At 38.2% G+C, this 72,089-nt stretch overlaps 2 protein-coding genes across 6 annotated transcripts in view; both read left to right on the top strand.

Annotated features, from left to right (window-relative positions):
* Window positions 1-27,759: 27,759 nt before the first annotated feature.
* On the top strand, window positions 27,760-54,541 carry jcada (junctional cadherin 5 associated a). Its single transcript, XM_079801381.1, has 4 exons — window positions 27,760-27,945; window positions 42,458-42,939; window positions 45,978-49,999; window positions 52,591-54,541. The coding sequence occupies exons 2-4, from the start codon at window positions 42,587-42,589 to the stop codon at window positions 52,623-52,625; spliced, it is 4,410 nt and encodes a 1,469-aa protein (XP_079657507.1). The 5' UTR covers window positions 27,760-27,945; window positions 42,458-42,586; the 3' UTR covers window positions 52,626-54,541.
* Window positions 54,542-67,432: 12,891 nt separating this feature from the next.
* The window catches only part of svila (supervillin a), a 95,404-nt gene continuing 90,747 nt past the window's right edge, over window positions 67,433-72,089 (top strand). For all 5 annotated transcript variants that reach the window (XM_079845829.1, XM_079845828.1, XM_079845827.1 and 2 more), the window contains exon 1: window positions 67,433-67,636. The gene's annotated coding sequence lies outside the window, so the exon portion shown is untranslated. The remainder of the gene's footprint in view (window positions 67,637-72,089) is intronic.

The following is a 72,089-nucleotide window of genomic DNA, read 5'->3' as shown; positions in this document are numbered from 1 at the left end:
TCCTCAACCCCATTGAAATGCAGCAAAAAAACATAAAAAAATTCTCGTTTGTAATGACTACTGCGTCTTTGGAAAAAGGCTTTTATGTTGAAAGAACCCGAGTGAGACTGAGGGACTGAGAGTGCGCTTTCATTTTACTTTTGCATCTTTTTGCTTACTTAGGTCATTGTATTTAATCATTACTCGCAAAATACGTAATTAGTTTATTAATACAGAAAGTAATTAATATCAGCTGCTAATATGCAGACAAGTGGTCTTGTTCATAACAACAGCGGCTTCATCATATTAGTGCAAATATAAAATCCTGTGTTTTGTCGCTTAATTACTAGATCATTGAGTAATGAATTATCAATAGAATATTATCAGATGAGTTACAGAAGAATGAGTAATCTATGTTTAAATCATAACAATGAGAGATTCTATTCCAATGTCTTCTAGAAATCTTTGAAATAAGCATGCATCATTAAATAAAGAATCTCAAAAATGTCCTATCATTCCATTGTGAGTCTGTTTTTAAGACTGCTCACTCTCACCAGTGGTAAAAAGGAATCAAAACATAGGCGTGTGCTGTGGAAATAATGTATTATGAAAGAGATTTTTTCTCGTTTGGCTGGTGAGGATGTCCAGAGCAGCCAGAACCTCATAGCTCTGATTAATCTCAGGTCCAGTAAAGTGAACAGCTCTCTGGAGCTCTTAATGACCTCAGGTCCGGTACGGAAAGCATTTGTTCATATAACTGGCAATTGTATTGTTTTTCCAGAGTTATTCTCAGTTTTAGCTGCATCAGTGCGGTCTGTGTATGAAATCTACTGGGTCCGCTGGCCAATCAGAGCACAACTCAACCGGTTATTACTCAACCGGTTAGAAGTTTCTTTTCAATGAAATTATAATTAGTTCTAAATTCATTTATTAAACTGATAATGAATTTAAAGGGATAGATCACACAAAAATGAAACTTCTGTTATACTCACCCTCATGTTGTTCCAAAATTACTTTCTTCTGCCGAACAAAAACGATGATATTGTGAAGAATGTTGGGAACCAAACAGCATTTTGGAGCTTATTGACTTCCATTGTATGGATGAAAAAAACACTTGATACATTTCTCAAAATATCCACAGAAGAAAGTGAGTCATGCAGGTTTAGAACAACACGAGGGTGAGTAAATTATGACAGAATTTACATTTTTGGTGAATTATCCCAGATTAAGATTAAGGTTTGAAATAGAACGTCCAATATTCAATTCAGCGATGATTCATTGCAATATCTGCATACTGAATTACAATTAGTCTTTTAGTTTTTTTTTTGTGCATATATCTGCATACTGAATCATTACTTTCCTAAATTTCCTAAACTTTACACTGCCCTTCATTGTAAGCTGGTGCTATTTCATCAAGAGGATGTTCTATGTCATACCATTTTCCATGCAAATCATGCTCTTTCTTTCTCGTACACCCAAAGCCTTGATATTTTCTGTTTCTGGTTTCCGGAATGGAAATTTGCAGCTGCAGACCACATTGATGGACTACATTTAGAGCATCTGTAAGAACCCTGTGATGCATGTGAACATTATCATTCAAAAGTTTAGGGTCAGTAATTTTTTTAAATTTTTTAATTCTTTGAAAGAAATTAATACTTTTGTTTGCAATGATACATTAAATTGATCAAAGGGGCTTTAAAGACATGTATAATGTTACAATAGATTTCTATTTCAAAAATATAGTTTTTTCATTATTTCTTGTCAAAGAATCCTGAATGTATCTTAAAGGGCTCATATCATTATTATTTTGTATATTGTAATAGAATAGAATATGTTACCGTGCTTTAAAGGTTCAGTGTGTAGTTATGCGGATCTATTGACAGAAATGCAATATAATATACATAACTATGTTTTCAGTGGAGTATAAAAACCTTACATAATGTACCGTTATGTTTTTATTACCTTAGAATGAGCCATTTCTATCTCCATACACCGTCGGTCCCCTTACAGTGAAATCGCTATTTTGCGCTGTCATGTTTCTACAGTAGCCCTAAATGGACAGACTTCTCTACAGAGCGCTAGTCACTCTCTGCTCTCTCTGACGACGACATTTTGTCGGCCCCCATAGCTTCTCTATGTGCTCAGAAAGGGGGGGGGGGGTACAATTCATCCTGCTGAAAATCACACACTGCATCTTTAATGTTAAAAAAATACATAATTTTTCACATACTGTAAATTATTGTAGCTCCTCTATGCCCTGTCTTTCTAAAACGAGTCGATTTCTTCTGAAAGTGTGCTCTAATTGGCCAGCTGACCCAGTATGTTGTGATTGGCCGAACACCTCAACAGGTGTCGGAAATGTAACGCCCCTTACCATATTCGCGAGCTTTAGCTTCCAAAGCAATTACAAAGACAGTTAATAATGTCAGCAGTTTTTTAGTTTGAGTCTGAGTCGAGTTGGATTCTGAAAATGCAGATGACAAAGCCGATTGATCGGAACCTGATGCTGGTATATATTTGCAGTACACATAGCCTTTTTTCACAGCCGGCCTTGTGCTCTCCCAGGAAACTGTCCTCCATAAAATGCGCAGCACACACACAAACATTTGGGTTGTACTGTTCTGGAACATGGTAAATAAATCTTAACCACTGATTCCTAATTGCATCCACTTTTGGAAGGCCAAATAAAGTTACACAAGCATAGAAACACATAGCGTCTCCACAAAATGGCAGCTACAATAGTACAATAACTGAAGCCACGCCTTATTTCTTTGCGTATGCATTTTGGCGGCATTACGCAAATATTTCCACCTAGTGACATTAGAATTCGATCGAGGCGTTTTAGGCGTGGATTTGCCTTGTCTTTTAGATAGAATAAATCTTTTTGTGGGAGACTTTGAGCTCTGCAACTTTGCAGATCTTATACATGCACAAACAGCTATATAAGAAAAAGGAAAATATGAACCTTTAAACACCAAACCAGCATATTAGAATGATTTCCGAATGATCATGTGACACTGAAGACTGGAGTAATGGTGCTGAAAAATTCAGGAATAAATTAAATCTTAAAATATATTAAAATAGAAAACCGCTATATATTACTGTTTTACTGTAGTTTTGATCAAATGCAGCCTTGATCAAATGCATGGGAAACTTCTTTCAAAAACATTCAAAACTCTTACAGACCCCAAACTTTTGCACTGCGGTATGCGTTGTTTTTCTCACTCCAGTACAAGCACACTCATCCTTGTATGTTAAGGTGCTGTGTATTTTACCTCTCTTTCATAAGTAATCCTAATGCCTGGCCACCACCGCACAGGCCTGACCCAAGCAGAGAGGTTAGAGATGAAGGCTAGAAAAGTTCAGAGGTTAATGCGGAGATCACAGGGTCATATGCTCTTGTCTGGTCGGGCTTGTGTGGAGAGTCCTGGCTGATTGTTGCATGCTTCAGCAATCACATGCATTTTGAACTGATCTACAACTTTTTTAGTTTTTTTCCCAGGTCTGGTCTGAGAGATGAAAGAGACATTATCTATGAAAAAGGACATGATGTTTAGTAATGGAGATAGGGGGGCGAGCAATACATCTGCAATGTTTATCTTGGCTTTGATTGCTCCAAGAAATAGTTTTTACGACCAGACCTACTAATAAAGCCTAATTACATCCAAATAACAGTTTGAAATTATCTACAATCAAGTTTAAATTTGTTGTTGTTCGATAATTGTTGATAAAAGAATCACTGCGGGTTAATGGGTGGCCCTCAAAGACTGCAGCTTTACCAGATCTCTGAATCTAGGGAGTCCTTGATGGAATAAAGCAAAGCTGATTTTACTCAAAATGAAACAAACCAATGCGCTCACACATCATACATCTGGCATCGTACTTTATCATTATGTGCTGAATGTCAGGTATTAAAAGGAATGCTTGTTTCATGTACAGTGTTGAGAAGTTATTCTACTGTTCTATGATTGGCTCTATTTATAGTGTTGTGTTTTCTTGGTTGGTATCTGTGTTGATGATAAGGATGCAGATATCTCATGTCTCTTGCTCATTATCTGTTGGAATGCAAACATGCTATCAAACGCAGCAACATTTAGACACAACGGGTTGGAGGCGAACTGTGAATTCTGTGGTCATAGGAAGTTTTTTTGGGGAGGGGATGAGATCGTTAGCTCAGAGTTATGTAAAAGTCACACTTTGTCAGAGAGGAATTCCCAGACTCGGGGCAATCACTGACTGTTATTCCCACAGTGAGTATGTTGGAATGGGAGGGGAGTGTTACTCTGAGGTCATTTCAAGAAGTGGAACGATGGACTGGACTGAGAATAGATGCACAAACAAGTGAATACTGTAGATAATGGACAACTTGTGTAAGCGTTAATATAGAGAACCCCGCCTTAAACTTTATATATTTTTTATATTTTGATAAGTGGTTCCCTATACTAATAGTATTTCTTTTTTTCTCTGTTTCCTTCTCTCTCTCACGTACACTCAAGCACACCGTGTCTGCAAATTGTTTAAACTAAAGATTCATTGTACCCTGTTCCCATGGCCATTCTAGGACAATAAATGCAGTATTTCTACTCATACACAGGAATTTTAGATGCAGATGGTTGGCACACAGTCACTGATGCATATTGTGCACAAAAATGGTAATCATTGGTCTTATTGTATTTTAATGAAACTTTCAATACACAGTTTTTTGTCACTCTGCTTAAACTTTACATTTTATGTCTGTAAAATGATCAATACTTAGCACTTTGGATGGATTAAAATTCCCCATAACATTTAATTTGTGTGTCTATCTACCTGTCAACCTACCTACCTATTTATTTAATGTTTTGTTGTTTCACAACCATTCATGAATATGTTTTCATGTAATTGTTAAATATAAATAATGTCATAAAATGAATCATGTTTTCTTTTACATTACGTGGATGGCCGAGTGCGTGTGTGTCGCATACCTGGGGAACCCATGGCACCAGGATACACTATGGGAAGAAGGCAAGCATGCCTGCCATCCATGTTGATGTTACTCTGATACCTACCTACCAAGCATTGTTGCAGACCATGTACACCCTTTCATGGTATTCCCTGGTAGCTGTGGCTTCTTTCAGCTGAATAATCTGCCCTGCCACAAAGCAAAAATGGTTTAGGAATGTTTTGAGGAACACAACAAGTTTGAGGTGTTGACTTGGCCTCCAAATTCCCCAGATCTCAATCCAATTGAGTATCTTGTGGGATTTGCTGAACAAACAAGTCCGGTCCATGGAGGCCCCTCTTCGCAACTTCCAGGACTTAAAGGATCTACTGCTAACTTCTTGGTGCCAGATACCACAGCACACCTTCAGGGGTCTAGTGTCCTCAACGGGTCAGGGCTGTTTTGGCAGCAAAAATTAGGATAATGTTATGCCTGATCAGTGTATATATACACAATTGTTTTACATATTTTTTCATATAATGAATTAATTATAGAATTTGTGTTATACAACCCCAAATCAGAAAAAGTTGGGACAGTATGGAAAACGCAAAAAAACATTTCATGTTTTGTCTGGTCAACTTCATGTCATTTGTCAATATGCATCCTTTCCTGATATTCAGACCTGCAACACATTTCAAAAAAAGTTGGGACAGGAGCAATTTAGGGCTAGTAATGAGGTAAAATGGTTAAATAATGATGTGATTTGAAACAGGTGATGTCAACAGGTGATTGTAATTATGATTTGGTACAAAAGCAGCATCCAAGAAAGGTCTAATCCTTTAGGAGCAAAGATGGGCCGAGGATCGCCAGTTTGCCAACAAATACGTGAGAAAATTATTGAAATGTTTAAAAACAATGTTCCTCAAAGAAAGATAGGAAGAGATTTGGATATTTCACATTCAACAGTGCATAACATAATTAAAAGATTCAAGGAATCTGGAGGAATTTCAGTGCGTAAAGGACAAGGGCGCAAGCCTAAGCTGAACAAACGTGATCTCCGATCCCTCAGGCGGCACTGCATCAAGAATCATCATTCATCTATAAGCGATATCTCTACATGGGCTCAGGACTACTTTGGCAAACCTTTGTCAAGTACCACAATACGTAGTTACATCCACAAATGCCAGTTAAAACTGTACTGTGCCAAAAGGAAGCCCTATGTTAACAGTGTCCAGAAGCGCCGTCGACTTCTCTGGGCTCGGAGGCATCTGGGATGGACCATCACACAGTGGAAACGTGTACTGTGGTCAGATGAATCAGTATTTGAGGTATTTTTTTGGGAGGAATGGACGCCGTGTGCTCCGGACCAAAGAAGAAAAGGATCATCCAGACTGTTACCAGCAACAAGTCCAAAAGCCAGGGTCTGTCATGGTATGGGGTTGTGTCAGTGCCCTTGGCAAAGGTAACTTGCACTTCTGTGAAGGCACCATTAATGCTGAAAAGTACATAGAGATTTTGGAGCATAATATGCTGCCTTCAAGAAGACATCTTTTCCAGGGACGTCCATGCATATTTCAACAAGACAATGCAAAACCACATTCTGCACACATTACAAAGTCCTGGCTGCGGAGGAAGAGGGTACGGGTACTTGACTGGCCTGCCTGCAGTCCCGACCTGTCTCCAATAGAGAATGTGTGGCACATTTTGAAGTGAAAACTGACCCTGTACTGTTGCCCACCTTAAGACTTGTTTGCAGGAAGAATGGGACAAAATTACACCTGAAACACTTCATCACTTGGTGTCTTCAGTCCCTAAACGTCTTTTAAGTGTTGTGAAAAGGAATGGCAACATTACAAAGTGGTAAATGCTTTACTGTCCCAACTTTTTTTTAAATGTGTTGCAGGTCTGAATGACAGGAAAGGAGGCATATTTACAAATGACATGAAGTTGACCAGACAAAACATGAAATATTTTGTGTTCATATTGTCTGCAATGAAATACAAGTCAAAGTAAATTTAGAAATCACTTCTTTTTTATTTTTTTGCGTTTTCCATACAGTCCCAACTTTTTCTGATTTGGGGTTGTAGAATTAAGTATTGTCATATAGCCTATTTCATATATACTTGTCCACTAAACAGCACATACGAGCAGATGTTATGTCTTCTTGTCTAAGTGGACGGTGCTGCAATGTGGACCAGACTTTAGTTTGATTATTCGAGACCGGCACTCTAAATAGCCGACTTGCTATGAGAGGAAGAAAAAAAGAGAATGGGAAAATCCATCTAAGAGCAGTGATGCTAGGCTGTGTGTTGGTGGTCTGGCTTCAGTTTGGCATGCAGGAGCTCATTGTGGTGTAGTCTGGGCGACCCAGCAGGTGGGTCTGAAGGAGTATAAACTCATAAGCTATAATATAAGCTTGGCATCAGAGCTATGTGCACTTCTGGGACTTAAACCTCCTAATATAGAAATGAAATAACGTATAAAAACCTTACTTTGCAGATTTCAGTTTCTCTACCAATGTGTGGTTTTGATCATCGACAAGACCCTTCTGAGTAATACCCAATTAGATGTTTGATATGGTTCGGCATACGGTAGTAAACCACAGAACAGTGCTAACCTCCTCTTAGCTGGAACCAGAGCTTTGATGCTTGTATGAGTCCATGCAGGCTTAGATAGCGTGCCTGTGCCATGTGAAAGCCGTATTAAGAAGGTTTAAACTGCAAGAGATAGCACCGCTTACCGTTATCTGTGTGTGAGAGATCAGGTTTTACAAGGACTTCCCAAATCCTACCGGTTTTAAGAGGTGCATTCCCACAGCTCAACCTGCCCATCTGTGTGCGATTACCACACAGCGCTGTTTATTCGGTTTGGAGTGTGAAGGTTGTTCTTGATCTACCTGTGTGTATGTTTAAAGGTGGGAGTTCTAGCGAGTTTTATGACCTGCAGGAGCAGCAGAGAGAGAAAACTCTTCCTCTGAACCAGACAATGCCCTGAAAGCCCATAAACTCATACCACGCTAAATGAGCTTTTAAATGCGCACCAAATATAAAATTCCATAAAACGTTTTTTTTCTCCCTTTCTTTTTTAGGACAAAAATGGCCCTTTTTATAACTTTGCCAAAGGGGTAAAATGTCAGGATGGAGTCTTTGTCTTTTTTTCCCTGTCTCTCCGTCTTTCTTCATTGTTTACACGGTCTTGCTTAGCTGGAGGAGGTTTCAGACCGCAGACCAGCGTGTTGCACTTGGACTAAAGTGGAGCAGCAACATATTCTCCCTTTCAGTCACATTCAAAACAATCCAGCAATCACTCCTTTTGTGCTGATTACATTGGCAAGCCTTATAGCTCAGATCCACTATCCTTATTGGGGCAAAGCGTGTTATTTAAAAAAAAAAATATTATAATGCAATGATTTTAAAACGATGATTTATAACAATGATATTATTTTAGATTAGGATCACACTAAGGAGGTAGAATTACTCTGATCTCTATCTCTCCATCTCGCTCACACACCCTTTTCTAACTTCTCCCAGCTGTTCTTTACTCTGCAGTTGAGAAATGAATGTCTGACATGGTCTTCTGAGAATGACTATGAGTTATGACAGTCCTTGAGCAGGCGAATGTGCTGTCTTTAGTTTTTGCTCTCCCCCCACACACTGTCTATCTCATCATATTTCAGTCAACCGCACGTCCCCACACAAAGACTCTCTCTGGATTGAGTGCCGTGGGGGGGCTCACTGTTTACCATAAGGCCTATTTTTGTTCTATTATGAACGACTGTGTGTGATGCATACCAATGCTAATATCTACTATATGAATGAAATATCTTTTCTAATGAAGCAAGCTATTTTTGTTGGTTTGTTTTGAAATGGACCTGCGGATATATATTAGGGTCCAAAAGTCACTAAGAATTAGTTTGTATTTTAATGCATTTTATATATATTAAATAGTTTTCTGAATAACATTTGTATTATTATTATTATTATTATTATTATTATTATTTTGCTTTAATGATAGTAGTACTCAATGATGAACTCCAAAGTTTTCAGTTGTTCAGTGTTATAAATGTCCATTTTTGATTAGTGATTTAGTCCTATTTAAAAGAACCAAACTCGGATTATTTTAAGCGGACCAAAATATCTTCCGTTTTTTGTGTCACCAAAATATTTATTCATATTATATAATATTAGTTAATATATTCAAGTTAAGATCTTATTATAAAGTGTTATATGCATGAAATATATAGAGTATATACATATATATTTTTATACACACACATAAACAAACAAACAAATAGTGATGTCAAATTGATTAATCGCGATTAATTTATATATATATATATATATATATATATACACACTCACCACTCATTAGGAACACCATACTAATACTGTGTTTGACCCCCTTTCGCCTTCAGAACTGCCTTAATTCTACGTGACATTGATTCAACAAGGTGCTGAAAGCATTCTTTAGAAATGTTGGCCCATATTGATAGGATAGCATCTTGCAGTTGATGGAGATTTGTGGGATGCACATCCAGGGCACGAAGCTCCCGTTCCACCACATCCCAAAGATGCTCTATTGGGTTGAGATCTGGTGACTGTGGGGGCCATTTTAGTACAGTGAACTCATTGTCATGTTCAAGAAACCAATTTGAAATGATTCGAGCTTTGTGACATGGTGCATTATCCTGCTGGAAGTAGCCATCAGAGGATGGGTACATGGTGGTCATAAAGGGATGAACATGGTCAGAAACAATGCTCAGGTAGGCCCTGGTTTTTTTTAACGATGCCCAATTGGCACTAAGGGGCCTAAAGTGTGCCAAGAAAACATCCCCCACACCATTACACCACCACCACCACCAGCCTGCACAGTGGTAACAAGGCATGATGGATCCATGTTCTCATTCTGTTTTCGCCAAATTCTGACTCTACCATCTGAATGTCTCAACAGAAATCGAGACTCATCAGACCAGGCTACATTTTTCCAGTCTTCAACTGTCCAATTTTGTGATCTTGTGCAAATTGTAGCCTCTTTTTCCTATTTGTAGTGGAGATGAGTGGTACCCGGTGGAGTCTTCTGCTGTTGTAGCCCATCCGCCTCAAGGTTGTGCGTGTTGTGGCTTCAAAAATGCTTTGCTGCATACCTCGGTTGTAACGAGTGGTTATTTCAGTCAAAGTTGCTCTTCTATCAGCTTGAATCAGTCGGCCCATTCTCCTCTGACCTCTAGCATCAACAAGGCATTTTCGCCCACAGGACTGCCGCATACTGGATGTTTTTCCCTTTTCACACCATTCTTTGTAAACCCTAGAAATGGTTGTGCGTGAAAATCCCAGTAACTGAGCAGATTGTGAAATACTCAGACCGGCCCGTCTGGCACCAACAACCATGCCACGCTCAAAATTGCTTAAATCACCTTTCTTTCCCATTCTGACATTCCGTTTGGAGTTCAGGAGATTGTCTTGACCAGGACCACACCCCATAATGCATTGAAGCAACTCCCATGTGATTGGTTGATTAGATAATTGCATTAATAAGAAATTGAACAGGTGTTCCTAATAATCCTTTAGGTGAGTGTATATTAGGGTCCAAAAGTCACTAAGAATTAGTTTGTATTTTAATGCATTTTATATATAATAAATAGTTTTCTGCATAACATTTTTATTATTATTATTTTGCTTTAATGACAGTAGCACTCAATTATGAACTCCAAAGTTTTCAGATGTTCAGTGTCATAAATGTCCATTTTTGATTAGTGATTTAGTCCTATTTAAAAGAACCAAACTTAGATTTTTTTAAGCGGACCAAAATATCTTCAGTTTTTTGTGTCACTAAATATTTATGCATATTATATAATATTAGTTAATATATTAAAGTTAAGTTCTTATTATAAAGTGTTATATATGCATGAAATATATAGTATATATATATATTTTTATACACACACATAAGCAAAAAAACAAATAGTGATGTCAAATTGATTAATCGTGATTAATACATATATATATATATATATATATATATATATATATATATATATATATATATATATATATATATACACACTCATTCATATATATATTTTAGAAATATTTGCATGTATATACTGTATATATATAATTTAAATTATATCCAAATATAAATATTTTATATATAAATATAAAAAACTAATTCTTAAAAATATTTTTAAAAAATCTTTAAAATATACATGCATGTGTGTGTATTAGTACATAAAAATAATAATAATAAAGTAGTATACATCTGGAACAGAAGACTTGGGGGATAGCGTGGGGGGTGGGGTGTTTTTATGCATTGATGTTCCAGTGAACAGGGATCTGTAACGTCTGCCTGAGGGGCGAAGTCCTAACAGGTTGTGGCCGGTTTGAGGGGGTTCTGTGATGGTGTTACCTGCCCGTTTCTTCACTCTGGAGTCCTGAAGCTTGGGCAGTTGCACAAAAATTATCCTTTCAGCTGTCCTAACAGTCCGTTGCAGTCGTCTTATGTCTGTTTTGCCTGCTGACCTAAACCAGACAGTTATAGAAGTGCACAGAACTGACTCAATAAGAGCTGAGTAAAGCTGTGTCATCTGCGCCTGTGGCAGGTTGTACTTTTTCAGTTGACGAAGAAAGTACAATGTCTGTTGGGCCTTTTTCACATAGTAGTCAATGTGATTGTCCCACTTCAGGTCCTGAGAGATGGTGTTGCCCAGGAACCTGAATGACCTTCTTTGCCTCCACGTCATGCATTAAAATAGTTTAATGCATGAATTGTTCAAAGCACATCTAGCCATGGATTATCCTTCACAAATTAAATTAAAATAAATTAAATTAAACTAAATTAATCACATGATGATTATAAACACATTTTGGCTTACATAAAAAAAAAATGAAACATTCATTTATCTTTGTTTTAGTTTTTCAAAATCCTGAAACTTTAGGTTTGGGGGGGGTCTTGTATATGGTCTCAGACCTTCGGACCACACTGTAAAGCACATACACTTACACTACAGATGCTTCCCATGTGTTGAGTGTGATGCAGGGAGTGTTTGGGTGTGGATTTGGAGAATTACAGTCAAGTTGTTTGGTAAGAGCACTTCCAGGAAAAGAAAACAGTGGCTGCAGAAAGACCAATTCCTGAAAATTAAGCACATGGTCAAATGAACCCTCGCTCAAAAACGTCTGATGTGCGCACATGTATCATGCATCTTTAAACTTTCAGATCTCTGATGTCTGAATGTTTGATGTTCACTCAGGATATCTGCTTTTTCTGTACTTCTTTTAACACGGTTTCTCTGAAAGTGAAGGCAGACTTCATGCTCTTACTTTCTCTCTTCATTCATTTAATGATGACAGAAGGAATGATGGTGATGTCTTGAGGTTCAAGGTTCAGTCCACCAGAGGAAAACCCATTTGTCACGGGTAAAATACGGTTCAGTGCGAGAAAGCCACGGGGTTATTAGCGAGTCATGCTAGCATGTGTCATCTACCCTCTTGACGGTCTGGAATTTTATCTCCCGTTCTAAACACACAGCTGTGCTAAAGTCCTTCAATGTTTTTTTTTTTTACTTTTAAACGTAACATTCTTGATTTTTCACCGACATGGAATGCAATGTTTTTGTGTGCCTGTTTTGTTTAAATGAACATTGTTAGGCTCCAGATGGCGGTTATCTTAATGTCTTTTGGCTTTCAAGTTCTTCACAATACACTCCCTTATTCACCCTGTGCTCACTATCTATTTCTCCCCTTTTCCTTCTACCCTCCCTTTTTCTTTTTTTCTATCCTTCTTTCCTATAACCTGTACTTAGGGAGTGAACTGTGAGACATCACTCGCATTCAGCCTTGGCCACTTTGACTGTACAGTAAACATTTACACCATTACTTTTACAGTATGTTCTTAACAGATCCTGTTGAGTCATCAATATATATGAAAGACAAAGCAGTATACTTATAATAGTTTGTAGATGGCATTATTATTCTTTGTATACAGCAGTCAAGCACAGAAAGACAGATAAAAGCTTAATGTTTGTATTTCACAGTCTGCTAAAAAAAAAAAGTGGGAGTCTTTGTGGATGTGTGTATGTTACTGTTAATAAGCTTTTGAGTTGAAATGAGGTGGTGTGTGTGTGTGTGTGTGTGTGTGTGTGTGTGTGTGTGTGTGTGTGTGTGTGTGTGTGTGTGTGTGTGTGTGTGTGTGTGTGTGTGTGTGTGTGTGTGTGTGTGTGTGTGTGTGTGTGTGTGTGTGTGTGTGTGTGTGTGTGTGTGTGTGTGTGTGTGTGTGTGTGTGTGTGTGTGTGTGTGTGTGTGTGTGTGTGTGTGTGTGTGTGTGTGTGTGTGTGTGTGTGTGTGTTTTAACAGTGCAGTGGTATTGGGGATCTAGACTGCCTTGTAAACATGATGGTGTTCCGCACCCATACGCCAGAGCACACAAACAAAGGGCATGAACCAGATACAAGCACACACACTGCAAAGTCTTGTTAAAATCTCATAAAATGGATGTGGCTTGAATGCAAAATGAAATTAAGCTATGAAACATGGCTGTTTTTCCATGACAATATGTTTAGGGCACGTTCTGAGTAATAACAAGCTCAACTGAGCCATAACAACATGACACTAACATTAACTATATATATATGCGAGACAACTGGGTCAGAGCTTCTCCAAAACTGCAGTGGTCAGCATCTATCAAAAGTGGCCCAAGTAAGGAACAGGGGTGAACCGGCGACAGGGTCATGGGTGGCCAAGGCTCATTGACACACATGGGGAGCGAAGGCTGGCCCGTGTGGTCCAATCTAACAGACGAGCTACTCTAGCTCAAATTGCTTAAGAAGTTAATGCTGGTTCTGATAGAAACTGGTGAAAATACACAGTGCATCGCAGTTTGTTGTTTATGGGGCTGCATAGCTGTAGACAGTCAAGGTGCCCATGCTGACACCTGTCCACTGGCGAAAGCACCAATAGTGGGCATATGAGCTTCAGAATTGGACCACATAGCAATGGAAGAAGGTGGCCTGGTTATGGCACCAGGATGCAATATGGAGAAAGCATAGGTGTAATTTACGGGTGGGACATGTCCCCACCACTTTTTGCCAGGGTCACTGTTGTCTCTACTTGTCGAAACATCTCGTGGCACGGATGAACCTACCCAATACATACAAAATCTCTCCAGTTAACTAGCAGAGCATAGTTTGATTTGTTTATTAAATAAGAGGCAATCTGGCGCTTGTTGCCGCTGTTATAAGTGGCGCAGATTTCTTTTGTGGCTCGTGCACTGAGCACACTGTGTGCAGTCTTCACATGGACGAGCGCTTTAATCTATTGTTTGACGCCGTTGAAGAGACTTTATATTTGTTCCGCTGAAATCACAAAACAAAATGCTTGATATACAATCGCTGTTGATATTCGGTTTTGATGAGAAAAAAAACTATACAAGGGCAGATTAGAACCCAGAACCTCTGACACGCTCAACAAAAAATTGACCATTAGACAATACAAACAAATTTCCAGAATCTTTGCATTTATTCACGTGAAAAATCTCGGCAATAACTATATATAGATGTGCATATAGACGAGCATCTGTGGGATGTGCTGAACAAACAAGTCCAATCCATGGAGGCCCCACCTCGCAATTTACAGGACTTAAAGGATCTGCTGCTAACATCTTGGTGCCAGATACCACAGCCACAGCACACCTTCAGGGCTCTAGTGGAGTCCATGCCTCGACAGGTCAGGGCTGTTTTGGCAGCAAAAGAAGGACCGACACAATATTAGGAAGGTTGTCATAATGTTATGTCTGATGTGTGTGTGTGTGTGTGTGTGTGTGTGTGTGTGTGTGTGTGTGTGTGTGTGTGTGTGTGTGTGTGTGTGTGTGTGTGTGTGTGTGTGTGTGTGTGTGTGTGTGTGTGTGTGTGTGTGTGTGTGTGTGTGTGTGTGTGTGTGTGTGTGTGTGTGTGTGTGTGTGTGTGTGTGTGTGTGTGTGTGTGTGTGTGTGTGTGTGTGTGTGTGTGTGTGTGTGTGTGTGTGTGTGTGTGTGGTTGTGTGTGTGTGTGTGTGTGTGTGTGTGTCTGTAATATCATAGATTATCAGTGCTGGGTTTGCTAACAAACTCCATAAAAAAAATGACTGTAAAAATCCATTACAGAATACGAATGACATGATGAAAATTGTTAGTAGTTATCAGTACCTCATTTGTAAAAGTCGCTTTGGATAAAAGCATCAGCTAAATTAATAATTGTAACGTAATCTATTACAGTACACATTTAATGGGATAGTTCACCCAAAAATGCTAATTCTGTCATCATTTACTCACCCTTAAGTTTTTCCAAACCCGTATGAGTTTCTTTGTTCTGCTGAACACAAAAGAAGATAATTTGAAGAATGTTTGTAACAAAACAGATAGAGCAACCATTCACTACCATAGTATTTTTTCCCTACTATGGTAGTCAACGGTTGCTCTATCTGCTTGGTTACAAACATTCTTCTAAATATCTTCTTTTGTGTTCAACAGAACAAAGAAACAGATACAGGTTTGGAACAACTTGGGGGTGAGTAAATGATGACAGAATTTGCATTTCTGGGTGAACTATCCCTTTAAGGTAATATAATCTGATCACTTTTCGATTACTTTTGACTTAACTCATTTATAACAATAATTTGAAAAGAATAATCTTATAGCACATTAATATTAAAAAGGCAAATAGAAAGAAAATATATTCCACTATTTGTTATCAACAACGTTCGAGGTTTGTGTAGGAACTGCACAATATTCGTAAATTGATGAAAAGCTAATAATTAAATGAAAAGAAAAATATTTATTTAATATAAATATTTTACTTGTTTAAGTTGAGTGGCCTCTCAATTTTCCATGTAATTATGTTATATATAATTAACTAGTGACAATTCCAGTGTGTGCAATTTCACAAAACTGGAAGAATTTAAAAAATCAGAATAGATAGGAAGAATTATGAATAATTTGCTGACATTGTGAATATTAAATTATCATGTAATCAATAAAAAAGTATGTTTTGTCTGATTATGACATTTTAAAAATGTAATATAACCTAATAATGTAATTTTAGGATTCTGATTTTATCAATTACTACCCAGCACTGTATGTTCTACCAGAAAGACTCGAGAGGCCAGATGATAAAATAAGTTTATTAACAGACCAGCAAGTATTATAATTAGAGGTTCTTTGGCGTAGACCCCGTCCGTAGCTCTCGTCTCGAGGGTAATGGACTCTGCATGTCCTGCCTGAAGATGCCTGAAGGCAGGGGCGCAGCCGACCCCCTGGGAGGTATAGACGGGGACCATCCTGGTGGTGGTGGGGAGGATGGAGGTAATGTTGCCGTCAGCATCTGAGAACTCAGACGTGTCAGTACCGGTCTTTTATACTCTGAGAATTAGAACATGATTGGTTAGGTCTGGATGTAATGAGTGACGTAACATCGAATCTTCCTGGCAGAACTTACGCTAGAGCTTCATTTCATGCAAATTTTTAGTATTTTAAATTATTTTTGCCATCATTGAACAATCAATTAAAGTTAAGACTTACATAACAACACTAATAATTTAATAACACTGTTAAATCCTAAAAAGAATATAATTTTTTTTCATACTGTATAATTATTAAAATCCAGCAACAATTTAAGAAAACAATGCAAGTGTTTTAGAACAAGGAGAAATCTAGCGCACATGCACTCAACTTATTTTCACTCTAGATTTAAATTGCATTGGATTTGGGAACCTCCCTTTTTTATGGTTTCTACTGTAATATAAAATGATGGCAGGTGGACACTGTGTGGGATATATTAAATGACCTGTGCTGTCTGGTCAGCCTGATAGCCATCTATGCTTACATCAGGCCGAACTGATGTCAGATGCTCAGCATTGCTTGCCTATAAAAACAGGAAGGATTTCGCAATCAGCCACTGGCACGTGGCTGTTGGTCTCATTCCAGACTCCTTTCACCACTGGGATGATTGTGTTTACTTTTTTTCATTTCTCTAAATGAACAGGCCTTTTTATGATTTTTCCTTGACTTCCATAGTGAGAAATATATCAAAAAATATATCAAAAACAAATATATCAAAAATGCTCATCTTGACATTTGACAGGATGACGATAAGGAGATGTATTAGTTTCAGAGAGCCTGTGATTATTTTGCACATACAAATAGCACATTTTCACATGCCTTTGATGTTCAGTGCTTGTCTATCAAGGACAGCAGTTGGGTTTTCATATTCCATGGCAGAATGGCAGTTATGTAATAACGTGCACCGGCACAGAATTTCACGGTGGCAGATGACGGATCCCCGAGGACTTCGATCACTCTCTTAGCTCTCAGTTCAATGTGTCTGTGCGCTTAACAAGACATGACAAAGTGTGCTGAGGATCTAGGTCAGCTTTTTTACGTTTTCTACTATTCTTCACTCTCTGTGTGTGCATTAAACAAACAATTCCATGTTTAATCAGGTGACATTCAGCTGGAAATTCAATTGCATTTAAGATTTTATCTCGAATTCCTTGTATAAATTCAAACTAAGCCATCTCCGCACCTCCCTGATGTGTTTCATTATAGAATACTCTTGAACAGAAGTTCTCAGTATGAGATTGTGGGCTTGTGCTACATAAAAGTAGATCAGCATGAGCCCTAATATTAACAGCTGGCAGCTGTTCGTACAGGCGGTTCAGAGGTGAGTGGGTTCTACATGATCCTTATATGTTTAATGCAACCCCTCTGCCACACCAGTGGTCCATCCTACCTCATGATATCCAGATGCCACAGCTGAGGTGGAAACATAAACTAGGCCCTGCCTTTAGTCTCTGATCTGATGCCCCAATCTGCACCCGGCACCACTTTTGTGGCTGAAGCGATCCATCTTTTCAACATATACGTATTGCTCTTTGTCAGCGCAGGTGGTAGCCAGAGCTTTAGTCATTTTATAAATCTGTCATGTTTGAGGTTGAGAAAGGTCTGAGGTCTTTGCATAGGAGAAGGTCTAATTGTATAGGCTATAATGTTCGGCAAATTCAGTACTGGAGTTTACATGCAGCTCAAAATATTTTGATTATCCACTATGTGTGTTATGGAGTCTTCGGTAAATGTGATTTTTACCATTACACCCTGTTTACACTGCATTCCTTATATACTTTTTCTTTTTTAGCATTTTCTGTTTGTTTTCTCCCTTTACCCATGCATTAATAAACATTAATAAATTATTGAAGTAATAAATACTTAATAAATACTTAATTCAGGTAATATTCAATATTGAAGTAAATAAACATTTTACAAAAATATTTAATATAATACATATAATAATAATTACAATAATAATAATATAAATATATTAATATAATCAATGAAATACATCTTTAATTTAGCCACTTTTTTGAAAATGTATCTTCTTTTTTGGATAACACTTTACTGTAAGGTTTCATTGTTAACATTAGTTAATGTATTAACTAACATGAACTAACCAGCAATACATTTGTTACTGTATTTGTTAATCTTTGTTAAGTTAATAGAAAAAACAGCTGTTCATTGTTGTTCATGTTAGTTCGCATGAACTACTGTTAACAAAAAACAAATACTTTTGAAAAAAACTTTTGATTTTAATAATGTATTAGTAAATGTTGAAATTAACATTTACAAAGATTAATACATGCTGTAGACGTGTAATTCATTATTAGTTCATTTTAACTTATTAGTTCATGTTCAAGTTAACTGCTGTCCGTAACTTTTTTTGTGTTCAAATTTACAAAATTATATAATGAGAATGTAAAACCTGAATCCATTTTCCAAACCATGTTTTTGTCTTACCCTGAATCATTATGGTACACATAAGTGTTTATATTGGGACTATTTCAGACCAGTCTGGTAGGAACCGCTGCGGAGGAGCACAGTCCTTGCTTAACTCGCCATAGACATAAACAGAGAGAAGTAGCTCCGGCTACAATGTTCTTCCGCAAGACGCATGCAGTTCTGTTTATTAACCGCTAGAGCACAAAAAGTTATGGACTGCAGCTTTGACTTATGTACAGTTAACTAATGTTAACTTATGAAACTTTTTGTAAAGTGTTACTTTTTTTCTTTTTTCTTTTTGTTGGTTTATAATGGTATACAACCAGTTTATTTCAGGTTGGTTATTGTGCCATTAATCAGGGACTTATCTTATCCGACAAGGTTTTTGTTGTTGTTGTTTTTTACTTGAAGGAAAAATTTAGTACATGAGATAAAAATGAGAGCACCATAACAGATGTGGAGTGAACAATGCTTGTTCTTCAGACAGCAGCAGTATTGTGCTTTATTTAGATTTTTAGACTTTCAGAGTTTTGAAATGATGGACGACGTTCAAGTGTCATAACATAAGTTCCACTGTTGCCAAATGCCATTGAAAGTGATTATCTAGGAATTAAATAAACATATGAAAGGGGTCAAATTATGCTATTTAAAAAATGCACTATTTTGTTTATTTTGTGTAATAGAATAGGTTAGTATGCTTTAATGTAAAAAAAAAAAAAAAAAGTCACATACTGAACATTATTGCAGTACCTTTATAGGCTGTATGGAACTGGCTGATTGAGTTCCGGTTTCTACAAAGCCCCTCTATCCATAAAGCCCAGAGTGCTCTGATTGGCCAGATGACTGAATGCTGTGATTGGCCAAACACCTCAAGCATGTGTCAGAAATGCATCTCCCCTTACCATAATCGTGAGCTTCAGCTTCCAAGACTTCTAAAGCAATTGTAAACACAAACAGTTAATGTCGTCATTTTTACCGTATCAGTTCGTGTCTGAGTCAGATTTTGAATATGCAGATAATCAAGCAGAAACATCTTGTACACAAGCACGACTTGTGTATGGCCAGGGTTGTACTCTCCAAGGTTCAGAAAGCTGTCCTCTGTGAAATGTGCTGTACACTATCAAACTTTTGCTTTGGATCAGTGTTATAAATAAATCTTAAACACTGATTCCTAATTTCATCCAGTTTCGGAAAGCACCCAAAACACCCAGCGTTTCTGCGACATGGCAACACTACAGTTCACTTTAGCCTCAACTTTTTTCTTTGTGTATGCCTTTGGGGGTGGCATTATGCTAATATTTAACATTGTTATGTAGATGTTTGCGGAAGTAATATTTGGACTTTGATCTATTCTAGGTATTGTAGGCAGGTCTGGAGCAGTGTTCTCTGTTTGATAGAATAAATCCCTTTGTGGGAGACTATGAGCTTTGTAACCTTGCAGATCTTATACATGCACAAACAAATACATTACACGCTAAAGGAAAAGGAATACATTAAAAAGTATCATATGTCCCCTTTAAATTAAATTATATAATCTCCAATTCCAGTCAAATTAAAAAAAAATCTACGGAGTCAAAGGGAGTTCAACAAAAACACCAAAAAATTAAGAAAACATCTTCATCAGTTTGACAACAAATGTGCTGTAAATACTCACAATGCAACCAAAAACAGAAACGCACTGCAAAAGCACAGATCACAGCGGAAATGTTTTAAGGGGACCCCAACAGGTGACGAACCTGGTGATGAAATGCATTCTGTATTTGGTTGAGCTCTGTATTTGGTTGAGTTCTGCATTTGGTTGCGTTCTGTATTTGGTTGCATTGTGAGTATTTGCAGTGCGTTTCTGTATTTGGTTGAGATGTGAGTATTTGAAGTGCGTTTCTGTATTGGTTGGGTTGTGAGTATTTGCAGTGCGTTTCTGTATTTGGTTGAGTTGTGAGTATTTGCAGTGCGTTTCTGTATTTGGTTGAGTTGTGAGTATTTGCAGGGCTTTTCTGTATTTGGTTGAGTTGTGAGTATTTGCAGGGCTTTTCTGTATTTGGTTGAGATGTGAGTATTTGCTGGGCGTTTCTGTATTTGGTTGAGTTGTGAATATTTGCAGGGCGTTTCTGTATTTGGTTGAGTTGTGAGTATTTGCAGGGCTTTTCTGTATTTGGTTGAGATGTGAGTATTTGCTGCACGTTTCTGTATTTGGTTGAGTTGTGAATATTTGCAGGGCGTTTCTGTATTTGGTTGAGTTGTGAATATTTGCAGGGCGTTTCTGTATTTGGTTGAGATGTGAGTATTTGCAGCATGTTTCTGTTTTTGGCTGAGATGTGAGTATTTGCTGCACGTTTCTGTATTTGGTTAAGTTGTGAGTATTTGCAGCACGTTTCTGTATTTAGTTGCGTTGTGAGTATTTGCAGCATGTTTCTGTATTTGGTTGAGATGTGAGTATTTGCAGCACGTTTCTGTATTTGGTTGAGATGTGAGTATTTGCAGCATGTTTCTGTATTTGGTTGAGTTGTGAGTATTTGCAGCAGGTCTCTAAATTTGGTTGAGATGTGAGTATTTGCAGCGTGTTTCTGTATTTATTTGCGTTGAGAGTATTTGCAGCATGTTTCTGTATTTGGTTGAGATGTGAGTATTTGCAGCACGTTTCTGTATTTGGTTGAGATGTGAGTATTTGCAGCGTGTTTCTGTATTTAGTTGCGTTGAGAGTATTTGCAGCATGTTTCTGTATTTGGTTGAGATGTGAGTATTTGCAGCATGTTTCTGTATTTGGTGAGATGTGAGTATTTGCAGCATGTTTCTGTATTTGGTTGAGATGTGAGTATTTGCAGCATGTTTCTGTATTTGGTTGAGATGTGAGTATTTGCAGCATGTTTCTGTATTTGGTTGAGATGTGAGTATTTGCAGTGTGTTTCTGTATTTGGTTGAGATGTGAGTATTTGCAGCATGTTTCTGTATTTGGTTGAGATGTGAGTATTTGCAGCATGTTTTTGTATTTGGTTGAGATGTGAGTATTTGCAGCACGTTTCTGTATTTGGTTGAGATGTGAGTATTTGCAGCAGGTTTCTGTATTTGGTTGAGATGTGAGTATTTGCAGCATGTTTCTGTATTTGGTTGAGTTGTGAGTATTTGCAGCATGTTTCTGTATTTGGTTGAGATGTGAGTATTTGCAGTGTGTTTCTGTATTTAGTTGCGTTGAGAGTATTTGCAGCATGTTTCTGTATTTGGTTGAGATGTGAGTATTTGCAGCACGTTTCTGTATTTGGTTGAGATGTGAGTATTTGCAGCATGTTTCTGTATTTGGTTGAGATGTGAGTATTTGCAGAGTGTTTCTGTATTTGGTTGAGATGAGAGTACTTGCAGCGTGTTTCTGTATTTAGTTGCGTTGAGAGTATTTGCAGCATGTTTCTGTATTTGGTTGAGATGTGAGTATTTGCAGCATGTTTCTGTATTTGGTGAGATGTGAGTATTTGCAGCATGTTTCTGTATTTGGTTGAGATGTGAGTATTTGCAGCATGTTTCTGTATTTGGTTGAGATGTGAGTATTTGCAGCATGTTTCTGTATTTGGTTGAGATGTGAGTATTTGCAGTGTGTTTCTGTATTTGGTTGAGATGTGAGTATTTGCAGCATGTTTCTGTATTTGGTTGAGATGAGAGTATTTGCAGCGTGTTTCTGTATTTGGTTGAGATGTGAGTATTTGCAGCATGTTTCTGTATTTGGTTGAGTTTTGAATATTTGCAGCACGTTTCTGTATTTGGTTGAGATGTGAGTATTTGCAGTGTGTTTCTGTATTTAGTTGCGTTGAGAGTATTTGCAGCATGTTTCTGTATTTGGTTTAGTTGTGAGTATTTGCAGCACGTTTCTGTATTTGGTTGAGATGTGAGTATTTGCAGCATGTTTTTGTATTTGGTTGAGATGTGAGTATTTGCAGCACGTTTCTGTATTTGGTTGAGATGTGAATATTTGCAGCGTGTTTCTGTATTTAGTTGCGTTGTGAGTATTTGCAGTGTGTTTCTGTATTTAGTTGCGTTGAGAGTATTTGCAGCATGTTTCTGTATTTGGTTTAGTTGTGAGTATTTGCAGCACGTTTCTGTATTTGGTTGAGATGTGAGTATTTGCAGCATGTTTTTGTATTTGGTTGAGATGTGAGTATTTGCAGCACGTTTCTGTATTTGGTTGAGATGTGAGTATTTGCAGCGTGTTTCTGTATTTAGTTGCGTTGTGAGTATTTGCAGCGTGTTTCTGTATTTAGTTGCGTTGTGAGTATTTGCAGTATGTTTCTGTATTTGGTTGAGATGTGAGTATTTGCATGACGTTTCTGTATTTGGTTGCGTTGTGAGTTATTTGCAGCCTGTTTCTATATTTTTGGTTGCGTTGTATTCACAGCGCATTTCTATACTTTTGGTTGCATTGTGAGTATTTGCAGCTTGTTTTTGTATTTGGTTCCGTTTTGAGTATTTGCAGTGTGTTTCTGTATTTGTTTGCATTGTGAGTATTTGCAGCGCATTTCTGTATTTGTTTGCATTGTGAGTATTTGCAACACATCTGTTGTAAATCTGATGATGTTTTCTTAATTTTTTTTTTACATTTGTTTTCTTTCTATGTGCATGTGTTTTCTCCAGTTGCAGCCTGTTGAGCTCTCTCTGCCATATTCTTAACGGCAACTGTGTCACAATTGCAGATCTGTTAACAATAACAGCATTGCCGCCTTCAATCATTGCTCAAACTCATTTGCAAATCAACTTGGCCTAAATATCTAAAAAATATTCCCCCTGGTTTCTCAATTTCCTTTTTAACAGACTTGCGTGTCAACAGCAATCAATGTGGAGACAGTCAACCCGTTTCGGTCAAACAAGTCTGAGGAATGGATAACTCCACGACCTGGTATTTGGCTCTGAGGTGGCATGGGTCCAGTCACCACAGGCCACTCTGCAATCCCCAAAATAGTCCCTCTAAATTATAGGTTCACTTTGGACCCAAAAAGTGCAGAGCCTGATTTCAGTGGATGTTAAGAATATGTCTATGAACACTAGTGGTTATTCCAGCAGATCTGAGTTTGGAAACTTTCTTTTATGCAATTAAGGAACTAGCAAACCCCTGCAATGTTTTCCAACTCAAAACCACAAGTCTGTATTTTGGTGTTTTATTCAGTCTGGCAGAATAAGGAGATGTCTATGGGAGAGCCACAGTATTGTAAGGTATGTCAGCCTCGCAAACACCTACTTCTTTCAAATGCAAAGCTGAGATTAGCTTTTGTATTTAGTTTGTATTTAAAGTGAGTTAATTGCAGATATGATTTTTCAACACAATATATGATGGAGTCTGTGCAAGCAGTTCATATTTCATGCTTCATATTTATAAAGGCGCCCCCTTGATCTATTTGCAGATTAACTGAAAGCCAATTAAATAATCTGTCTGACAGTTTCTAGTTGACAGGCTGTAAATGCCAAGTGAACCAGATCAGAGCTGAGCAGACAGGCCAAGGTGAAGCACATTGGCCAAGAGGCACTGAAACCTTGAGTGGTAGACAATCTCTCTGTTCACCAAGCCAAGTTGTGTATGTGTATGATTGAGCTAAAGGGGATGGAGCTATGCTATCTATCACAGCTGATTGATTGTCCTCCAAAGCCCATTACCTTGAGTTCTGTTTCAGGCTGCCAAGCATCTCCCCTTTGCTCCCGTTCACACAGGCTAAGCAAAACATTTCAACACTTCATCTGATATTAATTAGTAATCACTTAGACTGAATGTCATATATAAATTAAAATAATACATATACACACATCCAGTATTTAATATAATTTATTATGCTAATAATACAATTTCATAAAGATGGTATGTCCTTTATGTTTCACAGAAGTAAAAAATGCTCTGTTTTTCAATAAGAGTCTGATTCACATTAGAAAAAAATGTAATATATGTATTAAGATACTGTTTTTATTGGATATAACAGTGATGCATCATATTGTTTTATTATAACTCCTACTATAATGGTTTCCAGGTGCACTAATATTCATTAATTGTTGTAAAGGTTTGGCCTGATTTGTTCAATCGCAATAGGTATTTAAGAATTTCCACATTTCTTTAAAGGTTTTTTTTGTACCTTTGTATTGTATGTTTTATGTTTCACAAAATGGACACCGGTAGCCCGGACACTACTTTGTTTTGTACAAGCTATGACTTTCCTTAATACTGTTTATCCAAACTTTAGTGGAAGGGAGGCAGACTTAAACAATGGCTAGATTTACAGGAAGCAGATAAGCAGCGACTAGGTAATTTAAAGGCAGTTGGAATTATCACAAACATTGAAGCGGTTGAAGGTCCATGACCTTCAGAGTTACTTCAGCAGATGTTTAAGTGTAGGGTGACCTCACAAAACAAACTAAATGATTTCACTGGAAACACGAGTAAATCACAGCTTCGATCAACTCTGGTGATTTCAATTTGAGAAGTAAAAAGTTAGCATGTATTGAAACTCCAACAATCCAATCCCATTCCAAAAGTCTTGTGTGGATTTTGTTATATGGAACATCTGTGTCAATATTATTAGATCCGTCAGCCTTTTTGTGCTTTTAAATTGCTCAAAGCGAACCACTTTCCATCTGAGAATGGTCAGCCACGAAAACACTCAGGTATGGGGGGGAGTGTGTGTGCTACTGAACTACATGAAGCGTCCAAGGAAATATTTTAGCCCACACTTTCCTGGAACTTGGACTTGAATCATTGAATCGACGGTTTGCAAACAAACAACTATAAAAGGCCTTGATTTTAAGGATTAAAGCAATACATGTACTAATAATTGACCAGGTAATTGTAATATCCATCCAATGTGTTATGAAACCACCATGAAGTATTGTTTACAGTAATGCTATTTTGTTTACTACAGTGCTGTTCATAGAAAGCTAGTATGACTTAACTAATACTGTAGTTTACCTTTTCAAATTCAGGGGTGAATTACAGTAATCTGCCAGTTTCCACGTGGTAAGATTTTTGTTTATCACATGGGACACTGTACAGCCCCTCCATCTGATACTCACATTTTTAACCTCTCTGATGGGCCTCTTATTCATATAGTCATTGATTGGTTCCTCTCGTTGTCAGTCTACTGCTATACTGTATGTTAATTCAATGCAAATGTTTACACACACTTTGTAATATATGGTAAACAATATATTGACACTACCGTAATATGAACTCACTATGTTTGGCAATAGCGTTTCAGAATTCAGACTTTTATTTTTTCAAATCTACTTTTTCATTGCTGATAGAAAGTTAATAGCTATAATAAATGATTTGTTGATGAACTATTAAGATCAGCTTAAATGCTAGTCAAATGTATTAAAATGAATAGACGCAAATTAACAATTGTATTTTTTCTTTTCATTGTAATTGTAAAATGAAACTTTTTTTAATTAATTGAAGTAAAGATGAAGCACTTTTAGTTGTATTATTATGTACAAAATCAAGTGAAAATGCATTTTTTTAGAGTGCTGTCCGTAACTTTTTTTGTGCTCAAGATTTACAAAAATTGTATAATGAGAATGTACAACATGAATCCATTTTCCAAACCGTGTTTTTGTCTTACCCTGAATCATAATGGTACACTTAATAATAAGTGTTTATATGGGGACTATTTCAGACCGGTCTGGTAGGAACCGCTGCGGAGGAGCACCGCGTGACTCGCCATAGACATAAACAGAGAGAAAAAAGTTGCAGCTTTAAAGTTGCCATGAAAAGTTGTGATTTTCTTTATTGTGATGTATATATAGTGAAATGGCTTCTCAAACGAAAAAAAATGTAGTACAGGACTTGATTTTGTCTATCAGGAATTGGTTGGATGGTTGAATGGTTGGTGGTTGTGAGTGACAGGTTGTCCTGCCCTCGTGCCAGTAAACACGTCATCAGAGAATATATATAATAATATATATATATTTACATATATAGGGCTCGACATTAAACCTGTTCACATGCTTGTCAGAAAGTAAAAAATTCACTCACTTCTCCGAGTAAAAATTTAGCTTGTCTGGGATTTGTTTTATTTTTTTGTGTTGTAAATAAAATGTATTTAAAACATTTGATTATATATATATATATATATATATATATATATATATATATATATATATATATATATATATATATATATATATATATATATATATATATATATATATATATATATATATATATATATATATATATATATATATATATATATATATATACATATATATGTGTGTGTGTGTGTGTGTGTGTGTGTGTGTGTGTGTGTGTGTGTGTGGAATCCCTTATGGGGGGGGGGGGGGGGGGCATTTTTTGGTCCCCATGAGGAAAACATCTTATAAATCAGACTAAATGATGTTTTTTGACAATGTAAAAATGCAGAATGTCTCCTGTGAGGGGTAGGTTTAGGGGCAGGGGCAGTGTAGGGGGATGGAAAATACGGTTTGTACGGTATAAAAACCATTACGCCTATGGAAAGTCCCCATAAAACATGAAAACCCAACATGTGTGTGTGTGTGTGTGTGTGTGTGTGTGTGTGTGTGTGTGTGTGTGTGTGTGTGTGTGTGTGTGTGTGTGTGTGTGTGTGTGCGCGCGCGTGCATGTGTGTGTGTGTTTGCATAAATAAATAAGCACTTCATTCCATAAAAACAAGAAATGCCCATTTGGATGTCATGGTGACTTAGAGAAGAGTAGCAAACTGAATAAAATTTGTAAAATATGATTAATTCAAAGGTTATCCCCTACTAAAAACCCTTAAAACCTTCTTAAGCAGGTCTCCGACTCCCAGGCTGGTCTGTTTACAGGTTTTATTCTGGCTGCCCAGCTGGGACAGGCTGAGAGATCACACCAGAAAAAAAACCTTAAGCTGGTTTAAGTTTTTTTTTTTTTTTTTTCTTCAGAAGGGTAAAAAATGTGATTCACAATGTTTGTTTGACAATGCATTATTCATCATTAATCAACAGTTGTAATTATCGAAGATCATACGTCTAGCACTCTAGCATGAATAAGCCTCAGTATTGGTTTGTGTAATATAGTGGAATGGGGTGGGGTATGTTACAGTCTCGTCAGTAAAAGTTTACCCACACGCTGGGAGGAACCATTCCCCTCGCCAGCCGACCCACACAAGACACATTTGAGCTCAATTCTCTCCCTCTCCTCTGCACAACCTTTCCCTCAGATATGCTCAGCACAGAGCGGATTCAACACACTACATCGGGAACTAAACGCAGTCCTCGAAAAGAGCACATCTCAGGTACGTGGACGTTCCATTTTACTGAAATATATGAACGTATTTGAAAATGGGTTTTATTGACGAGGCTTTCTTATAGACCTTGAGGAATTAAACGCAATTTCAGCTGCTGACGTTAGTAACACTGACCCGGGCCGTTCAATAAACGCATGAAGCGTCTCATAAGGGATGAACTTGTGAGATAACGGACTCATACATCTATCGTCCCGTAGGCTAATGCCCCTGCATCTATCACAGAATAAATGACCACGAATACCGCTGGAATGATATTGTGGACTGAGATGAATTGCATCGATGACTATCAGCTAATTTGTTGCTTTCCGCTGTGAAAAAAAAAAAATAGTCTAGAAGGCAGACAGCTTGCTGCTTGTCTGTAATTTGTGTGCTTAGGGGTCGGGCGCAGTGCGCAAGATGTAGCGAGGTAAAGGGTGAAGTGAGCAGATTGTGTAGTGCACACGAGGAGAAATGAGCTTCACGTAGGATGCCATTGTAACTTTGATGTCAAGTTATGTGAAGACGGGTTATCTGTATCCTATTTCAGAAGCGCTCAAATCCACAGTTTACAACAACTGTTTATTTTGTAATTTTTAAAGGGGTGGTTGATTATGATTTCACTTTTTAAACTTTAGCTAGTGTGTAATGTTGCTGTTGGAGCACAAACGATATCTGCCAAGTTACGATGCTCAAAGTTCAAAGCAAGGGAGATATTTTCTTTTAAAGAAATAGCTTTTTAAGGACTTCAACAAATGGCTGGTAGGGACTACACAAGCTTCCTCGCGGGTTAGTGACATCACTAACCCGGAAATTTACATAAACCCTGCCCCTGGGAACACACAACAAAGGGGGTGAGATTATCATGACAGAATATGCTAATATAAACAGAATAAATTCATAACTAACCACGCAGGAACATCTTGTTGCATTCTACGTTATCACTTCTTCTTGAGTCTCTCCATCATTGTCCAACTCCGGTTTGAACATAAAAGGCAGAACAGTTTCATTGCCTGTCTGCATGAGGTTATCAGAGCTGCTAACTGGAGTTCTTCATTTGCATTTAAAGGGACACACACAAAAAAAACGGCATGTTTTTGCTCACCCTCAAAAAGTGACAATTATAACATGCTATAAAAATGATCTGTGGGGTATTTTGATCTAAAGCTTCACATACACACTCTGGGGACATCATAGACTTATTTTACCAAATGGTGTCACTCGTGCGGTCCAAAATTGGGGCCTCCTAATTGCATAACAATTTACATATTTACAGGATGTGTTTTAATTGTGTGGTTAGGCCTATAAGATTACCTGGCGGTAAAAATACGCTTGCAAATCGCGTTGGTCAGGAGATAACCATAACAACAACTATCAGCACTAATGTTAGTTCACCCAAAAATGTAATTTCTGTCATTAATTACTCACCCTCATGTTGTTCCAAACCCGTGAGACCTTCGTTCATCTTCGGAACACAAATTAAAATATTTTTGATGAAATCAGAGAGCTCTCTGACCCTACATAGACTGCAACATCATTACCATTTTCAAGCCCCAGAAAGGTAGTAAAGACAATGTTAAAATAGTCCAGTGGTTCAACCTTAATGTTATGAAGTGACTGGAATACTTTTTGTGAGCAAAAAACAAAACAAAAATAACGACTTTATTCAACAATTTCTTCTCTTCCGTGTACATTTCTGGGCCTTGAAAGTGGTAATATTGCAGTCTAGTATGGGGGACAGAAAGCTCTCGGATTTCATCAAAAATATCTTAAATTTTGTTCCGAAGATGAATGAAGGTCTTACGGGTTTGGAATGACATGAGGAATAATTCATGACAGAATTTTTTGGGTGAGCTTACCCTGTAAGGCCGTTCACACCAAGAACAATAACTATATCATTCAGTTTATTTTAAGCACAAGCTGCAGTTTTTCTGTGCCGTTATCATTATAGCTGTTGCGTGGACTCTGCTATTCTTTTAAATTTAGAATGATTTTTAAAACTATATCTTTATTGTTTGCTATGATCCTTTATGAACAGCCCTTTAATCATTATGATCATTAACACAGAACATTGAAAACATATTGTCATTATTTGACACTATTACACAATGTTTTTGTTTTTTTTAAAGATGCCAAGTTTACTGGGGACAAAGAACAAAAAAGTTGACCTCTCTGAAAACGATATTAGCCTATTCACGTATTACCTATGTGAATGGAGATCAGGCAGCTTCTATTGGTTGTGTCAGCAGTTGTTGTTAAACTCTTCAGACAAACAGCCTCCTGTTGTGTTGACACCGGCCGGTTATAGTGAATAACATCAAAGGGCATATGTCTCACGTGCAGAGGAAGCGACCTGTGTCAGTTCGCGGGATGCAAACAGTGAGGTGCGAGGTCAACAACTCTGCGCCGGATGGTAACTCCACTCAACTGGGAAGCTACTGTTCAAAAGAAGGGCTGATTTTGGTGGAGCTTTTGACCTTCACTTGTGTAGATGCCAGCAGAGTAGAGGAGTCTGGTTTAGAATTAGCGCTTATCTATGTGAAGTGACTGTTTTGTGATCAGCGTGGAATTGGTACAATGTACAACAGGTCTTTTGATTGCCAAGGTCGTGTTTAGAGGCTGTTGGAAAGGACCTAATCAAGCATGTCTGTCTTCATGTGGTTAACAGTTCGTTGTTTTCAAAAGCAAGAATGTAGGCTATTTGTTGTATTAAGCTTTGCATGTTGGAAGCTGTTGGAAGAGGTGAAGAAACAAAACAAATGGTCGCTAACAATAAAATGTGAATAGGTCAAGTTAAGGCCAAAAGTATCAAATTATCAAACAAAGGGTGTAATGTAAGGGAAAGATAGCAAAATACATTGGTCTATCACTATTTTCCCCCCACATTACACCTTGGTTTGATTATTTGATCCTTTTGGCCTCTATCTATCTGTCTATCTAATCCAGGGGTTTTCAAACTTTATGATGCCAAGGACCCCCAAATATGATGAACCTTTATGAGGGACCCCTTCCTAAAATACATTTATTTTGATGCATGAAAGAAACATTTAAACTAAATAAATAGTATTTGTGACATATAACATTAAATTGGCTATACTTAATGTTGGATGTAAACCTGAAGAAGAACATTTTCAACTAAAAATGATTTGTATAAGCACCTTTCACAATAAATGTATGTAAGCAGCGTCCATCATCTATCTATCTATCTATCTATCTATCTATCTATCTATCTATCTATCTATCTATCTATCTATCTATCTATCTATCTATCTATCTATCTATCTATCTATCTATCTATCTATCTATCTATCTATCTATCTATCTATCTATCTATCTATCTATCTATCTATCTATCTATCTATCTATCTATCTATCTATCTATCTATCTATCTATCTATCTATATATATATATATATATATATATATATATATATATATATATATATATATATATATATATATATATTAGTGCTGGGGAAAAATTAATCGTGATTAATCGCATCCGAAATAAAAGTTTGTTTTTACATAATATATGCGTGTGTGTACTGTGTATAATTATTATGTATTTATAAATACACACACATGCATGTATATATTTAAGAAATATTTGCATGTATATACTTTATCTTATATATATATATATATATTTTTTTTATCTTATGTATAAATATCTTTCTATAAAAATATAACATTTTCCTTAAATATTTGACTTAAGGAACACTTAAGTAGAATACTTTGGATGTACATACTTTTAGTTCAGTGTCACATGATGAAGATAAAGTTCTGTGAAAGAAAAAAGCACATCTTGAGTTCAACCAATATGGATTTGTATGGATAACTATGCAATGTATATCCTATAGGCCTATTTTGGAGGCAGTTACCATAATTAAATTGTATTAGCCAATATAACTTGTATAGTTATCCATAAAAATCCATATTGGTTGACCTCAAGATGTGCTTTTTTCTTTCACAGAACTGTATCTTCATCATGTGACACTGAACTAAGAGTATGTACATCCAAAGTAGTCTACTTAAATATTCTTTAAGTCTAAAGGAAAGGGAGGGCAATGGAAGGACAGAAGAGGAAGAGAGCTGAATCACAGAGCATCACTTATCTAGTGGTACGTGGAGAAAAGGCTGAAGTCTGTTTCCTGGAAACGTGGAAATGTGCTGATACCACTGATGCACACATGCAGTTGGTCACATTTAAGTGGTGAGGGCTGCTCATTACTGAACAGACTGATGACATTATTCTTTCCTAATGTTAAAAACTGCTCAGCTAATCATTCAGATGTATTAGATTTCAGTGGAATTTTAAGCACTTTACAGTGGTGTGGTGTTTTGATGTTAGAGTGTGGCTTCATTTGTAAACATGCACAGAGCATACAAGTCCTCATTCATAATAGGGATTAATGAAAAGAGTTGGCTCATTCATATTCTCACAATCTCCTTTGTAGTAGCATAGGGCAAATCATTGCACAGATTCCCATAAAAGAATAGATAACATCAAAGTATTTTGTTATCGATTCTTGTCTACATTGGAAAAGAAAACAGGAGAAGATACCATAAGTTCCAAAACGCACTGCATTTGAAAATCTGTGAAAGTGATTTTTTCTTATTTTTGGATTACAGTTTTTAGATTTGTATAATATTAAAACAATATATATATATATGTGTTTTAGAAACTTCACCTCAAAAACACAAGTTTGATGTACTAATATAACGACACAAATTAATTGCAATAGTTTGAGCTCATGCATATTGATCGACATTAAGCTGCAATAATATGTAAAAGACAAGCTTTTCCCCACAAATTCCTTATATATTGCATAGTAATGAAAGCTGGTGGATCAACAATTTAACTGCTTTAAGATCAGAAGCGTTTTGGTTGTGATAAACGTTTAACAAGCAAAGTGCAACCATCTGCAGATGAAACTGTGCAATGAAATAGCCGCCTAATGTTAATTAAAAGAGATGCAGAGTAAAGGATTGGTATATAGCTCTTGCGTATGAAGTCATACATTAGAGCCCTTAAACTCATATGGAAAACAGATGGACCACTGAAATTTTCTATGCTCCTGTATGGATTCCTCTGGTCAAATACATTAGCTTGAGATGATTAAACTCAGGGGAGGAATAGAAAGCGATAAGGATCACTGGTCAGCTTTTCCCCCTCTGATTATAAGAGCAACCTTCTTCACTCTTCAAGGTTTGAAGGGTATGAGCAGAAGTATAGCACTAGTGCTGGTATTAGGTGGGCTATTCAGTTTAAAGTGGCATTACTTTGCCATTTATTTGTTAATACCTAATTGTAGACTTTTTGCTATTGCAGTTTCAGTCATCGTCTATCTATAGTCACAGCGTTTTCCCATCTGTGCTTTTTAACACAGTGGTGTTTGTTGAAACGTCTCTAAGCTTCTTCCCCTTCATTTGAGATCATATTCTTTGGCAGGATAAGAGCGTAATTAGCAGAATGCTTGTGTATGCCAGTGCTTTGATCAGAGCGTTTTTAACTGATAAACCTTGTCAGTCGTCTCTCTGTAAGTCAAGTCTCCTCGCTCCAATTATGTACAGCCATGCAAGTTAGTTCATTAGAAACCCTGTTGTGAATAAGTCAGTGTTAAGACCATGAATAAGTCGTACTCTGTTGCTTGATTGTTGCTTTTTATAAGCGTGCATTTGTAGATGTCCTTGGTCAAATCATTGAACCTGCTACAAGTCCTAACATAACAGATTTTCCCCTCTAGATTAGGTTGTTATATGTTCTGGTGGATCTCGGATCATCTTCCTCAAGGCCTTTGTGCTTCCTGTCGTAAACAAGAAGATTGGACGTACAGATCACGAATGCCTCAAATGACATTGAAAAATATCACCCATTAGTGACAGTCACAGGCATATATTTTAATAGACATATCAATTTTGATTTGTTTCATTCACATGCTGACCATTCTGTTCAGTTTAAATGGCCACATTAATAGCTCAAGGCAGAGCGGCAGTTGACCTTGAAAGTATGGTCAAGCATTGATACAAAGACCCCATTTTGAGCCAACACATTTCAGGACTGAGAGGAGAAAAACGGCACTTTATGCTTTGAAATGTTTAGATAGGTTTAAATGACGAGTAAATAAACCCAGCTTGGCTCAATAATCAAATTTCTTTTGGAACTTTTCTGATGGAACAAATGTTATAAAGATGCAGATCTAGATATTACACAGTCTATTGCAACTAAACTGTACTGGTAAATTATAAATGTAGTATTTTTCAGGGTTGTAGGAGAACATGGATAACTGAATTGTAGTGTAGGCTTGGCACTGTGGTTAGTCCCAGCTTGGAAAAGCATTACTTCCTGCTTTGATGATCCTCTGGTACTCCTGCCAATTGAATTGCCAGACTTTGAAAACATTTCTTTAGTGCCGCCAGTGACACCATACTTGTAGGCTATTGTTTGAAAAAGCCCACTTTTCAAAGAAAGCAAAATGGTCATCTCCATGACCACAGCTCAAACAAAACAAGCTGTTTAATGTTTTTTTTTTCCATGAAAGATGCAGCTTAGGTCTATTGCTAAGAGAAGAGAGGCATGAATAATTTGGTGGCAACTATGACCATCACATCCTTTCAAAATCAACCTGAAGGCATAGACATCATCGGCAAGCACTACATTAATCCATAACTTTAAATAAATCTTACTTCCCTTCCTTTATTATTCGTAGTCACACTTTTACATTAGCTTTTCCACTGCTTTGGTTCACCAAACTTTTTGAAATTTGGTGTCTGTAAGGTTTTTTTTTTATGTTTTAGAAAGAAGTCTCTTATATGCTCCTCAAGACAATAACAATAGCAGTAACAATAACTGTTTGTAATTTAATGATGTCATTTATTCCTGTGATGGCAAAGCTGAATTTTTCATTTTCATTCATTACTCCAGTCTTCAGTGTCACATACATTGTACGTTGGGTTAAACATTTAATTAAAAAATGTAACCAAACAAATGGGTTTGTCCATATTTGACCCAAATTTGGGTTGAAAGAACCCAGCATTTTTTAGAATGTATACTGATTTGGTGTTGTGTTATCAATGTTGAAAACAGTTGTGCCACCTAATATTTTTGTGGAAACTGTGATACTTTTGTTGTTCAGGACTCTTTGATGAATAGAACTTTCAAAAGAACATGATTTATTTTAAATACAATTTTTTTATAACAATATAAAAGTCTTTACTGTCACTTATCAATTTAATGCATTCTTGCTGAGAAAAAGTATATGTTACTTTTTTATATATATTCTTTTATCTTATTGACCCCAAACCTTTGAACGGTAGTTTACACTCACCTAAAGGATTATTAGGAACACCTGTTCAATTTCTCATTAATGCAATTATCTAATCAACCAATCACATGGCAGTTGCTTCAATGCATTATGGGGTGTGGTCCTGGTCAAGACAATCTCCTGAACTCCAAACTGAATGTCAGAATGGGAAAGAAAGGTGATTTAAGCAATTTTGAGCGTGGCATGGTTGTTGGTGCCAGACGGGCCGGTCTGAGTATTTCACAATCTGCTCAGTTACTGGGATTTTCACGCACAACCATTTCTAGGGTTTACAAAGAATGGTGTGAAAAGGGAAAAACATCCAGTATGCGGCAGTCCTGTGGGCGAAACCGCCTTGTTGATCCTAGAGGTCAGAGGAGAATGGGCCGACTGATTCAAGCTGATAGAAGAGCAACTTTGACTGAAATAACCACTCGTTACAACCGAGGTATGCAGCAAAGCATTTGTGAAGCCACAACACGCACAACCTTGAGGCGGATGGGCTACAACAACAGAAGACCCCACGGGTACCACTCATCTCCACTACAAATAGGAAAAAGAGGCTACAATTTGCACGAGCTCACCAAAATTGGACAGTTGAAGAATGGAAAAATGTTGCCTGGTCTGATGAATCTCGATTTCTGTTGAGACATTCATATGGTTGAGTCAGAATTTGGCGTAAACAGAATGAGAACATGGATCCATCATGCCTTGTTACCACTGTGCAGGCTGGTGGTGGTGGTGTAATGGTGTGGGGGATGTTTTCTTGGCACACTTTAGGCCCCTTAGTGCCAATTGGGCATCGTTTAAATGCCACGGCCTACCTGAGCATTGTTTCTGACCATGTCCTACTGATGGCTACTTCCAGCAGGATAATGCACCATGTCACAAAGCTTGAATCATTTCAAATTGGTTTCTTGAACATGACAATGAGCTCACTGTACTAAAATGGCCCCCACAGTCACCAGATCTCAACCCAATAGAGCATATTTGGGATGTGGTGGAGCGGGAGCTTCGTGCCCTGGATGTGCATCCCACAAATCTCCATCAACTGCAAGATGCTATCCTATCAATAAGGGCCAACATTTCTAAAGAATGCTTTCAGCACCTTGTTGAATCAATGCCACGTAGAATTAAGGCAGTTCTGAAGGCGAAAGGGGGTCAAACACAGTATTAGTATGGTGTTCCTAATAATCCTTTAGGTGAGTGTATGTCTACAAAATGTAAATGTGAAAGACCATAACATCTTCATAATGGTTGTTGACCAAAACCTAGCTCAAGTCAACTTAGACTGAAAATATATACTATAGGAAACCCACTTCAGATTTATATTTAATATCGACAAACTCTAAAGTGTCTTAGTGACCAACATGTGTCAAAATCTCATACTCATCTTATACAGTATATTGCAAAGAATGTAGATTACTGAAACATATTCCGCAGCCTACAAGAGGCCCTAAGAAGGATACATGAATGGGGTAACTTGAGATTGTGGGGGAACATATTGTGTAGATGTTTGCCTCATTATACTTGTTTAGAATTAAACAAAGTGAAGTTCTGTAAAGGGCCTATGAGTTACGAGTGGCAGAATGATCTCAAAATCCAGCCCTATGAAGCTTTTCCTTCTGTTTTGGCTCTTTCCTCTCAGTATCACTGTCTGGCTGTCATGCTTATTCAAGCCCTCCGCCCCTGTCCCTTGAAACGTGCACATATCCTCAGGAAGAAGAGGTCAACAGTGATGATGTCACAGTGTTTACGATGAAGAGCCTGTTGTGAACACGTGCCTGTTAAGGGACAGTGTAGGAGTTCCTTGTGGATGGACTGAACAATGAAGGGGTGAGGCTCTGAAAGAACTTTTTATAGGACAGGGTGGACATTGCATTGTTTGTTATAAAACATATTATTTTGGTTAACCATAGACACTCAGAATCCCTATTTACATTTGACTGAGTGAATGAGTGTCATGGCACATTGACTGCGCTCTCAGGCTTAATACTGCGTCGGCCGTTACGTGCATGTTTATGGCAGTTATTAGGCAATCTGTGTGGAGACATTAGTCTGATGAGGTCGTTCATCACGAGCTTCAATGCAGTTGTTCTGTCACTCCAGAGACTGGAAGTCAACATGAAATCAAAATTGACCTAATTTACATTTCCTGGTTTTATTGTGCAGAAGGCCGTAACCATGTCTTAGACATTGGGGGGGACAAACGTTTTGTTTATTTAAGTTTTTGCGTGGGGAGGGTCTTATTGGTGTCTATTCACACCAAGTGCAAATAGCGTGCCTTGTTGGCAAGTGCTATTCGCACTAGCTCCGCCTAACAATGCCTGGCTGTGCCAAACAACATTTATAAAACCCGCTCATGATTCAACGTCTTCAGTGGCACAATCAGTAAAGCGTATGCCTAATGAAGCAATGTTTTGTTGCGATCAACATGGGTTTGAATACGCCTTTTGCGGAGCTTGCTCTTCTCTCTTTTCTAATCACAAATCACATCGGAAAGGCATTTATTTTCAAAAAAACTTAAGATAATTTTCTAAATGTAGAAATTAAGTGCCTTACGAAATGTTTAATTATAATAAAAGCATTTATTAGGTTAGGGGTAGGTGTAGGGAGGGCTTTTATTGTCCCTTTAAGGCGGCATCAATTTAATAATTTAAATAAAAATAATAATACGCACTCTGTTATTATTGCATCCTGTTAATGTACAACAATACTGAGGTGCAAATAGTATGTATCTGTCAAAATAAAGTATAAATTGCATGTAATTACTATTTATATTGCAAATAACTGCTACTTTTATATGGTGTAAATATAATATATCACTATTTTCACTAAGTAAATAGCATCTACAGCTATTTTCACTTAGTGCCACTGCCAATTAAATTATTAAAGGATTAAAAGGGATTTGAGGAAGCAAAAGATATAAGAAATAAGAATGGTAAAAGTTCCAGTTCTATTGTATTTATAGAGTAAACAATTTACAAATAATATATATTTTTTTAAATATGCACACATTCACTCTTATTTTCGTCTGCCTAATAAAAATGCAAAACGTTTCTTGTCACCTCAAATTCAGTTATGATTTACATAAATGTCATATGTCATTCAATTCAAAATGGTAAAATTTGATAAAAAATGTGAAGTAGTTTGTGTCACTTGATATTACTGTTGGTCGCTGAATGTTTTTATTATAAAAAATATTTAGCTACTTACATCTTACAACACACTTTCACTGCTATAAAGTGTCGCATTGGAATTCGCACTAACAGTAAGCCCCGCCTTCTTTGATTTGATTGGCCATTTCACTCATTCAGTGAAAGCAGTGACGAGCGCTATTAGACTGCTGAGGCAGACCAACCTAAAAAAAATTACATTTTACTTTTGGATGACAAACAGAGCGGTGTGTAATGGAGGACAGAAGAGCAGCATCAACAATATCAAATATTGCAATTTGGCCATTTCTAATTATTCGGGGGGGACTTGTCCCCATCAATGTGTATGGTGGTTATGACCTGCACTATTCATTGATTCACGTTATTTCAAAGAATACAAAATATTGTCTTTTTTGAATCCTTCATCAAAATGTAATGACTTACTCCACCTCTGACTTTCCTTTTCGGCTGACATGCAAGTCCATCTAACTGTTTTATCTTCTCTCTCCACTTTTCACTCAATTCGCAGTTCACGGAGCTTGCTGTACATCTTAATCACACTTGTGCATAACAAGTTTAGCAAAAATTCACGTTATCCGAATCTGAGTGAAAATGTACTTTCTTTTTTGGTCTTTTTTTTTCTTTCACAAACACATACCACAAATCTGACTAAGTCTAAGAATAAAGAGTTGACACCAAACTGTCATGGCGGCAGCTCTGGGCTCTGCAGGACTGCTGGTGAGGGGGGTGTGAGGCAGGCCAGATCTAAAAATGTGTGATTCATTTATGAGGGAAGGCAGTGCTGGCTACACAGACAAACCTTGCAGTCTATAGAGGAAAAGAGTTTAGTTTCTTCTGAGGTAAGAGGCCCACAGCCTTTTATGGGTTTTATCTTTAGCATTTAGCCTCAAATATGGGATTTTACATGAAGTGGGTGACACAAAGATGTGGTCTTCAGCATTTCTTACTGGAAAAAGAAATCCAAAGTTCTCAATATCTAAGTGGAATTAAATGATTCACTGCTATTGTGACGTTTTGGCTCAGAGCAGCCTCATGACATCACTGGTCTGCCTGTGCTTTTGTTCATTTTTAGCTTGTGACATGTGTTAGCCATAAAAGCAGGTCATTAATAAAAAAAAAAAGCAAAGTAGTCAAGATCACGTATCTGCAATTTTATGAATTTACTCATGCTCTAAAAAGCAGTTTGTCATTGAGGAAACGTCTGCTGTGCCATTCAAACGTTTCTATGCCATTCAGAGTCTTCATGGACCTGGCTTGAATTGTTTCCACTTAGTCTTAGGCTTTTGAATTGTATTGTGTTGCTATGGGATGAAGACGTACATATTTTAAAATTTGACGTAAATCCGAGTGAAACAGCTTTTCGCTTTTCAAAAAAAAAAAAAAAAATGTAGGGCGTGACTTGTTTTTGTCCATCTGGAATTGATTGGATTGTTGTCGTTTGCTAATTGCTGTGGTATCATGTGAGTGACAGGTTGCAGGAGGGGAGGGATTATTGCCCACCTCTCAATCCGGTGCACACGTCATTAGAGAAGAGATGTCATCGTGGGGGAGGGAAAGTTATTGTTTTTAATTAAAGAGTACCGTGACACACTGAACGGAATGGCACATGAAATGATAATGATGTGCACGGATAAATGATTTAACAGCAGCACACCAGCTGATATGAACTACAGAAGTTTGTGTAAAACCTATGATCAACATTATTTGAGAATGACCCAAAGAGCATCTTGTGCTTCAATAACATCTGAAAGACTGTACAAAGGATTTCACATGATCAGTACCACAAATTTAATTATTTGATTAGTTAGCTGTACAGTGTGTGTGTGTGCCGGTGGACTAAATGTTTCTGAAAGACTAGTGTTAATGGATGACATTGATAAAATTCACATTAACAATAATTTTTTTCCCCTGTGGCAGTAGAGATGGAAAATCTACCTCCCCCATTTTTTTGTGCTAAATTTGTCAGTGTGAGTGTCTGCAAGAGGAGACGTAGAGGTAGAGAAAGGAATTAAGTTAGCATCGTTTTTGGTGCCTCTTTTGACCTCTGTGTGTGCTAGATGATGCTGTGAGAGGCAGTACTCTCTAAGGGCCTTTAATGGTGAATGTGGATCTGTCTGGAGTATCTGGGTTGGAAAGTGTGAAAATGTGAAAGGCATACCTCTGCTAACTGCTTCCTTCAACTTCTGACAAACATCATTTAGATCAAAACAGACATTTTCTTTAGGAAAATGTGGTATGAAACAGTAAAATCTCAATCCATGACTTCTCATTAACATGTAAAAATGTAACATGTAGACATGATTAATAATTCATAATAGCACGTTTGAGGGTGTTTTTATCCATTTTGGTGATAATTGTGCATTGACTGCATTTTATAACTAAATAATCTTGTATTTTTCCATAAAAGATTCTTTAGCTTGTTTTAGGGAGATTACAGACTGGTATTGTGGAAGTCTAAGCTACCATTTGGACTTCACCCTCAGCAGATCAATGAAATAATACTCAGGCAATTTTGTTTTCTCTTACTTTCTTGGAGCATGCGTGTGTGTGTGTGTGTGTGTGTTCAGGACAGGTTAGGTAACCTCTTTTTCCTTAGTCTTGCTCCTTTTGCTTTCTGCCTTTTCAGGTTTTGTTTTGGTTGCCTGGTGTCTAACACCAGTAGGCCTACTATTGTTTAATCTGTTGCATGTTCACATACAAATCGGATTTTATGAGATTAGGTTTCATCACAATCTGAATTACCTTCATTGTTATATAGATTTTAAATATTGTATTTTTCTGTCCCTTAAAGCCACAATATGTAATTTTTCGCAGCTAGAGGTCGCAGCTTCACGACGCCTTGATTGTGCAAAGCTTTTATTATGCCGCAGACGAGCGATTCCGCTTCTTCCGGACATGTGTATGTTGGTTAATGCAGCACTGTTTTATCATATTAGACACATTTGAGTATGTTATAAGTTATGTTATAATGCTACTCTGGGCGTTCGCTCGGCGGCTATTATGAGACACTTGTTGCACACTGCAGTAAGCTAGATCAATACTAGGCATGGTAAAACATGGTACTCGCGGTAAATCAAGAAAATGAGATTTAAACAGTAAGATTAACTGCGTTGAGCTATATAATGATTCGTTTTCTGTCTATGAATGTATTCAAACAGTGGCTCACCTGTCTAATAAAACACATAATATATTAAAGCGTCTTTGGTGTTTCCTTGATTTCTACAAAATAAAACCGGAAATTGAGGGTAACGTGGGTATGATGACATTGATGGGCGACGCACGGACACGGTCCGTGTCCTGGTTAAAATTGCTTATTTCTCTGGATTTAAACATTCTTGGAAACATTTGGGATAATTTAAGTCAACAAAATATATAACATTGTTCTAGTGGTTTTTGGATATTTTAATCCAGAAATCGTACATATTGTGCCTTTAACCCTAAACTTAATGCGCACACAAACTCTTTTTGAATTTGTATACATTCATGAAGACATTATTTAATAGTTTTATCAAACCGCTTTCCTCGTAGGGGAAGTTCTGTGCAAATTGTAACAAACTGCTTTGGAGATACTTTTAGATTTTGCTCAGGCTTTTATTTTCAATCGATGAGATTGCTAATTGTCAACTTATTAAAATTATTAATTGGCACAACTGGCCTCTTATAAAGTCTTTATAACAACTACTTGCTTGCTGAAGTCAGGATTGTGGCTTTTTTTTAAAAACAATAACATTCCACACCTAGGTAAGATAACGTTTCTGAGCATGAGGTAGTCAGTCATCTGGAGAGATTTTCCTTCTGGAAAAAGAACAGGAAAGAAGAGAAGAGGGGGCAGATGGGAGAAGAGAAGACTGGGTCAGTGGATAGACAAACTGACAGCAATACGAATCGTTTCTCTTGTGGCAAGTTAGGACCTTTTTGTTTTGGCTGTGAGCAGCAATCCTCTTATGAAAAAGACTGTGAGAGATAATCATTTTAACTTCATCTGTGTGTCTCTCTCTCTCTCTCTTTCCCTCTCCCTCCCCTCTGTCCCGTTTTCTTTCACAGCGATGGCCTCTCCTGTGCAGCTGTTCATGAGCTTGCCTCATCTGGACTAGGAGCGGAATCCATCTGACATTCGCACGGACACATACACACACAGACACACCACGAAAAGCATAAACACACCGCTTAGCCATGTACAGCGTGGAAGACCTTCTCATCTCTCATGGATACAAAGTCCCACAAAGGAACAGCAACAATGTCCCCGTCTCGCACTCGTCTTCCCCCCACCCTGCAACCTATGAGAAATGTCTGCCGTCACGAAGCGACAGCCGCTGTGAAATCGCTGAGAAGCGGAAAGGACACAGTGGCGTGAATGGCTACGAGGGGGACCATGTTTACAGCGGTGGAGGCATCAGACAAGCTCCTGCCAGGGGATTCCCCGGTGACACCGAGAACAGGGTCAGGAAGCAGAGGACACAAGACGTGGACAACGGTAACCTAGGAGATGGACGTTTGCCAGAAGACAGCCTGACCACAGACAGTGGGTAAGTTGTGCTGATGAGTTGTTTTGACCTATTTGTCTTCTGTCCTGCATTCTTGTATTGCTGCTGTCTTTCCTTCTTTTTCATTCGTCCCTTTGATCGGAGGTTTAAGCTGTCTTGCATGATGAAGAGTGTTACATAAAGGTAGGAGCTGTCAAGGACTTCCCTTTTGCACCAAGACAGATCCCAGTTTTCCCTTTTCTTTTTTTAAATCCTCCCCTGTCGCCTTTCCCTCTCCATTTCTTATTTTTTCTTTGCACTTTCTTTCATCCTTTCGTCATCCTCTTTGTACTTCCCACATTTTCATGTACTCTGTTTCCTCAGTCTCACTCATTTCCCTTCACTCTCTCCTACCTTGCTCCCCCTGTAGCCAATGAATTCATTAACTATGTTTAGTGCAGTGCGGTTTTTATTTCCTCTCATTTCACACGGGACTGTAGTGGAATAAACACCTATGTTGTCAGAAAGCCCGCAGCACCCCCTACTGAGCATGCTCAGCTCTGCAGGCAGAGCCAGCAGTAAACCACATATCCCATGGGCCCTTTGTCAGATCAATATTCCATTCCTTATAACAATCTCTTATATAACAGCATTATTAATAAAACATGATGAATATAAATGCGAATATCTGAATTCTGCCAGCCTCGTTGTCGCAGAGCAGCTTCAGAGATTACTTTTCTTAAGACAAAGATTACATGAGAATACTTAATGCTTAATATTTACATTCATCAGTAAGTTATAATTTCCTTGTGTCATAGATAGATAGATAGATAGATAGATAGATAGATAGATAGATAGATAGATAGATAGATAGATAGATAGATAGATAGATAGATAGATAGATAGATAGATAGATAGATAGATAGATAGATAGATAGATAGATAGATAGATAGATATGTCTCTTTTGACAATTATTGGCATACTATCAAGCGACAGTGCATCTTTGCACTTCTAACTAATTGCATGTCACATGGTTTGAGACTCAGCAGTTCAGGGCAGGAAGCAGCTCCACTGCTGTGACTGTTACTAAGCTAGATTATCCTTCCATGAGTGCAGGTCAGAATTGTTTAACATGCAGATCATATGCTCTCTGCTGCCAAGATATTGGATGAGAGAACAGACCTTCACTGCTGACTCAACGGTTTGCACCACCTAAGTTAATCATGTTCCTGCTTAAGATAAAATGCTAATTTATTTTGGTGTGTTTGCACCATTAAAACCTCCCAGTTTATAAGGCCCTTTGAGGTCTTCTGCTTTGTTCTTTGTCATTGTCAACATGCACCTCGTTATATTAGTTTAATGCCTGTTTTTGTTGCCTGTGTGCTGGAATAGTGGGATTTGATTTTGAACACAGATGTGTTCATTTTTGAAAATCATATTTGAAATCAACAGTCATCTGCCCCCAAAATGCACGAACATGCAGTGCAAGAGTCTCTCTATCATGGCTGAAGCAAAGCAAAATGTTTTTTTTTTGTTGAAAAATAAAGGAAAGATGATAAACAAATGACAAGGAAGAACAAAAAATATATACAGTACACAAAAGCATGCAAGTAAGAGTTTATTGTTAGTCGCCAGCAGGACACCAGCTCCAGACAAATTATGTCTCCTGTTACTATAGCTAACATTACAACAACAGCATATCTTGGTTATACAGCAAAACCAATGTTACTCATGTATGGAGCAGAAACAATGCAGCCTCTGCGTACATTTTCAGGTGTTCCTGCTTAAGCCCAAGATATAGTTAATTTTTTTCCGTCATCAGAAGAGTATGCGCATACTGTACATGCACTGCCAGATTTTTGTAACCGCAAAAGTCAAAAGAAGTATATTTTGAAAGGCTGTGCATTCGACTGTGCCCAGTTACAAAAATCCGGCGGTGTGCATACTGTACGCTGACCCTCGCATATGCGTAAAAAGTGAAGTATACTTTAGCCTTTAGGTCTCTCCAGCTCTGGAAAGCTTTTCTAATATTAACGCGGGTCCTAAAGCTCTTGCCTGATCATAACCCTTCTTTTTCCAGGGAAATTTCCCTGACCTTTTCTCTTTTTTAATGTCTCTCAGCCATCTCTCTTTCTACAGTCATTCTTCAAATCTCCCTCTTGCTCACTCTCTCTCCTCCCCATCATGTATTTACCCCCTACTGCTGGTAGGCTACATGTGTGTTGTGATGCTCAGTACGATCCACTTTCAACAGTGTTTCTCAGAAATCGCTTCCTTCACTCAAGTATAGGTCTCTGCAGGACATTAAATATAAGAGTTACCAGATCAGTGGGCGAGGCTATAAACAGAGGGGGCATTTTCGACCGTGTTACCTGATATGATTTGCCCACGTCATAGTGAGGGTAGGGTTTAGGGGTGGATTTGGATGAAGGGCATAATTTTCATTGCATGGTTTATAAACACCCACCAGTTTGAAAACACCCTCAAATTTAGAAACGCCCACTTTTGTTCCGCAGATACTCATTTAACCTTTAAGTATATAAGTACAGTATGTTATACTGTATAAATGGTTAATCCATTGTATTTGTTTGCTATACTTTACATATTCTTTATTGTATATATAATATAATATATAATTAATATTAGAATAAAGATATTATCTGCTGTTTTTCGTATGTTTGTTTGTTTTTCTATTATTACTTTGGTGGTGTAATTCTATTCTGTATTTAAATATACTTAAAATGCTTTTGTAATACTATATATCCAAATGTCATGCCAATAAAGCAACTTGAACCTGAAACCTATATAACTATGAACAATTTTTTATTTTATTAAGTTTATTATTATTCAGTTTATTATTTGTATTTATCCTTTTTGTGTCTGGACCACTGACATAAATTTGAGAACCACTGACATAATGAATCAATATGTTGTCATTAATATTTCTTAATGTAAACAAGACATTTATAGTTGTTCAAAAAGTACATTAAATCCATTCATCTAACATCCTCACGTCCTATAAATACTGCTTGTCAAAGTATGGCTTATCATATATAACAGCTGAGCTTTATTTAATTCCATCTGTGTGTTTTTAATGCAGGTTTTTTGAGACCCACAGAGGAATACATTCTCAGCCTAGATCTGAGCAGGATGTGTCCTACTGGCGGAGAAGAGGTCAGGACTTTAGTGTGCTTCTGGATTATGCTGACTTCAGGGACCCACGTGGAAGTGGAATAGGGGTTCCCAATAAACCAGAGGGCATGCAGCGGAGGCCAGAATCTGCCTTAAGCACAGAGGAACATAACCGTGAAAGACAACGACGGGCAGAGAGTGCACGTGCCAGAGAGAGAGAGATGGCCCTACACCAGTGGAGAATTGCAGCTGAAAGGAAGTACCAAAGTTTGGGGACAGAGGAGTGGCGCCCAATGACCAGCATGAGCCGTCAGCCATCTGAAAATGAGGTGGTACAGGAGCAACGTAGACCACGAACTGCTGAAGGAGCGGTGCCACCCAGAACCAAAAACAAGTCCCAGTCACTGCCCAGAATGGCTCTGCAATCTGAAAGCCACCAGTACTACAGCATACCAACTGCTGGGCAAGATTCATATGGGAGCTATAAGTTAAATGGCCACCACACACGAGACCCTCATGGACGGCATCTTAATGATAAAGAGAGCAGGCTGCGGTGGACTGACCGATCAGGTGCACAGTCTGCACCACTATCAAACCCCAGATTCAGCCGACCTCTCAGACCGCCATCTTACGAAGTGCACCAGCAGATGCGTGGGAGTGCAGAGATGCTCACAGGGGAGCTTGTTCCCCGTGCCAGAGACAGAACTCCACTGCCCTTTTCAAGGCAAGAGTACTTTGTACAAGAACTTGGCGGTTCTGGTGTAGAGCCCCCTGGTTATATCCCTCCTCCATCCTACAGGAGGCAGCCTGTAGTTAAAGGGGGTCACATAACTTATCCTATTTCAATGGCTAACCACCAGTATAGAGGTGACCCATATATGCAGGGCTCTGCCATGACAGAAGTACAGGAATGGTTTATCAGGCAGACTGGGATGGCTTGGCCAGACCATTACAGAGATGGAAGAAGAAGTATGCCCTGCAGGAGACAGGCGTATCCAGGTTACAGTGAAGAGCGGATGGGTAATGTTCAGTACATTCCCTTTGATGACCCCCGTGTCAGACACATTTCAGGAGCAGGGATAGATGGGAACTCGCTGACGGATGCAGACAAAATCAGAAACATCAGAAATGAGATTCCGGTCAACCTCATGTCTGAGAAGTCTAATGACAGTGCCTTTTCTCTCACAGACAAACCCTTTGACCGCACTGAACCAAGTAAAAGCAATATTAGCGACTCTGTTAATGAGAACAGTATGCACAAGGAAGTGTTGAAGGAGACAGAACATTCAAACACAACACCTGACCCAAACTGCAACAGGCATCCAGCTGCCTATGGCAATATAGTTGCTATTCAGATGACAACGCAACAAAACTCCAACTCAAACCAGGGTTTGATTGAGACAGTGACACAAGTAAAGAAATTTGAGGCAAAAACTGTGGCTGAGAACAAGAAAAACTCAAAGAAGAAGCTGAAAGAGACAATGTTTTGCCTGGTTTCTGTCCCTATTAGTATGCAAGCAAACAAAAGTGTCTCTGACCCAAATAACAATCAAAAAGTGACTAATTCAGTAGAAAACACAGTGGTGCAGCATGACAACCAAAAGCTTTTAGAAATATCAAGCAAAGAGACACAAATGCAGTCCAGCAGCTCCCTGTCAATTAAAAGATCCCCTTTATGGAAAGAGATTGTAGATACTAGGTCACTTGATCCAAGTCAAAACAATGAATTGTTCTATGTAGGATCCTGGCCTGGAGATCAGTACAGAAATCAGGAAACTCAGACGGGGTCTCCAGAAGTTTCCAGAAATACCCATCCTCCTGCAAATGACCATCATTCCAGTTATACAATCACTGATAATGATGATGAAACTGACTCTAGTGCCAACTACGGATATCCCATGATAGGTCAAAAGGATCTCAATCCTTCCAGCAACAGTGCATTCTCCAGAACTGGGACTGGAAGTAGTTCAAGTATAAGGAGCCCGACTCGACCCCAGTCAGCATCACTTCCATCATCTCCAGACCGTCAACCTTTGCTGAGAAAGACTAAGCAAACAGCAGATGGTCAAGAAGTTTTTGGACAGTTCTTGCTAAAGCCAGTGAACAGACGAAAATGGGATGCTATTGGGGAGCTTGAGTCTTTTAATAAAGAAATACAGGATCATACTGGGAAGTGTCCAAATGTTGACCAGAATATAGAGGAGCTGGATGAGGCATTGAACAGTATTTTGGAGCTACATGACACAAGCAGAGAGGTCAACCATACAAAACAGGAAACCGGCCCAGTTCACATGAAGAAAGAAACTGATCAGCAGTCACATATAGTGCAGGTTACAGAGACGCAACTTAAAAGCAATAACTTAAATGTAATGTCCAATTCAGGGAACAAAGGCCATCCAGAATACAAAGGAACAAAAACGTCTTTGTCTAAGTCAAAGGTGGACAGTCAGACACAAGAGATACCTGTCACCCAAACTGATAATTATGTCAACTTTGAGATTCTGCAAAGGGAGGACACAGATCCAGCGATACATCGTCAGGATATCCCAGTGCCAAAGGAGTGCTTGCTTAAGGATGTTGGTTTAACAGTATACACTGCCGTTCCAGACACTGTGACCTCTGGATCACCCACATGCCTGAGTCCTGAGTCACCTATGTTAACCAGCCCTTCAGATAACTCAGAGATGTGCGAGACCTTGCAGATTACATCATCAGACAGTAGCGGAGATCTGAGCAGGCACAGCCCTGAGTTTGCCGAAGGTACTCAAAGCTTGAACAATAATAATGCCTTCAACTCCAAAGTCCTCAAAAAGAAAGCTGGGAGAGAAAGCACAGAGGTTACTAGATCAGGGAGGTCCTCACGTATCCATGTGATCAAGAGTCTTCATTGTAGGTTCAAGGCTAATTATGAGGATGATGATGACAATTTTTATTCAGATTATATGAGCTGGAGTAATGAAAAGACCTTGGCAGATGAACATCTTGAGACTCTTTTGAGTCAAGAGAAGGCCAACATTATGCAGACCGAAGACCTTAGTAATCTGTATCAAGTCCAGTGTGCCAAAGGAATTCCTGAAAATGAATCCATTGAACAACGGGCTGCAAGGATTCTCGGCATTGATGTGCCAGTTGAAGCCTTGGTTGTTGATCAGGTTGATGACAAACCAGTAGAAAGAAATTTGATAACCACAGATGCTCTAGCTTTGGCAACACAAAGCAAAGAGATGTACTTAAATGAGGAGACACAGAATGCCAGTAGAGAGTTTGCGGAGGTGCTAGATAGGTCTATGGAAAGTCATGGAGATGTGTCAGAGGTAGGACTAGGAGAGGAATCTGGAGATTTACCTAGCGCTGAGAAGATCAGCCAGAGAGCCTCCGTGTTGGAGCTACCAGAATTTCCTCCGAGTAATTTATGCTTGTCGCTTCCACTGGCCGAGGATGAGGAGTTGACTCTTAGTGTAGGTGGGGGAAACAAGGAGACAGTTAACGCTGATATAACAGAAGCGCCACAGGACCAGTTTCAGGTAGACTGTCCATCTCCACTGTCCCCCTTATGCACAAATAATCAAGCATCCTTGGAGTACAATGTCTATGCAAAAGAAGAAAACTCTCAGTCATTAGTGAGAACTATCACCAGGATCACCTTGACCAAAGAGACAGACGTGGAAGAAGAGGGAGGAGAACTAAAAGAATCAATTAAAGTGGATGAAACACTAGTGGAAGAGAACCAATACGGTGAGAATGCAATCAGAGAAAACAAAGACATGAACAGTTATATGCAAGAAGAGGATGAGGAAAGAGTTCAGGAGGAGGTGTTAGCTGAAGAGCTGATACAAGCAAGATCAAGGCAGCAACCAAAGACTATGGCACGTCCAATCCCACAACCCCGTAGTGGCATGGTAGCAAAGAGAGAGATAACTCTGCCACAAGGATTCAGCATGGATAATACAATGTCTGCAATAGAGGATGATGACAAGCTGTTTATTTCAGGTCAGTACACTAAACTCAACATTCATAACATTTTTAATTAAATGCTATATAAAAAGTTTTATTCACAACTAATCTCAATTTCGTTAAAGAGTAGATACATCTTAAGCCTTATTCGCACGGGATTAGTATTATCTGGGGACCTCTGGTGATTTGTAATAATTGCAGAGAATGTCTGTGATCTTAATCCCGTGCGAATCGGCCATGTATGTAATATGTAAAGTAAAAATTCCCCCGCAAATTACCTACCATATTTCACCAAACACGAGGTTCTGTGATAATATTAGTCCCGTGTGAATCGGCATCTCTGTGATTTGGCCGGGATTAGGTGGATCGTATATAATTTTTGCAAGGTTTTTGTTTCCTGTGCGCATTTTTATCTTTATCTTTCACGGAGAATGGAGCTAGGCTGCATAAAATGCGCACCGTTATGAATTCCCGTACGGCCGCGCGGATTATACTTTCACTTTAGAATGAGCACCAATTTGGGAGTAAATTGCTTGAATGGTGTGTTTAATATTATTCTTAATGAAAAACACAAAAACAGAAAAGGACAATGACAAACTCGCTTAAATGGGCGCTTTTACATTTAGGTTTGAAACTGAATCTTCTGCCGTATATTGTTATTATTGCTCCGTTCAGTTTTTAACTGTAGCGTCTGTTCTCTAACTGAACTAAATAATTTTTATTACTATAAAACAATCAAAATGATATCGATACGACGGTTTATAATTTCATACAGCTATGTCTATGACGAAAAAACATTATAAGTCTTGACATCATATCCGGGAGATAAGTCAGTAAATTTGAGTAAAATCACAGGCTTGCTTATCCCGTGTGAATGCGCCACACAAAATTCAGATGTGGGGGAGTAATTCTTAAATCACACAAGGTCCCCAGATAATACTAATCCCGTGCGAATAGGTTTTTAGCTTCCTAATAGTTCCTAATAAACATATTGATAACAGTTGGCAAACAAATAGTCAGCTTACATTTACATTTACATTTATGCATTTAGCAGACGCTTTTATCCAAAGCGACTTACAACTTGGGGGTACAATAAGCGATTGGTCGTGAAGAGTCGAGTGAGCGCAACAAGTGCCTGAAATACTTGGTCCGTGTACATTTCTCAGTGTAGCACAGGCTAGAGTAGGGCAGGAAAGAGGAGGAAAAGAGGAAAGGAAAGTTTTTTTTTTTTTTTTTTTTAGGAGGTTAAGTGCTCACGGAAGAGATGAGTTTTTAGTTGACTTTTGAATGTTGTCAATGAATCCGCATTTCGGATGGCGGTGGGCAGATCATTCCACCAGCTGGGAACGTTGAATGGAAATGTTCTGGAGAGGGATTTTTTGCCTCTCTGTGATGGTACCACAAGCCTTCGCTCCTTAGCTGAACGAAGGCTTCTGGTGGGGGTGTGACGACGTAGAATCGAGTCAAAGTATGCAGGAGTTGAGTGCGTGGTGGCTCTGTAGGCAAGCGTCAGCGACTTAAACTTGATGCGAGCAGCGAGTGGTAGCCAGTGCAGAGAGATGAAGAGTGGTGTGACGTGGGTCCTTTTGGGCTCGTTGAAGACCAGACGTGCCGCTGCATTCTGGATCATTCGAAGTGTTTGGATCGCACAAGAGGGGAGTCCAGCCAGAAGCGCATTGCAGTAGTCAAGTCTAGAAATAACCAGGGCCTGGACAAGAAGCTGTGTTGCGTGTTCTGTTAGGAACGGTCTGATCTTCCTTATGTTGTAGAGCGCAAACCTGCAAGAGCGAGCTGTCTTAGCAATGTGATCTCTGAAGGACAACTGGTCATCAAATGTAACTCCAAGATTTCTGACTGATTTTGAAGGGGAGATCAGGGATGCACCTAGCTGGATGGTGAAGTCATGTTGCATAGTGGGACTGGCGGGAAAGATGAGGAACTCAGTCTTTGCCAGGTTGAGCTGTAGGTGATTTTTACTCATCCATGCAGAGATGTCAGCCAGACAGCTGGAGATTCGTGCAGCTACTCTGGGGTCGTCTGGTTGGAATGAAAGGTAGAGCTGAGTGTCATCAGCATAGCAGTGATATGAGAAGCCATGTGCCTGTATGATGGGACCTAATGAAGTAGTGTAAATGGAGAAAAGGAGAGGTCCAAGCACTGAGCTTAGCTGTTGTTTAGCTTGTAATGGTTAAACACTTCATACCAGTCTGCCTCCAATGTTACAGTTTTGCTATATATGGAGTCTAAATGAAGTCCATTACTAGGAGAGTTCACCTTCAGCAATATGTTTTAATTGGTATGGTATACAACAAAACCTGGACAGACAATCAACTTCCAGTGGAAATAATGGTTGATTTTTTCCTGGCATAGTCTGAAGCATTATGAACTGCCAAGCCACAAATAACGTCTTAATACTTGAGCAATGAGTTTTTTCACCACAAGAGGGAAGCGTGGTCTGATTTATACTCATTGCCATAGCAAATCAGGCGAGAATAGATAATGGACCAAATTATTATATTATATTATTATAAAAAAGTTTACTGATATTGCACTGCTTTTCTAGTAGACTTATTGCCATGCTATGGTTTTGAGTCAAAGTGATTAATATAATTTGTGTTTGTCTTCAGATGGATATGACCCCAGTCATGTGGAGAGAGTCTGAACTTGGACACTCAGAGCAAACCCTTTGACTTTACTGGAATACACGCTGTAAACAAACACTCATCTGAAACTGAACATGATGTATAGGCTATAGCCACTCGCTTTATTAAAAAATAGTCACAGGAGTTTATAAGCAGGCAGATGGACTTCATGCCGCCTATAAAGACTATTAATTCTGGTAACTTTTATGACCTGTTGATGGCTGGAATAGCTAAGATGTCTATCAATGAGAAATGAATGTATAATGTATATCAAGTAAAGCTCAGACATTACACAAATAGCTACTAATCAGTCTGGATAGACTTAATAATTTTCAAAAGATTTCTCTGCACCAGCAAATGCTTGAGTTTTGTTGAGCTTTTCACAGAAGTGTCATTGTGCCAACAGCAACAAGAAAGACACAAAAGCTTGCACTTCTCATTTTCTGCAGTATAACCAATGAGAGAAAGGAGAGAGGCCTTGATGTAACAAAGCAATGAACTGGTAACTGGTAGCGAGGTAGCAGCTGAATCAGTGACATTACACTGTGCTTTTAATCACAAAGAAATATTTTTGTAAGAAATGTTGAAAGAATAGTGTTAATATTTGTTTTACAGGTTGGAGAAACCATGTAAAGGTATGTCACTGTGGTAAAACTGCAAAACAAAATACATTTTGGAATAGGCTGCTTTTACCCAAAAGAGGCAGCTAAGAAGAAAGCTGAACAGAGGCAAAGATTTAAGGATATTTTGTGTAAAATCTTCCTGGTCTCCAGCTACTTTAATCTTAACTGCGGTGATTTTAGTTTCCATAGTTATTGTTTAAAATATTTACTCCCTGCACTTACGAGTTTTCATATCTCATATGCCGTTTGAGCTTTTCAGAGTAGCAATCTGACAATGTATCATCTCACCACAAAATGCAATCAAAAAAAGAAGAAAAATGTATTTATTTTTATCAAGCTATCAACAATCTGTACAGATGAAAATATATTCGAAAAAGTGTTTTTATTTTACCTTGTGAGTTTGTTTGCTTGATTACAATCATTATGGATATATCATATCTGAATGTCTATTATCCTGTATTACTCTGGCAATGAATGATTCTTTTATTGTGCCGTGTGGCGTGCTTTTTGTTGCACAAATGTCAGAAAGTGTTATATGTTTCTTTATGCACATATGAAGTATTATGCATCTTAAGTCCATCTCAATTCTGAAAGCTTACTCATGTTGTGAGTATACTTACCGGATGTAGTGCTTGTTAACTAGTTTACCCTTGTAATTGCTTGGTTACTTTCTGTTTTGACTCTGTACTTGCATAGTTGAGGTGGACAACAGTTGCCCAATGATATTTCCATCACATGTTTTATTTTTATTTTTTAAATGCAGTCCAAAGTGCACTACAATTAATTTAAGTAAAAACTCATTTGTGCATCCAAAAAATGGAAATAGTTGTCTCTGCCAAAAACAGAAAAGTAATTTCCTCTGAATATAGTTATTGTTATGGATAAAGAGTGCATCATACCATCATGTTATAGTAATATAATTATTGATATTTGCCATAAGCATAATTAATAAACCATTAATTCATGCAAATAGATGTTCTGTAGTCAGTGGATAGGGAAAAAAATAAGACATAGCATTAATCACATTTACTTTTTGTAAGTTGGCATCAAATTATTGTTGTAAGTAGTCCTTGATTGTTTATACCATTTTGTACAATTTTGTTTTTCAAAACAGATGATTATATTGTTGCATATAACGTATATGGCATTTAATATCTTTTTATATTTTCATACAGAAACTGTACATGATTATTTTGTATTGGGTTGGTATTGATTTGCCTTCTCTGCATGAGATAAGAGATGGAAACGGGGGTCAGGAAAAATGTTTTGCATACAACTGCATTTGGTACTACATTAAAAATATATTCATTATATTACATTGTGCACATTTTTATCCTGCTAAAAAGCTTTGAACAATATTTAAATTCAAAACAAGCTATTTTTTGAATATTTTACAGAAAGGGGAGTGTTTACTGTGCACCTCAGTACTTGTGTCTTTGAAGTATTGGGAGAATGAAATGTTTGAGAGGAAACTCCTTTGTACATTATAGTAGGTTGCTCATTAATAAACTCCTTGCATGGACTGTTGTTTTAATTTCATCTATTAATTTCATGTAACATGGAAAGGAGAAACAATTTGAGTTTTTTTCCCCTCTTTAACTGGTTTATAAAGAGCCATGCATGAAACAAAACACAATTCACATGTTTGGACTATAACAGCGTGCTATGATATATGATCAAATATATTATGATTCTCTTTTGCAATGCATTTAATTAATGTGTAAATAAAGTTGAAACCGTTCTGGAAACAAACATATAAACGATAATCAAACACATTTGTTGAACAAATGCCAAGTAATAAAGAGAACCCTTTTCTCATTATTCAAGAGTCCTTATTTTGAGTCATTATTTTAAACTTATTTTGTTCCTTTGTCACTCAGATGTCTGGAAGTTTTGCCATATTGTGATTAAGTTGAAATTCATGAATTTTCATGATTCTTTTTTTCTGAGTAAAATACTGTGGTTTTCACATTTTGTTCTGCAATGTAAATTACACGCACCCATATCGAAAACTTGAATTTTGAAGATTATGTTTATTTTAAAAAGTGTAGTAACTAGAACTAGATACAAATGTTTGGGTGTGTTTGCAGTTTACATTGTAGAAAAAAATGTCCAAGTTAGTTTTTTATCACAGATCTGATTTGACTCATAAATTGAAAACCCCCATTATAAAAACTGATAGGAAAATCTCAAGGGAACCACTGGCGATTTCTTCTTCCTGGTTTTAATGTCACGGCTGCAGCAATCTATTACTCACTCTTATGTTGTTCCAAAACTATCTTTCTTCTGCTGACCACAAAAGAAGGTTTTTTGAAGAATGTTCATAATGAAAATATTAGTTCCCATTGACTTCCTGTCACGCCTCCGTCTGGTTCTTCATCTCCAACCGGGTCCCATTCACCAGAATTCTAAAGACAATCACCTGTCCATCATCACCACGTTAATCATGGACCATATTTAAACTCATCCTCTATCCATTCTCAATTTCTTGTTTTGTTAGAGTATGACCCACATATTATCTTCTTCTCCTAAAAGAGTTTTGTGACTGAGAGTTGTTATTGTAGATTGTGTTGTTGTTGTTGTTGTGTTCTACTCACCTTCATTGAGACCACAAGACCACAGTAAAGGACCAAAGGAAAAGGATGCTGTTGCAGGAGATGCACCACTCTTTGTTGGCTTCTACCAACCCCACCAACGCTGTTTTTTTCCAAGGTGAGCAGTAGTCCTCCTGCTAGTTTGATTATGTCCGTTGAAATGAATCCACCCCTGTTTCCAACAGAGAAAGCCAAAAAGGGCTTCATCATCTCCCATCTTTCAGGCCATGCATTACAATGGGCTGAACCCCTATGGCAACACGATGGAGAAGTGGTTAATTCTCTTCCTCGATTCATTGCCCTTTTTAAGGAGGTGTTTTCAACAAGTGTGGGGGACTTGTCTGCAGGAGAGCAGTTACTTTGGCTTTGTCAGGGGAAAATGACTGTAGTGTATTATTCTATTGCCTTCCACACTCTGGCAGCAGCGAGCAGGTGGAATTAGGTGGCTTTACCGGCAGCTTATCACCACGGGCTGAATACTTCGCACCCAGCAAGCAGGATGTGATGAGGCCATGGGGTTGGAGAGGTACATCCAGCATTCAATTCGTGTCGCCAACCGTCTGGCAAGCTGCAGCTGGGATTCCTCTTCCGTTAGCTTTGATTCAACCCAGCATTTTTCACATTTACCTGCCTCAGAACGACAACGTCATCATCAGTCACAGCACTGCTTGTACTGTGCTTCCTCCCAGCACCAACTTGCTGAGTGTCCCGTCCGTCCGGAGTTTTGTTCATCAAACATTCACAGTGAGTTCTCCCCTGCATATGCCAGTGACTGTTACTGCTTCAAATGTATTTTATCTTGTAGACACCTTCGTTAACTTAGGGTTGGCATGCAACTTAACCTCCCAGGAGCTCAATGAAAGATTACACTTCTGACCCATCACCTTGAACACATTGTTGGCCATTCAGTCGGTTGTGGGACAGCAGAAAATGCAACACATCACCCATCAGTCACCACCATTAGAACTGCATGTGAGGCCTTGCCACAAGGAAACCATTATCTTCTAGACTCACCTAAAGGATTATTAGGAACACCATACTAATACTGTGTTTGACCCCCTTTCGCCTTCAGAACTGCCTTAATTCTACGTGGCATTGATTCAACAAGGTGCTGAAAGCATTCTTTAGAAATGTTGGCCCATATTGATAGGATAGCATCTTGCAGTTGATGGAGATTTGTGGGATGCACATCCAGGGCACGAAGCTCCCGTTCCACCACATCCCAAAGATGCTCTATTGGGTTGAGATATGGTGACTGTGGGGGCCATTTTAGTACAGTGAACTCATTGTCATGTTCAAGAAACAAATTTGAAATGATTGGAGCTTTGTGACATGGTGCAATATCCTGCTGGAAGTAGCCATCATAGGATGGGTACATGGTGGTCATAAAGGGATGGACATGGTCAGAAACAATGCTCAGGTAGGTCGTGGCATTTAAACAATGCCCAATTGGCACCAAGGGGCCTAAAGTGTGCCAAGAAAACATCCCCCACACCATTACACCACCACCACCAGCCTGCACAGTGGTAACAAGGCATGATGGATCCATGTTCTCATTCTGTTTACGCCAAATTCTGACTCTACCATCTGAATGTCTCAACAGAAATCGAGACCAATCAGACCAGGCAACATTTTTCCAGTCTTCAACTGTCCAATTTTGGTGAGCTTGTGCAAATTGTAGCCTCTTTATCCTATTTGTAGTGGAGATGAGTGGTACCCGGTGGGGTCTTCTGCTGTTGTAGCCCATCCGCCTCAAGGTTGTGCGTGTTGTAGCTTCACAAATGCTTTGCTGCATACCTCGGTTGTAACGAGTGGTTATTTCAGTCAAAGTTGCTCTTCTATCAGCTTGAATCAGTCGGCTCATTCTCCTCTGACATCTAGCATCAACAAGGCGGTTTCGCCCACAGGACTGCCGCATACTGGATGTTTTTCCCTTTTCACACCATTCTTTGTAAACCCTAGAAATGGTTGTGCATGAAAATCCCAGTAACTGAGCAGATTGTGAAATACTCAGACCGGCCCGTCTGGCACCAACAACCATGCCACGCTCAAAATTGCTTAAATCACCTTTCTTTCCCATTCTGACATTCAGTTTGGAGTTCAGGAGATTGTCTTGACCAGGACCACACCCCTAAATGCATTGAAGCAACTGCCATGTGATATGTTGATTAGAAAATTGCATTAATGAGAAATTGAACAGGTGTTCCTAATAATCCTTTAGGTGAGTGTATGTACTCCCATCCTGCTTCACCTCCCTAATCCTAGGCAGACCATGGTTAATTCAGCATTCTCCTCAACTTTCCTGGAAAACCATGGAAATTCTTCAATAGAGAATTCCAGGATTGCTATCGTAACTGTATTACATTTCCTGTCCACTAGCTTCTCCCCAGTGCACACCTTCTGTCTCCTGCTTGTGCCACCACAGATGTGAGTCCAGCCACACATTCTAACACCCACATTCCTCTGGAATATCAAGATGTTAAAATTCTCTTTTCATCTTAAGAGGCCTCTGCACTAGCACCTCACCGCCCGTGGGACTGCGCCAATGACCTCCTGCTAAGTGCGAAACTTCCTCATGGGCGTTTCTATCCCATCTCTCAGTCGGAACAGAAGGCTATATAGGAGTATATTGAGGAGGCTCTCCACCAGGGATACATTTGCCCATCTCCTCAAGTTTTTCCTTTGTGGCCAAAAAGAATGGGGATTTACGTCCATGTATTGTTTATCGAGCATTTAATGACATCAGGTAAAGTACCACTATCCCCTTGCTCTGGTTCCTGCTGCCCTAGAGATGTTGCAGGGAGCAGACTGGTTCACCAAACTCGATCTTCGTAGTGCCTACAATCTCATCCGCATCCGCATGGGTGACGAATGGAAAATGCGATTGTAACACCATCAGGGAAATACAAATATCGGGTGATCCCTTATGGCCTGTCCAACGCACCGTAGTGTTCCAAGGGTTCATGAATGAAATTTTCTATGACTATTTATCAAAATTTGTGCTAATTTATATTGATGACATTCTGATCTATTCTTATTCTTTCTCAGAGCACTGAAGGCATTTTTACCGGGTCCAGCAGCGTCTGCGTGAACACGGTTGTTCCTCAAGGCTGAAAAATGCTCCTTCCACCTTTGTTGTATTTTCTGAGTTAGATCACTGGGTGTGCAGATAGACCCGGGAAAGGTGAATTTGGTACGATCGTGGCCTCTTCCACGATACATTAAGGAGCTTCAGAGTTCCTAGGGTTTGCCAATTTTTATCTTAGATTCATTAAGAATTTCAGTTCCATTGCCAATCCTCTAACCAATCTCATCAAGAGAAAACCCAAAAGTTTTAATTGAATTTCGAGTCACTGAAGTTGGCCTACACTTCAGCCCCCATCCTTCAACATCCTGTCCCATGTCCTTACCTCCTTCAGTGTTTGTCTGTTCTATCCAATGGGCCATGGATGAAAATATTACCCAGGAAACCCTCCAGAAACCAGCCCCAGCAAGTTGTCCTCCTGGGCGAACATACCATACCATGTCTTTGTGGAAAGACCTCCTAGAATCCATTCATTCTTCACCTGGTTATTGTCACCCTGGAGCAGGGGTCTCCAAACTCTGTCCTGGAGGGCCGCTGTCCTGCAGAGTTTAGCTCCAACCCCAAATAAACACACCTGAACCAGCTAATCAGTGTCTTACAAGGCCCTAGTTAGACACCGATTAGCTGGCTCAGGTGTGTTTAATTGGGGTTGGAGCTAAACTCTGCAGGATAGCGGCCCTCCAGGACCGAGTTTGGAGACCCCTGCCCTGGAGTCTCCCAAACCCTTTTGTTTCTTCGCAATTGGTACTGGTGGCCACAAGATCACCCAGAAGTGGTTAGGTTAATCAGGTCATGTTCTGTCTGCACCATGGCCAAGAGTCCTCATCACTCACCATCCAGCAAGTTCCACACATGGGCATAAATTTCATCTAACAGTTGGGGGGACAGTAAACAAAAAATATCTCAAGAGCAATTTTTGAAGGGGACACAAATAATACAGCCAAAATTGTACTTGTAAGGATATGTGTGGCATTTTTCTGAAAAATGATCTTATGCCCGTTTTTCTTTTCTCTGTCATTTTATCTGACTAACAACACAAAGCAATAGTTGTTTAAATATGAGTTACCATAGGTTCACCACACAGTAATATAATTATTAAATGATCTTGCTTCTTCCACATAGCATTGAGCAAAACCCAACACAGCGGTAAATCTACATTAGCCTAATGTCAGTTCACACATATAGGCTTATCGCCTTGTTAGTTATAGTGGGTGACTTACAACAAGCTACCAAACAATAATCACTAAAATATTGGGGCTTATGGAAAATTTGTTGTCATTTATTAATAACTCAGCATTGTCTGTATTAAAGAGAAAAAAAATCACTTCATCCGATGTTTAAAGTGAATAAAATAGCCTTGACAGACTACTTACTGGAGTTCCAAAACTTCTGAAGAACTTTGTACTTTCCCACCGGAGTGACTGGACTTGTGTGTGTCGGTGAGGTGCGTGATGGACCAAACCACTGTGAGGCAAGAGAGGGGGGACTCAAAATGTTTCTAAACTTAAAACGCATTTTTTGCCCCTCAAACGGTTTTCTACTTGTTTTCTACTTACACAATTATTTTAAGTATATATATTTTAAGTATATATAATTATATTATTTATAACACAACGTGGTTTTAATTATATTTTTAAGTGGGGACAACCCTCAGATAGGTGGGGGTTGTATTTACTTTTTGTCCATATAACTGAAGTCAATGGAAGCAAAACTGTTACCAATATTCTTCAAAAAATCTTCTTTTGTGTTTCACAGAAGAAAGTAAATCAGGTTTGGATCGACATGAGGGTGAGTAATACATGGCGGAATTTTCATTTTTGGGTGGACCATCCCTTTAATTAATCAATATTACATTTTCCAAGATTTGACACGAATGCAAAGTAAGAAGAAAAAGTCTAACATTAAGTGCAATATACTAAAATTAGCATTTTTACTTAATTTATAGCTTCTTAGCTTTCTGGATTGGCATTGAGTGTTAATTACAAACCATAATGTGCATGCATCTCTTTGGTCTTTCTAGATACCATATTAATCTAAATACAGGTTTGGGGAGTCCTCAGGAAACAAAACTTGCAAATCAGTTCATCTGAATTATCTGAGTGTCAGGGGCCTCCTAAACCAAAGGAGGCTAAACTTGGGCCCCCTGGCCCCTCAATGCATATAGTCTGAGTATCACTATGGTACCCTGAGTGGCTCATTGTAAATCTTTCAGCTTTCTCTCTGTCAGCTTGTCTGCCTCTGTGTTATTTCAAAAGGTCAGGAACATAAATCACCAGCCATTTTCAATTACAGTCACAGGCGAAATTGTCAGTTGATGAGTATTTGTGTGTGTGTGTGTGTGTGTGTGTGTTTGTCTCAAGTTACAGAAAGAAAAGGTTAGGCTAAAGAATTACCCTTCCATGGACGGAACCAGAGCCAGTGGCCTTTTCCACAACTGACCCTTAGTTGAGCATTCAGCCGGCAGCAAACAGACATGAGCTCATTCCAATTAGTCCAACATAGAAAAAAGCCACTTATTGTCTGTCTAATGCATTTGATCTCACCACCTAACCAACCTTTCAGAGCAATCTCAGTGCACTCACTCACCATTGGCAATTGAGGAACTGCTTACTGTCAGTACTTCAATCCAGATCAAGATCATGCAACAGAATCTTTGCTATTATACCCAGCTTGTCCAGTGTGATTCAGTCAAGTTCATTGCCAAAATGCATTTTATGCTGGACTACAGTGTGGTTTCTTGTCCCAAGCTCTGGATAAGGTTTAAAGTGATTGTACTTGTGACAGTGATAGATGGCAGACACTCTAGTTGGTAGCCTTCGCAAAGTAAAAAGATCTTAAAGTGTGCTGTTGACTAACTCTTTCCATTAGAAGTATGTTTGGAATCAGGCCCGGCTCCAAAGGAGGGTTTGGCCCAACTAATTATAAGCTTGGCCAGCCCAATTCAACTAGAACCCACCACATATCACACAGAAAAAGTCCTGTGGCCTATTTCATAGTTGGAGTCTGTGTGAAATAAGAAGGGAATTAGAAAAATCATCTTTTCTAATTCTTCGTCTTTTATGCCCCTACCCCCTGCTGATTTTCCTAATTCAGCAAACACACCTCAGAAGCCATCTATCAGTACATAGATAGTCAGTTAATATAATATATATAATAAAATATAATAATAATTCCGGTTATCACATTTCTTGCAGATAGAACAGTCCAAAAGCACTAGTATTTTCTAATAGTATTCACTGTTTCTTAGCCTGACAAGCCAGACCCACATCAAGATGTTGGGTCTGGGAACTCACCATTGGCAGGGCTCAATCCGAGGGGCTGAATATACGGTTGTCTTTCAAATTCCCTCTGCACGCAATAGGATAGCACTACAACCAACCAGAGCAACGAAGAAGGTGAAGCGGAGCTAGTTGAATAAACTTTCGCCGTATCCGGTCGGCAAAACTCCGAACACATCTTCCTTTATTAAGAATGACTTCAGTGCCGTTCTTTGTTCTTTTCTCAAAGAAAAGCTTAACGCCAAGTCTTCCAGAGTCGCGGCCAAAGCCGATTCGAAAGACTGCTGTTCGCCAGCTTCTTTGTTTTCAAGTAGCACGCGGAACTGCCGGAACTGCCGTCATTATGTTAAGCCCTCCCATCGACTCTATACACGATGTGATTGGCCTGACCAGAGTTTGTTTTTTCCAGCTCACAAGCCAACGGAGAGTTGCTAGACTACTCTGGCTGCAAATTAGATTTCATTGAGTCATTGAATCATTTTCTCAACCAATCTGTTTAAAAAAAGCTGATTTCTTTAAAACAAAACATCTTTGTTGCTTGGAGACACACCAAGGTTAGTTTTGCTACTTTTTGAAACTATTTTTTGCTGGACGGAGCAAAATACACAAAGTAACTGGCAATATGTTGTTATTCAGTTAACTGTTTGTTTATTGAACTGTTGTATAAAAATGGGAAATAATAAAATGGATGGTCTATGGGTGAATCGTTCATGTATGTTCATGTACAAGATACACTGTTCAAAACTTTGGGATCAGTAAGATTTTTTTTTTTAAAAGAAATTAATAGTTTTATTCAGCAAGGATGTATTAAATTGTTCATAAGCAACAGTAAATATTTTTATAATATTACAAAAGGTTTATTTTTCAAATAAATGCTGTTCTTTTGAACTTTCTATTAATCAAAGAATCCTGGGGGAAAATGTATCACATTTTCCACAAAAATATAAAGTAGCCCTACATTGCTAATATTAAGAAATGTTTCTTGAGCAGCAAATCAGTAATTTCTGAAGAATCATGTGACTGGTGACTGAAGCCTGAAGTAATGGCTGCTTAAAATTCAGTTTTGCCATCACAGGAATAAATTACATTTTAAAATATATTAAAATAGCCGTCAAAAGCTATTAAAAACTTATTTTTGAATTGTAATAATATTTCACAATATTAATGTTATTACTATATTTAAAAAAATATTCATAAAATAATTGCAGTTTTGGTGAAAATAATCAAAGTGTTTTTTGCTTATAGCTTAAATTTACAGTCGGAATCACATTTTGGTTTGGTTTGTTGGATGTGTAGTTCTGTGGTAACTTATCTTTCACTCATTTGCTCTGTTATTGGGCCTATTTGTCAGTGTCTCTCTCTCCTTCTGTAATTTTTCTGTTTATATTAGTGAGTGGGTGGATGGCTTTAAATTATTTAGTGAGAGTAACCGGAGGCCACATACAGGATGAGATCTTTCTGTATTCAGCCTCTCAATGGGCATGACTGAATAATGCATATCTGAGAGTCATATGAAAGTAGCAACTGAATGAGACAGTTTGACATAAACACAATACAGCCACAGGGATGTTATAGTTGAGCCATAAGGTTATTATGATGTCTAACTCAATGGGTGAGGGAGTGTGTTCATATTTGAAGCCTTTGTATTCTTTTCCTTTACTTTGTTCTGGTTAGCACATGATTTGTCTAAGCAAGGGCTACTGATATCTGACTCTCCTCATGAGCATAAAACACTTACAGATACAATTTTTCTCAATTTGTATTATTAAAAAGAACATGTGACACGTTACATTACAAATTCAGACATTTTAGTCATCTGAGACATTGCTTTGCTCATGTGGAAAGCATTGCTTTTTAGCTATTGTACATCAATGTCAGGACTATTTTACTCATCATTTCACAAATGTTTTGCTGTGTTTCTATGCCATTTTGTTTCTTTTTTGTCCTAAACACCTTCATAACTCTTCGAGCTGAAGGTTAAGCTCAGTTTGAATCTTTGGACTAAGGTCCAGTTTAAATAGAGTTCTTATCTCATTTTCTCTACAAAAGAGAACCAAAGCAACCAAAGCCTTTGTGCCATGGATCATAAAGTAGGAGATGAATGTGCATGCAAACTGCCAAGGACAACCGGTCAACAAGAAATCAAGTTTCGTAATTCTCCAGTCAACTTAACCCATGATTAATGGTTTTCGCTCTCAAAAGACACATTTTTCCCTATTAACTGGGTGTATCCTGGGTCCATTGGGTTTTTATTAGGCTTTTTTACTTCATACTTCCAAGTTGTGTTTGATCTAATAGCATCTAGCTCCCATAAATCTGTACTGCATGAAGATTCATTGTTGCAAGCAAAATAGACCTCCTATCATTCACATACATGTGGTTCTCGCTCTCTTCTCTAACCCGGAGACTCATCAACACTAGCCCATATAATAAGTTCTGTTGTTGTCACTCTCATTTCACTCTCCATGTGCTTTTTCATTCCTTTCTGTTTAGATCTGTTCCTCCTCGTCCCTTGTGAACCATCCATCCTTCGCTCTCTGTCCCATGGCCTCAGAATAAAAAGAAAGAAAGCCTCAGAGCTTGGGCTGTATAGTGTTGTGTTCAAGTGGCCATTACTCTGATTATCACAGTGGAAAAAGCTATTGAATAATTCATATTTTTGTCATTTTTATTCTGTACATGTTGCTCCCAGTCAACAACATTCATGCCTTCACTGTTTCTTGGATTTTATTTTCTGCTGATCTGTAAGCTAATGATCAATCACTGCTTAATACATTCTTCAATCAAACTACATTAACATATTCTTTGGTGTCACAGTTGGAAGCTTGTCACAATCTCCACATACGGTTTCATAATCTTCAGATCCACAGAGGCCAGGATAAAGAGATCTTCAGCTGTATAATTATCACAGCTGAACCTGTTTGATAGCATCCTCCTCTTCATAACATTTGCTTGTTGTAATCATAAACTGGGTAATTTTCTTTCAGGGTTTTACACCACTGCGGAAACTGAAATAACCTAAAAGTGTGTAATTATGAATAAAATATTGTTTCTTTGTTCTGAATGGAAAGAGTAACGTGTGAAAGAGTTTAATTTGTATGTAAGTTTAAATATGAAAAACTTTTTGGGTTGAGGTTATATAAAAAGATGATACACAGTGGTAACAGTCAGTGTATTTGACGCAGATTCTCTGTCTGTTTGCCTGTCCATTTACTTGGACATTCTTTATCAGACACTGAGGATATGAGCTGTAACCAATGAAAAGAACCTCTTTGACCACCACGGTACACTGGTGGCATTACAACCGCCTGAGTCAAAAGAGCATTGTTGATCCGTCCTTGGCTGAAAAACAAGATCTGACCTTACACGTCCTAGTTTTTTTTTTTTTTTTAATCCAAAGGTTGTGGTTTAATTTAATGTGTTTTGTTTCTTTTCTTTCAACCTATCCTATACCTATACTGCCTGCTCCTAAAAGCATTAGAAGTGTTATATTAGTATTTATTAATATTTTGAATTAGCTTTTAATTTGATATCTTCCGTCATTTTTATTTCAGTAGTTTAGTACTTAAACTCAAATATTGTTTTAAGTTTAAGTTCTAATATTTTATTTTATTTCAGCTTTATTATAATTATTAATTAAAAATTTCAATCATTTTTTTGTAGTTTTAGTTAACAATTAGAAAATAACCTTTTTCATATTCATGCATAATTTTCATAGATGCTGGTCTGAGTGCTTTGCATGAGACTTGAAATGCAATATCAAGACATAAAGAGCAAGATCATTGATGCAGGTCACATCTGTTTCCTCAAAATACCAAATGGATTTGCAATCAAATGTCCCTGCTGCTCCCTGTAAAATGATGGTTCACATAACTTTATTTACAGTGTTCTACAGCAGAATTTTGTTGCTCCACACAAAGAGGATTGAAATAGGTCTTAAATTAGTAAAATCACATGTCTCATATGCAGTGATGGGTAAGTTATTCTAAAAAAGTAATTAATTACTAGTTACAAATTACATCTTCAATAGTGTAATTAGATTACTGTACACATTACTCTCTCCAAAAAGTATTTCATTGCTTATTACTAATTACTTTCTAAATCCTATATCAACCTCGACTAGTTAAGTAATTCAAGGATAGACATGAAACGCTTTTTTAATTCATTCAAATAAATAATATAAAACCACATAAATTATTATTATTAACTGACCAAAAATGTACAAATGTGAAATGTGAAAACACACATTTTAAAGTTTATTCCACTATTGTATTATATATAATTGTTCTTCTATACACAGCAGAAAAAATAAGAGTACTTTACTTTTTTTTTTACTTTACTTTACTAAAGTAATTAAATTACAGTCACTAATTACTTAGTAACTAGTTACACCCAACACTGCTCATGTATACTTCACATTCACAGTTACAGTATACTAAGATTTCATCTTAATTACTCTTAAAAAACATATCAATTTGTTAAGAGAATTTGATCCAACACAGCTGTTTAACTCATAAACTGGACAGATTTAACATCAGTGTATTCATGACCTCTGGCTTCTCCAGAGGGACTATTGGAATCAATGCACCGTGTGGTTTCCAGGTCTGGTGAATGACAAGTAACCAATGTTGGAAAGGCTCCAGTAATGTCTCAGCTCTTCTGGGTTCATTGTCTCATACTTCGTAGCATGTTTTCCCTGTTTCGAATTTGTTACGCTGGCATGCTGTTTCAATTCGTGCTGTACGCCAGCAACAGTCATTGTCTTTTCAAACTTCAGCTCTCGGAAAACAAAGATGTCTTTATTGCTGTAGCTGAATTTGTATTGTAGGGAATTTGGTTGCAAACCCACAATAATGTATCTGACAGTTAGTAAATTTATTCAAAATAATGAATAATGGAAAGGCTGATGACAAGGGAACAATTGATTTCCAATGTACACTTTCACTACAATAATTGTTGGCTATATCATTTACTCACCCTCATGTTTTTCCAGTCCAAAAAGCAACAAAAACAGATGTATGATTGAGTCACCTCAGTACAGTAACCATTCGATGTCATGAACAAATAAGTCCCTAACATTTTGTATAATATCTCCTTTAGTGTTCTACAGAACAACGAAAGTCAAAGAAAGTACACCCTTTTAAAACAAAGAAAGTTTTAAAAGTCTGGTGGTCAAATTATGACAGATCATTTTTTGGGGGTGGATCAACTATTCCTTTAAGATTAAGCTCACGTCTCCCGGAAGCTGCTGTTGAGGACAAATGCAAGTTCGAGGCGCGCTCTAGCGAGCGTGAATGACAGACGGGCGCGTGCGCGGTTTCTCTGCACTCACGCAAATCATCCGTTTATCAAGTTGTTTGTTGAGATATTCTTTGATGACGCTTTAGTAATAACGAACTAACGTTACAGTTTGGAAATAAACCCTAAACATCAGTGAGAAGGACCCCGCGGGTAAGTTGTTAAATTAATTGTTTGCACACATTTGGATTTCGCTTGTGCTCAAATCCCCAAGTGAGTTTTGTCTTGTTTTTAGCAATTAGCAGAACAATAAACAAAGCATAAATAGAGTTCTGTTTAAATACTCTTGAGTAATTAATAAATATGTTAATGAACCAAAGCTGTTTCTCCTCAAGCCTGTTGGTGATTTGTTTTTGTTTTGTCATTTTGTTTAGCGGTCTCGAGAGATTTTTGAATCGCAGGTATTATGTATTTATTTATTTAGTGTTACTTTAAGCGCTGCAGTTAAACGGTAAGTTAGTTGGGCTATCATTTTGTAATTGTTTCAGGAGTTCACATCAAGGTTTCTTGTGTGTAACAGCGGATAGGATGAGGATGCGCGCTCCCGTGTGCCAGCAATTGAATGATAGTTGTGCTCACACGTGAAAAGTGTGCAAAATAGACCGTGAACTGAAGTGATAAACTTTATCGAAGTTTATCCGTAAGGTAGATATAGGGTGAGGTTACGAAGCGCCACGTGAAGCGTACCCAGTGGTCTGTTTGTCCTTCATAATTTGTGGCTAAAGGATGGGTCGCTCCCGTTACTTGATACACTACATGTTTCCCAGCTGGGGTGCGCGGTCATGAAGCGCGCTCCTGGGGAGATGCAGTTCTCAAAGCAGAGAAAATAACGTGACACTTGATGCCTGATGCTCTTATGATGTGACTGTGTGTGTGTGTGTGTGTGTGTGTGTGTGTTCTTTTGCATTCAAAATCTTAAATTTTACTCCATTAGTTGTATACAAGTCAGTGTTAAAGTATTTGTAGTTTAAGAGCCTTTTTGCACAGGTATGTCCATATTTATGTACATACAGTCTGCACAAAGTCTAACAAAATAATACCAGCCTTTGTTGCACTGACTGCACTGGATTCTTTTATGATCCAGTCTCATTTGCATTGATCTAATACAGTATAACACCACCAATGACGCAGCCTTATGACTTTAGTGTTACTTTTATTTATTTAGTTCTGCCTGAAACAACTTCATTTTTACATGTAGGCCGTTGGCCTGAATAGTTATGGCAAGTTGTTCTGCATGGTGACATTTAAAACTACATTAAACAAAATTTAGAAAATCAGTTTAGAAATAGGCAAGCAGTTTTAGAGACTGTATGTAATATTTGTATTTAAAGTTTCATGTATCAAGTTTTTAATGACGTTAATATGTCTGTTTTTTATATGCTTTAAGACAAACCATGTGCTCATTCATAAGTCAACACCATTGCTGAGTATTTTCTCCTTAAAACTGCAGTAAACCAAAGACGGTCTCAAAAACCGCTGGAGTTTCTGACGTCACAAACTACCTTGTAACCAATCACGTCAACGTGCGGGTGGGCTTTAGCAAATCATTAAAGGGTAACTTCAGTGATTTAGCATTAGGCTTTGTAGGCCGCACGGACATTCATAACGGTGCGATGCAGAGCAAAGTGAGTGTTTCAACTTTTAAATGAATTCCTGGTATAGTTTAGCTTCCATATGCGATCAGAAAACGTGCCATACTGGCGCTTAACGTTATCTCAGCTCTTCGTGATGAATGAAATCTGACACTGCTGCGTCTGTGCCGTGACTTTCATTCGGCTCACTCACACTTTATTGAAAAGACAAGTTCAGTTTTTAATTGTAGTGTTTATTCTCTAACTGAACGAAATGATTGTATTACTATGAAGATCAAAACGACGGTGTTCGGAGTGGCCTCGTAGGGCAGCGAAGCAAGTGCATTCTGGGAGTTGTTGTCTTTCATCCACATGAGACAAAAATACATTTTCTGTCTATTCTCAGTCTAGAAGGCACCAAATTCAAAAATAACTTCACATTTTTACTACATAAATGACCCAGTTTAAATACACATCCATCTCCCTAGCGCTGAAGTACCCCTTTAACAATGCTCTCAAGCAGAGTCTCAAGTGAAGCCGGGTTATAATGGTATATTTTTCTGTTGATATGAAAAATCGGGTACATTTAGCTATATAGCGGGTGAATTATGTATATGATGTATATTACGATGTTATGATGAACTATGCCTTTCTCCACTTATGTTCTGTAATGTTCAAAGCGCTTCTAAGGATTCTGATTTTTAAACATTAGCAACACACTATTAGCTGTTTGATAATGTAGTCAAGCAAAAGGCTAATCATATTAATTATTGTTATATGTCTGACATTGTAGAGTGCAATACATAAAACGCATTACCATTCTGACATCGACTTGTAGACGACTCCTTTGCATATTCACAGATCTGCGTATACTAAATGAAGCAATGGTGTACATTCTGGCTATTTTAAGGCACTAATAACTTTTTTTCACAGGAAATTTGTAATTTTGGTGATGAGTTTTAAGGGATAAAATTATTGACTACAGGGGGACTTCAATAAAAAGTTGACCACTTAAGGGCATAAGATACGCTACCATTCAAGTTTTAACCTAAAATCTTTTTAATCCACTAACATTTTTAATTTTAAGTTGCATTTAAAGTTCCTCAGTTACATTTTTTTTCTATCACATATTTTATTAAAGATGGTGACCTAAATGCATATGGCTGACTGACAAATTACATTTGTGAATAGTGATCTGTCCATGCCAAAGAGCCCTTACTGTAAACCAATGTCAGTAATAAATGCAAGTAATCGCTTACCCTCACATTTGAATTAAGTACACTTGTTTTGCATTTATACAGGATGTAAGAAACTTATTCTAGCTCATACCTTCTGCATTATTTGTTTTAGCAGGATGTCAAGTCAGTTTGTTTGAGAAATGGCTTATACTCATAGGCTAAAGGTATAGAACAATGGCACAGCAATAATAAGAACATATTGCTTTCAGTTCCTTTACTTGTATTCAGGGTGTGTCTGGGTTGCATTTGGAAGCCCTCCTGACTGAGTCCTAACGATTTCCTGCTTGGCCTTTAAAGTCTGAGTTTAATGGGTTTTGTAATGCTGGCAGCTATTAGCATAGATCTTCAACGAGAGCGAGAGAGAGAGAGTGAGGAAAATGAAGGGCTTCGAGATTGGTGTGGATTGAAACAGAGAATTTGCTCTGTAATGTAGGTCTGTTTTATACTCCAAAGAGATTAAATGTTCAGCATCTTTACTGATATGACATGACCGTCTCTCCATCAGGGAGAAAGTAGGCTAAAATGTATATTTAAAAAAATTTATATGACCCCCCCCCCCCATTCATTATTTTTATTTTATAATCTGTAGAGCTGATCATTCTTGTCGTTTTCAAAATATGTATTTTAATAAGACGAGCGCAAATGTTTTCTCCAGTAGGAATGGGCCGATCTCATTTTTCATTCTCCGAACTAGAGTCAACTGTCCATCCGTATTTGTTTTCATCACTGTGATGATCAGGGGAGCTTTGCCTTGTGACTGATCACAGCTCTTATGTTTCATAACAAAGCTGTCTTTCCATAGGCTGTTAAATTTCAGCAAAATCAGCCAGTGGAAGGAGCATGATGTGGATTACAGAACAGGATGTCTAGTCTAGCAAGTTTATGGTTAACCTCACTTTCCGTCTGTGGTACTCGAGTCATGTGACTGTTGTAATGTATATGTTCTGCTCAAAGCTCCTTCCTTTTCTGCTGCAAATCATTTTAAGTCTATAATTTGTATTAATTGGTTCACTTTTTAAAGGTGTATATATATATATACACACACTGCAAGCAGGCATAACATTATGATCACCTTCCTAATATTGTGTTGGTCCCCCTTTTGCTGCCAAAACAGCCCTGACCTGTCGAGGCATGGACTCCACTAGACCCTTGAAGGTGTGCTGTGGTGTCTGGCACCAAGATGTTAGCAGCAGATCCTTTAAGTCCTGTAAGTTGCAAGGAGGGACCTCCATGGATCGGACTTGTTTGTTCAACACATCCCACAAGATACTCGATTGGATTGAGATCTGGAGATTTGGAGGCCAAGTCAACACCTCAAACTCATTGTTGTGCTCCTCAAACCATTCCTTAACCATTTTTGCTTTGTGGCAGGGCGCATTATTCTGCTGAAAGAGGCCACAGCCTCTAGGGAATACCGTTTCTATGAAAGGGTGTACATGGTCTGCAACAATGCTTAGGTAGGTGGTACATGTCAAAGTAACATCCACATGGATGGAAGGACCCAAGGTTTCCCAGCAGAACATTGCCTAAAGCATCACACCGCCAGCTTGCCTTCTTCCCAGTTCCCATAGTGCACCCTGGTGCCATGTGTTCCCCAGGTAAGCGAAACGGTATTCCCTGGTGGCTGTGGCCTCTTTCATGCACACGCACCCGGCCATCCATGTAATGTAAAAGAAAACGTGATTCATCAGACCAGGCCACCTTCTTTCATTGCTCCGTGGCCCAGTTCTGATGCTCACATGCCCACTGTTGGCACTTTCGGCGGTGGACAGGGGTCAGCATAGGCACCCTGACTGG

Source organism: Gobio gobio (genome assembly GCF_949357685.1).
Source record: "Gobio gobio genome assembly, chromosome: 20".
In the NCBI taxonomy this organism is placed as follows: domain Eukaryota; kingdom Metazoa; phylum Chordata; class Actinopteri; order Cypriniformes; family Gobionidae; genus Gobio; species Gobio gobio.
Note: the sequence above shows the minus strand (reverse complement) of the source record. Positions and strands in the feature narration are given on the sequence as shown.

Bases quoted from the DNA above. Each gene is read 5' to 3' on its own strand.
- jcada (XM_079801381.1), top strand. From the start codon at position 42,587: ATGTACAGCGTGGAAGACCTTCTCATCTCTCATGGATACAAAGTCCCA. The intron at 42,940-45,977 runs GTAAGTTGTGCT...TTTTTAATGCAG, and splicing joins AGCCTGACCACAGACAGTGG to GTTTTTTGAGACCCACAGAG. The intron at 50,000-52,590 runs GTCAGTACACTA...GTTTGTCTTCAG, and splicing joins TGACAAGCTGTTTATTTCAG to ATGGATATGACCCCAGTCAT.